This window comes from Eurosta solidaginis, unplaced genomic scaffold, assembly GCF_040869045.1.
Source record: "Eurosta solidaginis isolate ZX-2024a unplaced genomic scaffold, ASM4086904v1 ctg00001056.1, whole genome shotgun sequence".
In the NCBI taxonomy this organism is placed as follows: Eukaryota; Metazoa; Arthropoda; class Insecta; order Diptera; family Tephritidae; genus Eurosta; species Eurosta solidaginis.
This window is the reverse complement of record NW_027136899.1, coordinates 374,144-446,232: the sequence shown is the minus strand read 5'-3', so window position 1 is coordinate 446,232 and position 72,089 is coordinate 374,144. Positions and strand designations below refer to the sequence as shown.

Here is a 72,089-nt window from a genome sequence, read left to right as displayed (position 1 = left end):
GCGATTCACTTTCGAGGGGACCCTCCGGTTATAACAATAGCTTAACTCTGCGAAATAAAACGAATAAAAAAAAACAAGTGAATAACAAAAAGTTGAGTGAAAAGTGATGCTGCAACCAATAAATTACTACGTCCTATCCAAAAAGCCGTCAGAGGGCTATACAGGAATAATATCAAAAGAAGCGAGCCTGTGACCCCAAAGATCCTCTGGTGCGCGAATAAAATTTAACACGAAAAGCGAAACATTTGATAAGCAAATTATCCTACGTATTTATTCACTTATCAAATGTTTCACTTTTCGTGTTAAATTTTATTCGCGCTCCAGAGGATCTTTTGGGTCAGAGGCTCGCTTCTTTTGATATTATTCCTTTATAGCCCTCTGAGGGCTTTTTGGATAGGACTTAGTAGTTTATTGGTTGTAGCATCACTTTTCACTCAACTTTTTGTTATTCACTTGTTTTTTTTATAAGTGAATTATCCACTATTGCTATTCCGAGTGCACGCATAATCACATTGGCTGGGTGAGACCGTATACCTATACTTCTAGGACGGACCTCACCATACCGAAGGCCGAAAAATGGTTAACGACTTCTGCGACCGTGTGATGCACACAAAAAATTTTGCATGCAGTATGCACCTTGCCGCTCCCGGCAAAAATCTCCTTTTGAAAAAGTTATCCTAAGGGTACCCATAAGAACACACTTGGGCCGGCTTATCCTTTTGTTGAGTTTCCAGTGTACACATCAGAACACACTGGAAACGGCCACTCGTTACTTGCGATATTTTCAGCGTACCCATAAGAACACGCTAAAGATTTTCAATATGTCCAGAGCGTAGGTGGCCTTCTATCTGTATATCGACGACTAAAAAGGAATTACACAGCGTTCCATGACCAAAAATTTAATTAAAAACTAATGTACTGTGAAACGCCAACTTGGTACATGTCGCCGTTGCCATAAGAACACGGTAAAAGTTTCACAAATGTAACTAAACTCCATTTGTATGAATTAAGCGGGGTTTGCCCGTATTGCTTCAAATGTACGAAAACATTTAGTTGAAGCAATCCCCCTTAACTCATACAAATAAACAACATTAGTTAATTCGTTGTAGTTCTATAAATAGAACAAAAAACAGCAACAATATCTGTTTCTTCGAAACCGCCTTACCAACAAGCATATTTTTAACACATAATTACATACGAAGTCTGAAGTGTGTAAAAGAATAAAATATGCGAAAAGGCAATTGGGAAAAACTTTACAACAAATCCCACTCCCGGGAGAAAATGCTTTGAAAAGATTTACAAGGTATAATCGAAACAGCTGTCGCATTGTCCATCCTGATGTCACGTTGTTTAAATTTTTTCCAAATTATTAAAAGTAACTAAAGTCCTTTTTTCTTTGCAGGAAACTGTCAAAGTGTAAGGACAACTTTAAAACAAAAAGCAAACAAATCGTCTGTGCGATAAGGACTATCCTATCAGGTGATCGCGAACGCTAGCAAGTAACACAAAAAAAATAATAAAAACAATTTTTAAAGAGCCACCGTGGGCCAAATTAAAATTAAAACATAAATTTTTTACTACATATCAAACCTCATTTTTTTACATTCGAAATGCACGCTTTAACCACGAAAGTTAATGAACTTAATGGGGGACTCGATTCTCGAGCAGATTAGGCAGCTTGAGAAACGGTGTTGCTCTGAACTCTAGTCTAGGCAAAATTGGAGGCAATAACGAGGGTGTAGAACAACTAAGGACAACCTGCCAGAATCGATAAGCGATTGGGAAGAATATAACAGGGTAGCGTAAGAACGCAGCCACAGGAGGTACTTGCAGCGGTGCGAACACCACTGTCGGAACAGGAACTAAAAGATATTGGCAGATTTCCCGACTGCGTAAAGGAGTTGCATGTTTTGAAAGCAGCCCTTCTCAATACATCTCATGGATTCACAGCGTTGAATGAATTCTATCGGTCTACGACGCATTCAAGGAGAAGACGCTGTATCGTGCCATCCTGCAACATATTAGGCATAAAATTCGTGTCGGTGCCGATGCAGCACTGGTATCGTGTAATGTTTTCAAGAGCGATTGGGTGGAAATAAAAACAGTATATAGGGAGGATAAGCTACGTGTATATGGACGACATTATTGTCTTTGGAAAAAGTACTGACGAACATTTAGTAAATTTAAAGTAGTGTTTAAACGGCTTGCGGATGCTAATTTGAGAATGAATTTGGAAAAAACTAAATTTATGAGAACGGAAGTAGAATTTCTGGGATATGTAATCACATCCCACGGGATGAAGGCGGATCCTTCAAAGGTCCAAGCTATAGAGAACCTCTCACCCCCAGAAACGATTAATGAACTAAAAATCTGTTTGGAAATGACGTCATATTAACGAAAGTTCATTTGCGGTTACACTAAGGTTGCTAAACCCTTGACAGATCCCGCACGCGGTGAGAATTCGCAGGTCAAGGCAAACCAATCTACAAGAGTGCGTATCAAAATGAATTCCGAGGCCCTTCAGACCTTCGATACCCTAAAAAACTACTCGTTGTCTCAGATATTCTCGCATTTCCAGATTTCGAAAAACCATTCAACCTTACCACCGACGCTTCAAACTATGCCATTGGTGGGGTGCTATCCCAAGGAGAAACAGGGAAAGATCGACCCATTGCCTACATCTCAAGATATTTAAATAGAATAGAGGAAAACTACTAGGGTAACCCTGGAATGTGTTTGTATGACATGTGTATCAAATGGAAGGTATTAAAGAGTATTTTAAGAGGGAGTGGGCCACAGTTCTATAGGTGGACGCCATTTAGGGATATCGCCATAAAGGTGGACTAGGGCTGACTCTGGAATTTGTTTGTACGATATGGGTATCAAATGAAAGGTCTTAATGAGTATTTTAAAAGGGCGTGGGCTTAGTTCTATAGGTGGACGCCTTTTCGAGATATCATCATAAAGGTGGACCAGGGGTGACTATAGAATTTGTTTGTACGATATGGGTATAAAATGAAAGGTGTTATTGAGTATTTCAAAAGGGCGTTTGCCTTAGTTCAGTAGGTGGACGCCTTTTCCAGATATCGCCATAAAGGTGGACCAGGGGTGACTCTAGAATTTGTTTGTACGATATGGGTATCAAATGAAAGGTGTTAATGAGTATTTCATAAGGGAGTGGGCCTTAGTTCTATAGGTGGACGCCTTTTCGAGATATCACCATAAATGTGGACCAGGGGTGACTCTAGAATTTGTTTGTACGATATGGGTATCAAATGAAAGATGTTAATGTGTATTTTAAAAGGGAGTGGTGTAGCATTATGCGTCATACCCATCTATGTAATACACTTGCGGCATTACGCATCATGAAACTCCATGCCAAATATATTTTAATAGCAATCATATTACAATATTATACAACATAAATTATTGAACTAACCCAGACGGTTAACTAACATCAATGGAATACCGAATATGAAACCCGTGTCCGTTCACAGCTAATAAATTTTGCTTATTATTTACATACAACCAATTATGGGAACTAACCAAATTCCCGCATTGATCTGCTTAGGTTGCGAGACAGACATACAAACTTACATATATGCATAGCATTCACCAGACGTTGTGAGACAGGCATACAAACTTACATGTATGCCTAACATTAACCAAAGTACTTGAATTGATCTGCTGACATTGATAACAATGTATACAAACCTACATGTATGGAGTCATGCATACAATTCTACATGTATACAAAGACTGTATGCAAACTTACATATATGCATACCCCATTACCAATGTACATATTTTTAGTTTATTAGTATTAAGATTATTATGAATGTATAGGTTAAGTAAATTACTATAAAAGAGAAAGCAATTATTTAATAAAGAAGATTCATGTTTTGACTACGAACGTCTTAGCTTCTTTCATTTTTAAAATTAAACACTTTTCAGTGGGCGTTATTTCTATAGGTGGAAGCCTTTTAGAGATATCGTCATAAAGGTAGATCAGGGGTGACTCTAGAATGAGTTTGTACGATATAGGTATCAAATGAAAGGTGTGAATGAGTATTTTAAAAGGGAGTAGGCCTTAGTTCTATAGGTGGACGCCTTTTCGAGATATCGCCATAAAGGTGACTATAATGTGTTTGTACGATATGGGTATCAAATTAAAGGTATTAATGAGGGTTTTAAAAGGGAGTGGTGGTAGTTGTATATGTGAAGGCGTTTTCGAGATATCGACCAAAATGTGGACCAGGGTGACCCAGAACGTCATAAGTCGGGTACGGCTAATTTATTTATATATGTAATACCAAAAAGAGTATTCCTGCAAAGCTTCCACGGGCTTTTGACTTCGCCCTGCAGAACTTTTTCATTTTCTTCTACTTAATATGGTAGGTATCACACACATTTTACAAAGTTTTTTCTAAAGTTATATTTTGTGTCAATAAACCAATCCAATTACCATGTTTCATCCCTTTTTTCGTATTTGGTATAGAATTCTGGAAGTTTTTCATTTTTCGTAATTTTCGATATCGAAAAAGTTGGCGTGGTCATAGTCGGATCTCGGCCATTTCTTATACCAATACAAAGTGAGTTCAGATAAGTACGTGAACTGAGTTTAGTAAAGATATATCGATTTTCTCAAGTTATCGTGTTAACGGCCGAGCGGAAGGACAGGCGGCCGACTGTGTATAAAAACTGGGCGTGACTTCAACCGATTTCGCCCTTTTTCACAGAAAACAGTTATCGTCCTAGAATCTAAGCCCCTACCAAATATCACAAGGATTGGTAAATTTTTGTTCGACTTATGGCACTAAAAGTATCCTAGACAAATAAATTGAAAAAGGGCGGAGCCACGCCCATTTTGTAATTTTCTTTTATTTTGGTATTTTGTTGCACCATATCATTACTGGAGGTAAATGTTGACATAATTTACTTATATACAGTAATGATATTGAATTTTTTGTTAAAATTTGACTTTACAATTTTTTTTTTAAGTGGGCGTAGTAGTTCTCCTATTTTGCTCTTTTTTATTAAGCATACATATACTAATAGGATTAACGTCCCTGCCAAATTTCATCATGATATCTTCAACGACTGACAAATCACAGCTTGCAAAACTTTTAAATTACCTTCTTTTAAAAGTGGGCGGTGCCACTCCCATTGTCAAAAATTTTACTAATTTTCTTTTCTGCGTCATACGTTCAACTCACCTACCATGTTTCATCGCTTTATCCGTGTTTGGTAATGAATTATCGCACTTTTTCGGTTTTTCGAAATTTTCGATTTCAAAAAGTGGACGTGGTTATAGTCCGATATCGTTCATTTTAAACGGCGATCTGAGATGAGTGCCCAGGAACCTACTTGCCAAATTTCATCAAGATACCTCAAAATGTACTCAAGTTCCCGTGTTAACGGACGGATGGACGGACGGACGGACATGGCTCATTCAAATTTGTTTCGATACTGATGATTTTGATATATGGAAGTCTATATCTATCTCGGTTCCTTTATACCTGTACAACCAACCGTTATGCGATCAAAGTTATTATACTCTGTGAGCTCTGCTCAACTGAGTATAAAAATTAATTAAAAATTAATTAAACAAATAAAAAATTTTCTGAAGAATTAAAATTTAATTTACAAAAAAAAAGAGAAAAAATTTAAAGTCTACAAAAAAACCATAAAATCAAATAAAATTAAAAACTAAAAACTACACAAAAAAATGTTCTTTAAAAAACTATAAAATCTACAAAAAAAAAAATACAAATTTAGAAAAACTAGAAAAAATACAAAATTTAAAACAACTACCAAAAAAAAATTACAAAATTTAAAAATTTTTACAAAAATACACAAACGAAAATGAATTAAAAAAAACTATTAAAACATGTAAAATATACAGAAACTTTAAACATTTTCAACAAAAAAAAAAAATCTACAACAAAAATTATTAAATCGTCGAATATACAAAAATTTCCAAAATCAGAACAAATACGGTAGTGGTGGTAGTTTTTTTCGGCAGTGGCTAGTGAAAAATTATTATTTAAAAGACATGTAAAAAACATACAGACACGTATAATACAAAAACTAATTAAAAGACGGAAATAATAAGAAATTTTTGAACTAATAATAAAAGAAACTAAACGGCAGCAGAAATAATATAATTGTGGAAAAAACAGCAAACCATAAAAAATTCAAATAATTACTTTCGAAGACTGTACCAAAAATTTTTTTTTAAAATGGCACTAGCCACGCCATCATACCGGCAAACCACCGTACACCAAAAAATAACGAATAGCGGACACCTAAAGCAAGTGACACCATAAAGCAGCAGCAGAACAGCAAGCGCAGCAGCAGCAGCAAAACAGCAACATAACAGCAAGCGGTAACGAAGCGCAGCAGCAGTTTGTATGAAATGATTTTTGCATTATATACATTATATTAAAATCAATTAAACTTACATTTTTGTCAATTTCCATTGAATATTCATCACATTTTCTATCATATTAAAAAAAAAGGAAAAAAATTATTTCATTTTAACCTTTTTCTGAATTTTCGATATCTACATAATAATAGATTTCATGTTATATTTCCAATTTTCAAAAATTACCGTACTTATTCAATTACATTAAACAAAAAAATTTTTTAATACAAACATACATTTTCTTGATATATATATGTGCAAAATGCGTAAAGGTCAGGCGGGACATAGTCGGACGAAAACAGAAACTTTTTTTAATCATAATAAATGCTGGTTTTTGGCTATTAGAGCATTTGCTGAAATTAAATAAATTTTTAAAAGTTTTCTAGTTTTAGTCCCACTCTGCCCTACAGTGGGCTCCATCAAAAAAAATACAAAAAAAAAAAAATTTTTTTTTACTTTTCGTAAGCGGTGCGTTGCACTTTAAAAAATAACATGATTACAATTTTTTTTTAAAGCGGTGGTTCCGTAAATAACCAAAGAGATTTTTTTTTGCGTAAACGGTGGTTCCGTGAAAAACCAATGATATTATTTTGACTTTAAAGCGGTGCGTCCGTGTATATATATGGCATATTTTTTTTTTTATCCCGGTCCGTCCGAGGACATTTATATTACAAGTTTGAAAAGACGCGGTGCGCCCGTATCTATAAAAATAAAATCATACAATTTTGACTTTAAACGGTGCGTCCGTGAAAAAACATAGTTTGATACTACTTTGGCTTTCTTTTAAAATATATATTTTCACAAATTTCTTTTAAAAAAAAATATTTTCATAAAATTCCTTCAAAAATAATTCTTTCAGTTTTACTCTCTCAAATCCCACTTGTTTTTCAATTCTGCATAACTTTTCAAATCAAGCATAATCCACTCTCGGATAATTCTCGCATTCCAATTCAATTTCCTTTAAATTTAATTCCTATTCAATCTTCATAAACAAATTCCACATATCTTACTTCAATAAAATTTTAATATTTCGTCTTTCCGTTTCAATACGTATGGACCTAAGGAACGGGAAGGTGGTTTCTAAACATTCAAATCCAGATTTAAATTCTAAAAAATCAGAGCAAGATTTAGATTTCACTAACGCAGAACAAGATTTAGATTCCAATAATTCAGATTCTGATTCAGCTTCAAGTGCATCGTCAACTGATACCTTAACAAGTGAACATAATAAATTATCCCTGAGTGCAGACTTTTTAGGTTTTGCTGATCAACCTGTAATTCCAAATTCTAGTTTTTCTATTCAAACTCCGATTCTTAACGTTACAACCATGGCCACAATCGAGGAGAAAAAATCGTTTATTAGTACGTGTGCCTCGATTATGCGAGAAAACTACAGTGGAGACCCGTTAGCACTTGGCTCATTTATAAATAAGGTTGAATTAATGGAAGTATTCTCTAACGAAACTTTAACTCTCTCAGAAAACAACCACTTTTTGGTCATATACATTTTTTTATTATTTGTAAATGTGCAGTTGGTACAAGTTGAATTATTATACCTTTTAAAAATTTGCAAATGTGCAAAAACCCCAAGACCTTTTTACATAAAACCAGTATAAGTGAATTTTTACGGAATTGAACCGACTTGGTTTTAATTTGTGCGCGACCAATCCTCAGTTAAATTTGTTGCAAACAAAAAGAAAACGCGCGTGAACGCAAGGTGATTAAATTAACCTTTTGCATATTCCATTTGGTGGTGGACAAAATACAATTTATATTTAACGTAAAGTGCACCATGCTCTGTAAAATAAAACTGTAAATCGCAAAAAAAACCCATTTCTTGGTGATACGTAATCCCGCAAGTTCAGTAAAGTTTCTTAGATAATTTCAATTTTCTTTGTGCAAATCAACAACTTTGGCTTTCTTTGAGCGTTAATATAATTCGATAAATTTGCGATAATCTTATTATTGTCATTTCTGCATTGTAATATAATTTTATAAAACTGCGATAATCCTATTCTTTCCATCTTGTGAAAAGAAAGTGCGAACTATAGATTGCGGAAGCAATACAAGCTTGTGAGAAGAAAAGTCATCTGGAAACACGCCATAAAATAGTCTTTTACTTTAAACTACAAGAGTCTGATTGAGTTCCTTAGAATTAACTAACTTTCGATAAACAGAAAGTGAAATATCGCAGCTGAAGTCCTTTGCCATATCGCATCCCTTTGTACAAAGTGCTGCTATCAACTGCAAGTATTTAGGCAATTCAGCTCGGCTACTCAGTTGCACAAAATCAGGTGAAGCTTCGGATAAGCAATAATCCTCGTGCTAAGATACAGCCAACCAGCGAACCAAGCTTTCGGGCAGATATCAGCATATTACAGCCAGTTACAACTTCGAATAATATACAATACCGGATTCCGAATAATGTGAAGCAGTCATTACTCGCTCGTACCGGATTGTCGTTATTACTTTCCTTCAGAGTTCCAACATCGGAAGGACGCTGCAACACCACCACCATCTCTATCTCTCCTAAAAGGGCATCCAAAACACCTGGGTAAGTCTCAAATAACTAATGGTCCTTCGAGCCGGCGATGATGACGCCAACAAGTCTCGACAGACAGTTGGGATCCCATATTAATATATCTGGTAACCTCGAAACTGCCGGAAAATACAGTTGCGCTTTGGGAGCAATCTTTAAGCTCCAGAAGAGACCTACCGAACTGGTCCCAAATGGTTCAGTTTCTGACTACTCGCTACGAGATAGTGGAAAGGGTGGATCAATGCCGGCCCGCCAAATCCCAATACAATTCACCCTCCACCAATTTCTCAAAGCCTTCCTCAAGTCAAAACAATCCCCAGTTCTGGCAGGCTCAAACCCCTAACCAAAACCGCAACCCCCCGCAGAACAACAACTACTCTCAAACTCGTACAAATGCTCATGTGGCCGAGCATCAAAAAGTATACGCCAGCAGAAAGTGCAAGCAGAACTCCCACACGCTACAAAGCTGCTTGCATTACAAAAAGCTGGCAATCCCTGAACGGAAAAAATTCGTGAGAGAAAGCAATCTCTGCGAAAACTGCCTGTCCCAAACCCACCTCGTAAAAGATTGCACAAGCACAAGAACGTGTCTCTACTGCCAAGGTCGCCACAACTCCACCCTCCACGATACCGGAATATCACACCAAACCAATGGCCCTCGAAGAGCGGCAGCCCAAGTAGCAACTACTCAGGACGTTACCAACCCAGATCCCAACGAGGAACTTCCCACCACCTCAAACGCTGCCCGCATCCAATCTTTGCATACAGAAAACGATAGCAAGATTATTCTCCTCACAGCGATAGTGTCCATAGAACACCGAGGGGACTGCTTCAGGCTCAGAGCCTTAGTGGATCAAGGGTCAGAACGTAGCTTCATCTCGTCGAAAGCTTAAATGAAGCTAGGCCTCCCATATACCCACTCCCTATTTGAAATATCGGGAATGGGAGGCGGAGTAGTACAAACCTCCAACAAGCTATGCTCACTGACCCTAGTCTCAAACGATCACAAGGTGAAAATAAAGGCCCAGGCAATAGTGCTACCTCGGCTCACTAGGCAACTCCCAACACTCCGGCTAAATAACGACCAAATGCGTAAATGGTCCCATCTCAAGCTAGCAGACCAGAACACTCAGAACCCCTCCCAAATTGATCTGGTATTAGGCAGTGATCTTATCCCACAAATAATGCTAAATGGCACCGAAAAGATCTCCCCCACACTGCTAGCTAAAAACACAATATTTGGCTGGATAATAAGTGGCCAAACCCCCGAAAAGGTCGGATAACACTCCGCCCAAGCGTGGGAAGTGACGAATGTCCAGCTAAGGCAATTCTGGGAAATCGAAGAAATACCCAGAACGCGAGTGGAATCCCCAGAAGATAAAATGTGCGAAGACTTTTATCAAAGCACAACCACTCGCATGGATGACGGTCGATATATGGTTCGGCTCCCCTTTAAACCAACATTCCCGAACGATATCGACCTAGGTCAATCCCGTACTGCAGCCCTACGACAGTTCCATGGCATGGAACGTACTCTCGCAAAAAAAGGGCGATCTCAAGCAGCAATACGACCAGGTACTCGAGGAATATCTGTCCCTAGGCCACATGGAAAAATGCAGTCCCAGTGAAATAAAATCCCTGGGTAAATACTGCTCATTCTATCTCCCTCACCATGCAGTCGTAAGGCCAGATAAAAAGACAACAAAAGTCAGAGTTGTGTTCAACGCCTCCAAAAAGTCGGGTTCCGGTCACTCCCTCAACAATGTTTTATGTACCGGACCAACCCTCCAACCCGATCTCCGACTTATGTTGCTGAAATGGCGAACATATAAATATGTGTTTAATGGCGACGTCGAGAAAATGTACCGCCAAATTCTCTTGCACCCCGATGACCGAGTCTACCAACGGATAATATTCCGAACCCCCGAACACAGTCCAATAAAAGACTACAAGTTGAAAACGGTCACCTTCGGGGTTAACTGCGCGCCTTTCCTGGCTATTCGCACTCTACACGAGCTGGCGAAAGACATACCCGATTCCCATCCACGCGCAGCCCTATACTAAAATCCGAGACGTTTGTTGACGATATTTTATCTGGCAGTCATGATCTCCAATCAGCCGAGCAATCCCTAACAGAGACTATAGACGCTCTCAATTCAGCCGGCTTTACCCTAACAAAGATCACGGCAAACCATCCCAACATCCTCCAAAAAATATCGAAAACTGATCTGCTGGAAACAAACTTTCTCGAGTTCGAAAAGACTAGCACCGCCAAGACCCTGGGCATCCAGTGGAACGCCCTAACGGATACCTTCTCGTATACCGTCGACTAAAATCCGGAATCCACTGCAGCCACGAAGCGGCAAATCCTCTCCTCCATTGCGAAACTTTTCGATCCCGCAGGGTGGCTAACGCCAATTATGATCCAAGCAAAAGTCTTGATGCAAGAGCTATGGCTAGACGGGACTGACTGGGATGAGCCAGTGAAACCCCTCCGTCTCATCAAGTGGGCGCAATTCGCCGACAATCTCCCAACGATCTCGGATATTCAAATACCACGCTGGATAAACTACCACCCCGATAAACCAGTTGAGCGACACTTTACGTAAGAACCACCGTAGGAACTCAAGTATTCTCTCACCTTTTAGTCTCTAAAGGGAAAGTGGCCCCCCTAAAAACCGTAAGTTTGCTACGACTAGAGTTATGCGGCGCGGTCTTATTAGCCAAGTTGGTCGCAGTTGTCCAATCCCATCTCGGCCTCAATCAGCGAAAGTTAACCATGTGATCTGACTCCGAAATCTTTCTAGCCTGGCTTGAGAAACCACCTCATTCCTGGAAAACCTATGTCTCCAATCGAACTGCGCAGATCATCGACCTCATCGGCAATGCCACTTGGCGTCATGTACGCAGCAAGGCTAATCCCGCAGATATGGGCACCAGAGGATACACCCCACTCGAGCTAGCTAACTCATCGCTATGGTGGAATGGCCCAGAGTGGCTTTCCCGACCCCCCGAGGACTGGCCAACACCAACGGCCAGAAATATTGTACCCCCCGAACTTCGCCGAGTCGAATCGCCGCATGCAGCGGAAGAGTCAGAAGACTTCTTGGAACGGTTCTCCTCGTATCCCCGCGCCCTACGCGTAACAGCGTACGTGTTGAAATTTGTAACTCGGCTTAGAAATGCTGTACGAGGCAATCGTACCCCTAACGATCCCGCCCTCTCTTACGCCGACGTCATGCGCGCGAAAATCCGTTTGCTGAGCTTGACTCAGTCGAAATTCTTCGCTTCCGAAAGAGCCTCCCTCGAAAATTCAAAACCAATCGAAAAGCGAAGTCCCCTACTGGCACTTGATCCCTTCCTGGATACAAACGGGATTCTCCGTGCCAACGGAAGATTAGTAAACGCCGACATGACATACAATGAGTGTCATCCCATCATTCTCTCCGAAAAAGCGAGATTTACTTCCCTCTATATAAGGTTTCTACACGAGAGCTTCCTCCATGCGGACCTCCGCCTCCTGCAACAAGCTATGAGGCAGGAATTCTATACCCCCGACTCAAACCTCAGCTGAAAATATGTATTTTCCAGTGTAAAGTCTGCACCATCCATAAGCGACAAACGCAGTCCCAAATAATGGCAGCTTTACCCCCCGAACGATGCACTTTCGCGCCCCCCTTCACTGCTACTGTCGTAGACTTCGCCGGCCCGTTTCAAACCAAAGCTTCGATGCTCCGATCTCCAACCCTCGTAAAAGGTTATGTGGCCGTTTTTGTTTGTTTCACCACCAAGGCGATCCACCCGGAATTGTGTTCGGATCTCACCAGTAAGGCTTTTCTCGCTGCCTTCGCCCGGTTTGTAGGGCGTCGAGGGTACCCGAAACCAATGATGAGCGACAACGGCACAACATTCATTGGTGCTAAGCGAGCTACCGAAGTAGAGTTCGTCGCCTTCCTCAACGAAGTCTCGACAGATATTGTCCAAACGTACGCGCCACAAGGCATCGAATGGAAATTTATACCCCCCGGCGCACCCCACATGGACGGATTATGGGAATCTGTCGTCAAAAGCTTTAAAACCCATTTTAAAAAGGTCGCCGGAACACACAGCTTCACCTTTGAAGAATTCTCGACTCTACTAATTCGCATCGAGGCCGTTCTCAATTCTCGCCCTATCTCCCCGCTTTCTCAGGACCCAGCGGATCTCACCGCCCTCACACCTGGCCATTTTCTCCGAGGCGCACCCCTCCTCGCCATCCCTGAGCCGAACAATGAACACCTCTCTATGATCAACCATTGGGACCGGTTGAAAGTTTTACATCACCAATTCAGCAAACGCTGGAAGAATGACTATCTCATGGAGTTACATAAGCGGTATCGATGGCAAACCGCTCAACCTTCCCCTAAAATTGGCGATCTAGTCGTCATTAAGGAAGACAACCTACCCCCTACCGAATGGCGCCTAGGACGCGTGGAAGACACCCATATAGGAAGGGACGGTCATATCCGAGTAGTCGACGTACGCACGCAAAACGGTGTGCTCACCAGGCCTATCACAAAATTGTGTTTCCTGCCACCAGCGGAACTTGATTCAGCCCCGCATGGTCCCCTCTCATCTACCGAACCAACTACAGTCCCCTAAGCTTAACTATCGATACCATCTCAGAACAAACTGAATTATCCCGTAGCTCCCACAGGCATTCCCTACCTTGATGTTCTCCTCAATATACAACACACATCCATATACTCCTTTTTTCAACAGATGAATCGTCAACATGCCCCGGTTCCTACACCGCGTCGCTCCTTGGCGTCCCAAGTGACAGTGCCGCCGCCTCCATCACGAACCAACGACGCCGTGTCCGATTATCGACGCTGCCGTCTGTGCATGCGACCCCATGCGTTGTCAACATGCCCACTCTTTGCGGCCATGCAACCGCCACAACGCGCCATCATCGCCCGGGCCCACCACTACTGCACGAACTGCTTGGCCCTATCGCATGCCACTAGTGGATGCACCTCTTTAGAGCGCTGCCATCTTTGTGGGCTGCGCCATCACACCCTCTTGCATCGGGACGCGGAGCGTCGCCAATCCCAGCATGCAGCATCACATCCGGGGCGCCAGCCCCATTCATCGCTCCGCCACAGGCCACGCCATCGCAGCAGTGGGAACGTCCAGCCACCACCCGCTGCAAGAACATCCAGCGTTCGTCGCAACCAACGCGTACCGACCGTGCCCAATCGCACTATAAGATGCACCGCCACCGGCCTGCGAACCTCAACGTACAAAAGTGGGCAAAATCCTCATTAAAGAAGCAGTTAGGGCGTTGACCGAGCTGCAACATACGTTAGGCGCTTAGTACGCCTAGGCGGGCCAGGATGTTTACACGGCGTAGGCTGCCACCCGTCCCCTCTCCTCCTTGTATATACGTATATCTATGAATTTATTTATAACCCATAGTTTGTATTGTATTTATTATATGGGATTGTATTATAGTGAATTACCCGCAAAATCAATGAATTGTATTTACCCTTCAATTCCCTATTGGGTCTCCTCATGGACGTGTGGCAGCCTCCACCACGAAAATCCACCAAATGGAATTCGCCACAACTACGTAGTAGCGATACGGCAGGATCGCTATCTGTCAGAAAACAACCACTTTTTGGTCATATAAATTTTTTTATTATTTGTAAATGTGCAGTTGGTACAAGTTGAATTATTATACCTTTTAAAAATTTGCAAATGTGCAAAAACCCCAAGACTTTTTTACATAAAACCAGTATAAGTGAATTTTTACGGAATTGAGCCGACTTGGTTTTAATTTGTGCGCGACCAATCCTCAGTTAAATTTGTTGCAAACAAAAATAAAACGCGCGTGAACGCAAGGTGATTAAATTAACCTTTTGCATATTCCATTTGGTGGTGGACAAAATACAATTTATATTTAACGTAAAGTGCACCATGCTCTGTAAAATAAAACTGTAAATCGCAAAAAAAAAACCATTTTCTTGGTGATACGTAATCCCGCAAGTTCAGCAAAGTTTCTTACATAATTTCAATTTTCTTTGTGCAAATCAACAACTTTGGCTTTCTTTGAGCGTTAATATAAGTCGATAAATTTGCGATAATCTTATCATTTTTGCATCAAGTAACCATTATGTTTGCGGGTTCTTGGCGAACTCTTGCAAAATGCTCTTAATCTAACAAACACTTGGTCTATGGAATGCGGACTCAGCATCAGCAGTGAAAAAACTGAGATGGTGCTTTTTACCCGCAAACGCATTATACCGGAATTTACCCTCCCGTCCCTAAACGGGAGGGAAATCCAACTCTCTACCGAGGTGAAATATCTCGGAGTTATTCTAGACAGGAAGCTTGACTGGAAGCGAAATGTCGAGGAACGATCCAGGAAAGCCACAACGGCTCTCTACGCTTGTAAGTCGGCAATCGGAAAAAGGTGGAGATTCCAGCCACGCATAGTCCATTGAATCTATACGGCAGTGGTGAGACCCATACTCTTCTACGCCGTCACCGTATGGTGGACGGAACTCGATATCGAATCTAACAAGAGCAAAGGAACGAGAGTGCAGAGGATGGCGGCAATGCTCACCAGCGGTGCCCTTCCGTCCACTCCCACCAAAGCTCTTGAAACCATATTATTCCTTCTCCCAACTGATCTATATGGTTGATACTGTGCCTCCTGCAATGCGGCAAGGCTCAACGCTATCGAACCATGGAGGGACTGCAGGTTTGGTCACACCCGGATCCTGAAGCAAGTCCCCGAAACCTTCTTGAAATTGGACAATACAACATCGTCCCCTTGCTGGGACAACAAATTTTCTACAAGAATCCCAGAGAGGAATGAGTGGGCAAACGGCGTGGAGCCGGGATCACACTAAATCTGCGTTTTTACAGATGGCTCTAAACTAAACAACAGAGTCGGCAGCAGAATATTCTCGGAGAATCTTAGTCTAAGCGAGAGCTTTCGCGTACCTGATCACTGCAGTGTTTTTCAGGCTGAACTCATAGCTATATGGGAAGTAGCCTTCTATCTTGCTAACCTGCAGGTGACCAATTCTATAGAAACCGTTGAGCAATATCTGTGCGACTGTCCCGCACTGTCAAAAACCAGGTACCAATGCCTCCACAGACACTCTTTTGGGTGCCTTGCGGAGCTTGAATCTATAAACCCAAACGACATATTGCGTTTCATTAGGCAAACGCGCTGGTTTAGCCTCACTGGGGCCTAAATTTTCTTCTTCTTCGAAAGTAGCGTAACAGGAAATAGGGGCCCCCCGCGTGGTAGCACAACGGGTCACAACGGCCTACGTGAGTCTCCGCTCGGACAGCGGTGGCAGCCACTTTAACCTAACCTAACCTAACCTACCATTATGTCATAAATTACGACTACACAATAATTTAATGTGAATAGCAATTGAAATTCTGTAAACCCAAGCAAGTTTTAATGGGTCACATATGTAAAAGGATACAAAACGGCACACTTAAAATTTAATTATGTCACTAGAATCACATTCATACATAACTGGCGCCAAATTGTGTATGACCATTCTTCAAAGGCGGATGGTGTAACGTGCCTTAGAAATATTTCCAATTTCACTGCATTCAATTGTTCATTACATATTTACACACATGCGTACCACACATGTAACAAAATATTCATAATGCAGTTATTTGTTTACATCGGTCAATTAGTCACTGACTGATACACTTTGTTCATTATACATACTTATGTACTCATATGCATAAACAGATCTGTTAAGAGGCTAAGGATAGTTTTCGACAATAAAAATCAAACCGTGTACTTTGATATCATATGCGTTTAATCACAAACTTTATTTTATTTTATTTCAGTTCACTACTTCTTTTATGTATATATACCGCGTTAACAATTTGTAGGAGTAATTATAATCGTATTGAAATATGAGTGTATTCACGCCGGGAGCTCAATTCGACTGACTGCATTTTTACTGTCATTCCAATATGCAAGTTCATTTTGTATAGCATCTAATTGGTTTCTCTTATGCATGCATACATACATATGTATACATATATGTATATATTTACTCTCATATAATAGCTGAATTTACTCATATTTTAACACGCCACCTTAAATTTAGCTTCCTTACATTTACAATGTAATTTTTACATATTAGCATAATTTTAAAATATCTCTAAATTTTTCAAATTTCATTCGTCCTAATGACTTTGTAAACATGTCTGCTGGATTATTTTCAGAATCTATTTTAATTACATCAATTTCTCCATTTGAATAGTTTTCATTTACGAAATGATAATGCGTCTCTATATACTTAGACTTCTTCGTTAAATTTCCAAACTTACTTATGCAAATCGCACCAGTATTATCCTCATAAATTCGAGTGGGATGTTTAATTTCAATTCCAAACTCTTTCAGTAATTCCTTAATTAATTTTAGCTCACTTACGCATACTGACAGAGCTACATACTCAGCTTCTGTAGAAGATTTCGTTACAATATCTTGTTTTTTTGATTTCCAAAATACAGTATTACCATACATTCTTATAACATATCCTGTCGTGGATTTTCTGTCAGTAATATCTCCTGCCCAATCAGAGTCAACACAACAGTCTAATATATCCGAATCTACATTTTTCTCAAACATCAATTTTAGCCGTTTGGTATAATACAAATATTTCAATATTCTTAATGCGTACTTATAATGACTCTGATCATAACAATTTTGAAACCTGCTTAAATAATTTACACAGTAACATATATCTGGCCTTGTACTTGAACCTACATACAATAGTGCTCCAATAAAATTTCTATACTTGATATCATTAGAAGCTGATATTGCAGGCTCACATTTTAAATTTTGTTCCATTGGAGTCGTATACAATTTTGCGTTTTCAATTTCAAATTTCTTTGCTAAGGATTCAATATATTTTTCCTGATCAAGGGTCATAATACATTTTCCGGTGTCATAGTTTATATTAATTCCTAAATACGTTTTTATCAGACCCATGTCTTTCATTCGAAATTTTGCAGATAACCCTTTTTTAACAGCTTCTACTAACTTCGTGCTTTTTCCACAAATGAGCAAGTCATCTACAAAAATTATCAAATAAATGTTTTCATTGTTATTTTTTTTAAAGTAAAAGCAATAATCGATTCCACTACGTTCGAATCCTAATCCTTTCAAGTACTCATCTAAGCATTCATACCATGCTCTTGGGCTTTCGCGTAATCCATACAAAGCTTTTTCTAGTTTACAAACTCTTCCAGTATTATCGCTAAAACCTTGTGGTTGTCTTACATATACTTCAGACTTAATTTTTCCGTTTAGGAACGCTGATTCGACGTCCATTTGATTAATCTCATACCCATTTTGTACGCAATAATTAAGCAAGATTTTCAATGTTTGTGTTCTGGCTACCGGCGAATATATATCCTCTATAATTTCTCTTTGTTGAAAACCCTTTACTACAATTCTTGCTTTAAATTTATTTTCATCTTTTTTTGTGTAAACCCATTTTAAGTCTAGTATTTTCTTATCTTCCGGTTTTTTAACTAATTGCCATGTATCATTTTTTTTCAAACATTCTATTTCTCTATTCATAGCTTCTCGCCATTCTTCACTGTCATTACATTCTATCGCTTCGTTATATGTTTCCGGGTTATCAACGTTTACATAATTTACGTAAATACAGTTTGTTATTGGACTTCCGTATCTATTTACTGGACTAACCTTTCTCTCTGATCTTCTTGGTATCGTTAAATTTTCATCTCTACTCGTAGTTGGTGAACTATTTGGATTCTCATTTTCTCCTAAATCGTTATTTTCATATTCTTCGTAGCCCTTCTTAAGTTCATTCTCATTATCACTTACGGTATTATCAATCATTTCTTCGGTTTCTTTAAATCCAACTAAGTTTACGTTCTCTTCAACAATATCTACATGAGTAGCAATCGTTATTTTATTATTAATCAAAACTCTATATCCTACCGCTTCATATCCAAATAACACTCCTAGATCAGCTTTTCTATCCCATTTACTTCTTCTCTTAACCTCCGGAACTCTAACAAACACTTTACTTCCATACAATTTTAAATTTTTAATGTCGGGCTTTTCTTTCATTATTATTTCATACGGAGTCTTTTCCTCAATTGTATTTGCTAACGTCCTATTTTTCAAATAAACAGCCGTTTTAACTACTTCCGGCCAGTATTTAATATTTAATTTAGCATCTGCTAATAAACATCTCGCTGTTTCCATTACCGACCTGTTGTACCGCTCGGCAGTTCCGTTTAATTCGTGAACATACGGAGGACAAGGTTCTATATAAATTCCCTTTTCTTTGGCGAAGTTGCATACATCTTTATTTAAAAACTCTCTACCATTATCGCACCTAAGTTTTTTTATCTTTTTTCCTGTTAAATTTTCTAGTTGATTCACGTATGTAACAATACAATCATAAACCTCATTTTTTCCTTTCATCGTATAAATTTTACCGGCTTTACTATAATCATCAATTAGAATCAGAAAATATCTCTCACCCTGATACCCTACTGTCTGATGTGGTCCGTTTACATCTGCGTGAATAATTTCTCCTACGTTCTTAGCCCTGCGCCTGTTATTATCAAAGCTCGTATTTGTCATTTTATTTTGAACACATGTACCACACTTCAAATATTCGCTTTCCAAATTTCTTGGCAAACCATCGATTAAGTTTTTTTGACTCAAAATATTTAAATACTTGAAATTCACATGTCCTAAAATTCTATGATACCTTTCTTTCATGGTCATAGAAATATTCGCATTTTCGGTTACATAATTCTGCTTTGTTTCTAAAACAGTTGTTATTTTATATAAGTTATTTTTCTTATTAGCAATAGCTATCAATATATTTTCTCTGCTGTAAAGTTTTGCTGTATTGCCCATTGAAATGATTTTAACTTTACTCGCGATTTTCCCAAAACTCAATAAATTTTTATCCATTTCATTAACAAACAATACATCTTTTAACTCAATTTCAGTTTCGTTAAATTTTGTTACAAATTTAGCTTTTATATCACCTACACACGTAGCTTCCAATGTACGGCCATCTCCTACTTTTACCTTTATCGGATTTTCTAACTTCTTCACCTTTACGAAATATTTGTCATCATTAATAATATGATCAGAGCATCCACTGTCTAAGACCCATTCTATTGAATTCTCATACATATTTACCTTGACGTTGTTGGCTACTTTATTTTCTACCTCGGTCATAAACGTCATAGTATTTTGGCTTACGCTTTGACGATCTTGACGCTGCTGACCGCCTCGTCCCCGTTGACCTCTACCACGGCTTCTGTAGGTACCGCTGCTTCTTCTATGGCCGCTGCCCTCTTGTTGTTGGTAGTATCGTGCATTTCCAGTACTCATCTGGCTTGTGCAATCGTACTGAAAATGCCCAGATTTACCACATCTGTAGCAATTTTTGTCTTTCTTCCATTCGCTTTTAAAAACGTTACTATTTCCACTTTTATTTCTCGACTCTCCCTTTTCATCTTTTTCTCTTTCTTCGTACATTTGAATCTTATTAATTAAATAGTCCACAGTTTTTTGATTTTCTGGCAATACATCAATTAAGTCACCAATGTGGCTTAAACTATTCGGAAGCGTCCTCAACATATAGTTCAATTTTTCTTTTTCTGTTACTGCAGCACCGGCGTTCTTCAATTCAATGATTAATTTTTCAAAGTCACTGTAGAATTCGCTTATATCCGTATAATCTTTCAGTTTCATTCTTTCCAATTTGTTCCTCACACAGATCTGTAGCGCAGTTGATTCACGCAAATACAGTTGGTCCAATTTCTTTATAATCCCATAACTCGTTGACTCTTCGTCTACAAATTCCATTTGCCTATTTGACAGCGCACTGTATATGTAATTCATTGCTTTTAAATCCGCATCATTCCAGGTAGCTTCAGTTTCCGTCGACTCCCTCTCTCGCTGAATAACCTTTTCACACTTTTTCATTTTCAAGAAAACTGTAATCCTCTTCTTCCACGTACTGTATTCGTGACCATCAAAAATTGGCAATGTCATTTTAAAGTCATCGGCCATGTCTACTTTTTCAATTTCGCCAAAATTCTCTTGCACTAATTTTTCTTCGGACCTCCTTTTAGTTTCTGTGATTGCGCTATTTGTTTGTTCAACTTTTCCAATATTTTCTTCCACCAATCCTTCTCCTAAAACTGCGCTATTTGTTTGTTCTTCTTTTATGTCAAACTTACAATTTTTTTCGCTGTCCCGTGTTCCCATAACCTTACTAACCTTGCTCTGCTACCATGTTAAGAGGCTAAGGATAGTTTTCGACAATAAAAATCAAACCGTGTACTTTGATATCATATGCGTTTAATCACAAACTTTATTTTATTTTATTTCAGTTCACTACTTCTTTTATGTATATATACCGCGTTAACAATTTGTAGGAGTAATTATAATCGTATTGAAATATGAGTGTATTCACGCCGGGAGCTCAATTCGACTGACTGCATTTTTACTGTCATTCCAATATGCAAGTTCATTTTGTATAGCATCTAATTGGTTTCTCTTATGCATGCATACATACATATGTATACATATATGTATATATTTACTCTCATATAATAGCTGAATTTACTCATATTTTAACAAGATCATTCTAATATGCTGACTTTGCATACAGGAAATATTTACAATTAGTTTGTAAGCATTAGTGTAAGTAAGTATCTGTAGAATAAGAATATTTTGTATAAAAAGGAAAGCAATTTCAAAATAAAGGGTGCCCCCCATAAATTCGGAACACAAAAATTCAGAAACACATTTTTTCAGAAAACATTAGTCAAAACCCTTTTGTCAGAAAGAAAAAATTCAGAGGTTAAAATTCAGAAGTCAAATCTCAGAAGTCAAATTTCAGAAGTCAAATTTTAGAAGTCAAATTTCAGAAGTCAAATTTCAGTAGTCAAAATTCATAAGTCAAATTTCAGAAAGCAAAATTCAGAAGTAAAAATTCAGAAAGTAATCAGACGACAGAAAAACATTAAATTTCTCTCGTTTATTTATTTGGAAGGTATTTTGTACATATAAAGAAAAAGTATAACAATCTAAAATTTAAATTGTGTGAAATGGCAAGCATGTAATTAATTAAACTGTTTCCGTGTTTATTTTTTTCAAATAAATTTACAGGGATTCAATCGGTTGATAAGAGCAATACACAGATTTATAGGCCAAAGCTTCCGCAACCCAATTATCAACCTTACCTACGCGAGGGGAATGCTGTTACAAATATGAATGATACACAATAAGAAAACGAGGCTCTGGCGAACCCAAGTTCCTCATGGAACCAGGGGTTGGGAGGGCGGGACGGCCTAGAAAGTTTAATGCGGTATATTAATCGTTCCCGATATGGTTGGGCTAGTACCTTAATGGTGATTTGTGACCGGAACGTACATAGCTATATCCGGTAAAGGACCATCAATATCGATAACACTCCCAAAAGCCTTCGGGTAGTGTCTTTATCGTTAATACTATAACAACAACAGGAAATGAATTTACAATATTAAACAAACGCGCCCGAGGTCTTTATATTTTCTCGTGCGTTTTCCATATGGCTCGCTTCAAGCTGAAAAATGCTGCAATTTTATTTCTGTTATAGCCTGTTCGTTTTTATACTCTGTTGAGCAGAGCTCACAGACTATATATTAACTTTAATTGGATAATGGTTGGTTGTACAGGTATAAAGGAATCGAGATAGATATAGACTTCCATATATCAAAATCATCAGTATCGAAAAAAAATTTGATTGAGCCATGTCCGTCCGTCCGTTAACGCGATAACTTGAGTACATTTTGAGGTATCTTGATGAAATTTGGTATGTAGGTTCCTGGGCACTCATCTCAGATCGCTATTTAAAATGAACGATACCGGACTATAACCACGCCCACTTTTTCGATATGGAAAATTTCTAAAAACCGAAAAAGTGCGATAATTCATTACCAACTACGGATAAAGCGATGAAACTTGGTAGGTGAGTTGAACTTATGGCGCAGAATAGAATAATTTTGGACAATGGGCGTGACACCGCCCACTTTTAAAAGAAGGTAATTTAAAAGTTTTGCAAGCTGTAATTTCGCAGTCGTTGAAGGTATCATGATCAAATTTGGCAGCAACGTTACTCCTATTACTATATGTATGCTTAATAAAAATTAGCGAAATCGGAGAACGACCACGTCCACTTTAAAAAAAAAAAATGTTTTTAAGTCAAATTTTAACAAAAGATTTAATATCTTTACAGTATATAAGGAAATTATGTCAACATTCAACTCCAGTAATAATACGGTGCACCAAAATACAAAAATAAAATAAAATTTCAAAAGGGCGTGGCTCCGCCCTTTTTCATTTAATTGGTCTAGAATACTTTTAGTGCCATAAGTCGAACAAAAATTTACCAATCCTTATGAAATTTGGTAGGGACTTAGATTCTAGGACGATAACTGCTTTCTGTGAAAAAGGGCGGAATCGGTTGAAACCACGCCCAGTTTTTATACACAGTAGACCGTCTGTCCTTCCGCTCGGCCGTTAACACGATAACTTGAGCAAAAATCGATACATCTTTACTAAACTCAGTTCACGTACTTATCTGAACTCACTTTGTATTGGTATGAAAAATAGCCGAAATCGAACTAGGACCACGCTAAAAAAGGGATGAAACATGGTAATTGGATTGGTTTATTGACGAAAAATATAACTTAAGAAAAAAACGTGTAAAATGGGTGTGACACCTACCATATTAAGTAGAAGAAAATGAACAAGTAACGAAGGTTAAGTTCGGGTGTAACCGAACATTACATACTCAGTTGAGAGCTATGGTGACAACATAAGGAAAAATAACCATGTAGGAAAATGAACCGAGGGAAACCCTGGAATGTGTATCAAATGAAAGGCATTAAAGAGTATTTTATGAGGGATTGGGCCATAGTTCTATAGGTGGACGCCATTTAGGTATATAGCCATAAAGGTGGATCAGGGTTGACTCTAGAATGCGTTTGTACGATATGAGTATCAAATGAAAGGTGTTAATGAGTATTTTAAAAGGGAGTAATCCTTAGTTCCATAGGTGGATGCCGTTTCAAGATATCGCCACAAAGGTGGACCAGGGGTGACCCTAGAATTTGTTTGTACAATATGGGGATCAAAGGAATGGCGTTAATGAGTATTTTAAAAGGGAGTGGGCCTTAGTTCTATAGGTGGTTGCCGTTTCGAAATATCGCCATAAAGGTGGACCAGGGGTGACTCTAGAATGTGTTTGTACGATATGGGTATCAAATTAAAGGTATTAATGAGGGTTTTAAAAGGGAGTGGTGGTTGTTGTATAGGTGGTCGCCTTTTCGAGATATCGCCATAAAGGTGGACCAGGGGTGACTCTAGAATGCGTTTGTACAATAAGGGTATCAAATGAATGGTGTTAATGAGTATTTTAAAAGGGAGTAATCCTTTTTTTTTTTATTTAATCCTTAGTTCCATAGGTGGACGCCGTTTCGAGATAGCGCCATAAAGGTGGACCAGGGGTGCCCTAGAATTTGTTTATACAATATGGGTATCAAAAGAAAGGTGTTAATGAGTATTTTAAAATGGAGTAATCCTTAGTTCCATAGGTGGACGCTGTTTCGAGATATCGCCATAAAGGTGGACCAGGGGTGACCCTAGAATTTGTTTGTACAATATGGGCATCAAACGAAAGGTGTTAATGCGTATTTTAAAAGGGAGTGGGCCTTAGTTCTATAGGTGGACGCCGTTTCGAAATATCGCCATAAAGGTGGACCAAGGGTGACTCTAGAATATGTTTGTACGATATGGGTATCAAATTAAAGGTATTAATGAGGGTTTTCACAGGGAGTGGTGGTTGTTGTATAGGTGGTCGCATTTTCGAGACATCGCCATAAAGCTGGACCAGGGGTGACCCTATAATTTCTTTGTACAATATGGGTATCAAAAGAAAGGTGTTAATGAGTATTTTAAAAGGGAGTGGACCTTAGTTCTATAGGTGGACGCCGTTTCGAAATATCGCCATAAAGGTGGACCAAGGGTGACTCTAGAATATGTTTGTACGATATGGGTATCAAATTAAAGGTATTAATGAGGGTTTTCACAGGGAGTGGTGGTTGTTGTATAGGTGGTCGCATTTTCGAGATATCGCCATAAAGCTGGACCAGGGGTGCCCTAGAATTTGTTTGTACAATATGGGTATCAAAAGAAAGGTGTTAATGAGTATTTTAAAATGGAGTAATCCTTAGTTCCATAGGTGGACGCCGTTTCGAGATATCGCCATAAAGGTGGACCAGGGGTGACCCTAGAATTTGTGTGTACAATATGGGTATCAAAAGAAAGGTGTTAATGAGTATTTTAAAAGGGAGTAATCCTTAGTTCCATTGGTGGACGCCGTTTCGAGACATCGCCATAAAGGTGGAGCAGGGGTGACCTTATAATTTGTTTGCACGATATGGGTATCAAATGAAAGGGGTTAATGAGCATTTTAAAAGGGAGTGGGGCTTAGTTCTATAGGTGGACTTTCTAAATATCGCCATAAATGTGGACCAGGGGTGACTCTAGAATGAGTTTGTACGATATGGGTATCAAATTAAAGGTATTAATGAGAATTTTTAAAGGGAGTGGTGTGAAGGCGTTTTCCAGATATCGACCAAAATGTGGACCAGGGTGACCCAGAACATTATATGTTGGATACCGCTAATTTATTTATATATGTAATACCTGCCAAGATTTTAAGGGTTTTTTATTTCGCCCTGCAGAACTTTTTCATTTTCTTCTACTTAATATGGTAGGTGTCACAACAATTTTATAAAGTTTTTTCTAAAGTTATATTTCGCGTCAATAAAACAATCCAATTACCTTACCATGTTTCATCCCTTTTTCGTATTTGGTATAGAATTATGGCATTTTTTCATTTTTCGATATCGAAAAAGTGGGCGTGGTCATAGTCTGATTTCGTTCATTTTTCATACCAAGATAAAGTGAGTTCAAGTAAGCACGTGAACTAAGTTCATTAAAGATATGTCGATTTTTGCTCAAGTTATCGTGTTAACGGCCATGCGGAAGGACAGACGGACGGCTGTGTATAACAACTGGGCGTGGCATCAACCGATTTCGCCCATTTTCACAGAAAACAGTTATTGTCATAAAATCTATGTCCCTACCAAATTTCAAAAGGATTGGTTAATTTTTGTTCGACTTATGGCGTTAAAAGTATCCTAGACAAATTAAATGAAAAAGGGCGGAGCCACGCCCATTTTGAAATTTTCTTTTATTTTTGTATTTTGTTGCACCATATTATTGCTGGAGTTGAATTTTGACATAATTTACTTATATACTGTAAAGATATTAAATTTTTTGTTAAAATTTTACTTTAAAAAATTTTTTTTTTTTAAATTGGGCGTGGTCCTTCTCCGATTTTGCTAATTTTTATTAAGCCTACATATAGTAATAGGAGTAACGTTCCTGCCAAATTTCATCATGATATCTTCAACGACTGCCAAATTACAGCTTGCAAAATTTTTAAATTACCTTCTTTTAAAAGTGGGCGGTGCCACGCCCATTGTCCAAAATTTTTCTAATTTTCTATTCCGCGTCATAAGTTCAACTCACCTACCAAGTTTCGTCGCTTTAGCTGTCTTTTGTAATGAATTATCGCACTTTTTCGGTTTTTCGAAATTTTCGATTTCCAAAAAGTGGGCGTGGTTATAGTCCGATATCGTTCATTTTAAATAGCGATCTGAGATGAGTGCTCAGGAACCAACATACCAAATTTGATCATGATACCTCAAAATTTACTCAAGTTATCGTGTTAACGGACGGACGGACGGACATGGCTTAATCAAATTTTTTTTCTGCTCAACTGAGTATAAAAAGTTCTGCAGGGCGAGTTCAAAAGCCCTTGGAATCTTGGCAGGAATACTGTTCATGGTATTGCATATATAAATAAATTAGCGGTACCTTACAAATGATGTTCTGGGTCACCCTGGTCCACATTTTGATCGATATCTCGAAAACGCCTTCACATATACAACTACCACCACTCCCTTTAAAAACTTTATTAATACATTTAATTTGATACCCATATCTTACAAACACATTATAGACTCACCCCTGGTCCACGTTTATGGCGATATCTCGAAAAGGCGTCCACCTATAGAGCTAAGGCCCATTCCCTTTTAAAATACTCATTAACACCTTTCGTTTGATACCCATATTGTACAAACGCATTCTAGAGTCACCCCTGGTCCACCTTTATGGCGATATCTCGAAAAGGCTTCCACCTATAGAACTAAGGCCCACTCCCTTTTAAAATACTCATTAACACCTTTCATTTGATACCCATATCGTACAAACAAATTCTAAAATCACCCCTGGTCTACCTTTATGTCGATATCTCGAAAAGGCGTTCACCTATAGAACTAAGGCCCACGCCCTTTTAAAATATTAATTAACACCTTTCATTTGATACCCATATTGTACAAACAAATTCTAGAGTCACCCCGGGTCCTCCTTTATGGCGATATCTCGAAAAGGCGTCCACCTATAGAACTAAGGCCTACTTCCTTTTAAAATACTCATTAACACCTTTCATTTGATACCCATATCGTACAAACAAATTCTAGAGTCAGCCCTGGTGCACCTTTATATCGATATCCCTAAATGGCATCCACTTATAGAACTATGGCCCACTCCCTCTTAAAATACTCTTTAATACCTTCCATTTGATACACATGTCATACAAACCCATTCCAGGGTTACCCTAGGTTCATTTTCCTACATGGTGATTTTCCCTTATTTTGTATCCATAGCTCTCAGCTGAGTATGTAATGTTCGGTTACACCCGAACTTAGCTTTCCTTACTTTTTTATTTTATTTATGAAATTAAATATGTTAGTGTGTCCAAACGCACTTCGAATGGCGTTGTGCCACCCTTCGATAGAATTATTTTTTCGGGCTTCACTCAATTTGGTGCTTTATACATATTACATCCATAATTCGATTGGATATAACGCCTTCTTTCGAAGTTGCTTTGTTCCAGGAAGTTACATTCGGGCCGTGTTTGTATTGCAATCGTACAACAGTCCGAAAAGTTCCGATTCCGTATAGCAATCGTCTTCTATTTGTTGTGTATGTCTCTTTTAATTGCTGTGAGTGGGCAACATACTGTGAATACTTCAGTGTTATCTACTTCTGTCCCTTTCTTTGCTAGGTCATCCGCTTTTTCGTTATTAGTAATATATTTTTGAGCAGGAAACCTAGACAACTGTAATGGTTGCAGAATTTTCTGCTCACTCTACCATCATCGAGCACAAGCTGACGACCTAAGAGTCTAGAACCGGGGACCCGTCCGTATAAAGAGATTACCCACTCTTAACAAACCTTCTCGCTTCACCAGTCTCTAACCGCGGCGAAAAGTACCCTAAAATTTCCGTCAAACTTCAAGAAAAGCGAGCAGTGGCTGATATTTTGTGCTAACATGGAAGCTTGCTCAGGATACCACTGTGGCAATACTCCTGATCAGGCTGTTGTATCGTGTTCAGTTTCTTGATATTGTATGGATCGTACGCTAGTATGGATCTTACAGAGTTTACGTCACATTCCAGTGGAAAATGTTGTCTACATACCTAAACTGACTTAAACTACATATGCCCAACAAAAAGAGTGGCAAAAATGCGTTAGCAGTATTCAACTGGTATTATTGGACACCTGCAAGATAAGCAAGCAAACCTGGTCGAATTACGACAGTAGGAAAAGAGAGGACCTATTTAATAGGTCAAGGAAAGAAATCTTTATGATCGCTGCCACAATAACCGGACACAGCCGCTTGGCCTGCATGCCGAGAGAATGGGAATCCCTTTTAAAAGCACTTGCGGGAGCTGCGGCGAGTAGGAAACAGTCGCGCAATACCTGTGTGAATGCCCAGCTCTAGCACACACTAGGTTTATGGGCAGTTATATACTGCCAAAATTTAAGGAAGTAGCTAAATGCTCTGCAGAAGATATCACCAGCTTCATTGTCGACACCAAATAGTTCGAACGGAGTATCGACTAGGCATCCTAAAAAAGCAGCAATTTGTTCCAGCAGAAATGTGCGCTCTAATGACGCCCTGTGTGCTACTAGAGCTCGGGCGGCAAGGCGAGGCCTTGTGTTAAACATATGAACTACCCGAATTGAAGATCAAGAAATCGTGTTAAATGAATAATTGCTTTTAATGCAGTATCAGCCTGTTAAAAATATTGTTTTCTTGAGCTATCGATAATCATACTTATGTACATTTCTACATATTCTGTATGTATTAAGTCTAAGAATTTATATGATTTTTATTTTATACATATGTATATATGTACATTAGACTGGGTCGAAAAAAAGTTGCTAATGTCCGCCCCTTAATTTGAAGATTATGTTGAGGGTTTCGGAAATTTTTTTTTTTAATTTTTTTTTGATCCTTCAAAATACAGCCAAAAAGGTTTTTTCGTTGTAACTTGGTTATTTAACGTCCGATTTTTAAAATTGATATGTCATTATTTTGGCCTTGAGAAGCTTCACATTTACGTTTAATGTCCTTTTAAGCTATGAAGTCGTTTTCACATGATTAGGTCAGCAAACAAAATTTTACCCCCCTAATGTATGTTTTTTTCCTTATCATACGAATGTACTTAAAAATTCAAGAAAATGTTGCTTTGAAACCATATTACTAAAATAATAAACAAAGAAGTTATAGCACTTTCAATATTTATTGCAACTGTTTTTACCTGATTCTTATTATATTTAGACCTGAGACTCATATTTTTGGAGGAAAAATTGCAGGGTTTGCATTGAAAAGTTAATAAATGATGATCAAAATTTTTATGGAAGAAAATGCTCAATTCGGCAATTTTTTTACGGATTTAGATTAACACTTTATTATGCAAAAATTCTGTGACCTATAAAACCGCATACTTACAGAAATTCTAGAAGTTCATAGTGAAAATTTTATTTAATTTTTTTAATTTTTCTTAAGTTACTTTACTTAAACTGCAATAATCAGAGATCTAGAGTTTGATAAAGTTTTCCAAGCCGAATTGTTTCGTACAATTACGGGTGCTTCCCTTTCTATACTTAGGTTTTGCCTTCAAAGTAGAAGATTGGAGTTTAACCCACAGAACCCGGCACAGCACATTTAGAATTGATCTCATCTAACTCGATATGACACTAGTGCTGAAATACTCGGTTCCTGAAAACATCGCTGAAACTACCGAGTAGTATATATTGATACCGATTGACCAACGTTAAAGAGCTCTTTCATTTTTATAAAGACCGCACATTCTTGTCTTTTTCAACTGTCGCACAGTTTTGTTTATTTAATATTAATTTTGTGTAAAGTTAGCCAATATTTATGAGTGTGGGAACGTGTATTTTTATGACGTGTGAAATACAACTTTTAGGATAATGGGCATTAAATAATTTGATTATCTATATGCGGATTTGTATGATTCCTTAATGAAAGGGAAGATTCAAAATAAATTAAAATATTGCGCAAGATCAAAGTTTATTGAAGCCAGCGAAACACATTCAAAGCAAAACACAAAACAAACATTACTTGTTGAAAAACAAAAAAAAGTAAAAAATGTCAAATCAATTAAAGCAAAAAAAATGTTAAATTCAATTCATTAAAAATAAGCCAGGTTTATGAAGATTATTAAAAAGACATTTGCACAAAAAATGTCTAATTGAGATTGAGGGAAAAAAGGGCCCTTTTTTGAGATATTCGTGTTTAAAACTTGTGTAATGTCTTTTTCGTTATATTGCATAAAAGGAATTTTATATTAAGTATGTATATCGCATACATATATTATTTTTCGAATTTTCATATTTACCAAAAAAAGCTTAGCTCTGAAGCATTAGGTCTGTTTAGCAAGCACGTCTGCGTAAAGCAGCTGCCAAAAACAAAGCAAGTTGATTTAACTCAGAACAAACATCTCATTAAAATTGTTTGAGGAATCACAAAATAACCGATTTTTGGCTAATTGCAAAGTAAGATTTGCCTAAAATATGAGCTAAATCCCGAAAAAAGTCCCTAAGTAAAATTTATTTACTTTTAAAATGTTCTATGTGAATTCGTTTTATATGAGTTTTGAATGCATAAATTACAATTTTCTTTTTGACAACTGATAATTTCTTGTTTGCTCTGATAAAAAAAGCTGGTGCATAAATTTTGTTATCTAGATTGCTCTTATTTCAATTTTAGCATTGTCATGAAACAGTTTTGGGAAATATTTCAACCTGACGTAAACTTGAACAGTGATATGGCTCAATTACATGGTGGGTCATCTCATCAGCTGATTTTATTTTTTCATTTCACTGGTGTAGTAGTTGGCAAAAGGAGATGGAAAACGCAAATTGTAACCAATACGTTGACAATAGTTTTGTCGCGTATTTTTCCAACAGAAACAAACAGTCAAAATCCTCTCAACTATCAGCTGTTTCCTCTCATAGAGAAAAATATGTAAAAAAGTACGCGAAATGAAATCCATCAAAAACTATCACAATTTGCGAACAGCTGATGAATTATTTGGCGCAATTTTGGCAATGTTGTGTCAAAGCTGGTGGATGTCCGTAAAGCTTGTCCATCTTGTTCCGTGAGAGTCACCAATTCATCCAGATGATCGCCCTCGTTATTTTCATTAACACATATCCATGCTTTGTTTTCCGGCTGCAATACTTGAATTAAATCTCACAATTTGCGTAAATTATAACCAGCAGTTCTTCGATCAGCTGTGTTTCTGTTTGTAAATTACTATTGGCAACAATTTTCAGGTCGACGCTGTGTATACTGACTTTTCCAAGGCATTCGATCGGGTCTCCCATGTTATTTTGATAAAAAAGTTAGCCTGTTTGGGCTTTCACTCAGTATTTTTGAGTTGGATTGAATGCTACTTATTTAATCGTCGTTGCATGGTTGTAGTTGATGGTGTTAGGTCTCGTCCATTCGTTACTTCCTCCGGTGTTCCACAAGGTAGTATCCTGGGTCCACTGTTTTTTGTCATGTTTATTAATGATAATCGCTCTTGCTTCTCTAAAGTAAGATTCTTGCTGTATGCAGATGACCTTAAGATATACTTGCCTATTCATAGCCTTCATGATGCGGTATTGTTACAATAACCTTTGGATAAACTTAGTAACTGGTGTAATAATAATCGGTTATCGCTTAACCTAAAAAAGTGCTTTCAAATAACTTTTTCGAAGCGTGTCAACTTGATTGATACCGTGTATCAAATATCAAACTCGCCCCTGTTGCGGGTTAGTGAAATTAAGGACTTGGGAGTAATATTTGACTCGAAATTTTCGTTTTCAAGTCATATTAATGTGTGCATTGCTAAGTCGTATGCCATGCTAGCTTTTGTTAGGCGTCATAGCTTGGATTTCAGTGACCCGTATACGCTAAAGCTTTTATATTCTGCGTTTGTGCGATCCAAACTTGAGTACGTTTGTTTCATCTGGTCTCCGTATTATTCCTGCCATGTTGCAAGAATTGAACGAATCCAAAAAGTATTCGTACGCTTTGCATTACACAGTCTGCGCTTCTCGGATCCTATCCCGACTTATAAAGCTCGTTGCTTATTGATTAACTTAAAATCATTGCAGGACAGGAGGACAATTTTATCGCTGTCGTTCGTTTTCGATTTGTTACGTGGGGTTGTTGATTGCCATGTGCTCTTGGAGAGGATTTTCATTAATATACCGGCTAGAGCTCTTCGTGCTTCTGAGTTTTTTCATATTGGTGTTCTCAGGGCTCTTTATGCGCGGAATGCTCCAATTACTAGAGCCTTAATTGAGTTCAATAGAATTTCTAAATTTTGTGAGATAGATTTTTCTTGTTCGAAAGATGGCTTTCTGAGTATTTTAAATACTTTTTATAAGTACCGCCGGGTACGCGAATTATTTTCCTAAAACACACAAGAATTGCAAAATTTTATGTTTTCTCTCCTTTCCATTCGCCTTACACCAACGCGCATATTTTGACAATCTGAACAAAGGAATGTTGTTGCTGTAGAGATGAGCCAACCATATATGTGACCCGGCGTATGAAAAGGTGGCTTATGACTAAAAAAAAAAAAAGAGCTGTTGATAGCTATTTCTCGCAATTTCTTTTTTGAGTCATAAGCCACCTTTTCATAGACCGGGTCACATATGTAGTTGAACCATGAAGAGTTCAATAAACAGAACTAATAATGCTACGCCAAGAAATTGTTAAAAGAACATATTTTTGTATAGCTTATATGATATTATTGATTTCTTATTTATTTTATTTATTTTTACCATTTTCGGCCAAAATTTCAAATATCAAGGCAATGGGCTTTATACATAAAATCAAGCATTTGCTCAGACACGAGTTTGTGAGTAAAGAGGAAAGGTATTTTGTTTGTGTAGCAAAAACAAACAAGCAAATGCTCGCTTTTTGTGCATTAGGCCCATGGTTATAAGAGCCAACCAAAAAGACATGTAATAAAAAGAGCAACGAAGAGGCTCGATCCTATAGTTTCTAACTTCCCCACATGGTCAACCTCGATTCAGATCTACATACACATTAGGTCATACAGTAAGGCAGCGTTGCAGAAAGCTATATAGAAACATGCTGATACATTGCATTACTTATAGCACGTTTGGACTGCACATAACCTTAATTTGTTGTGAACCTAACCTCAATATGCCAGTCAAACTTTTTAGTTACAAGTTCATATGAGAAAAACAAATATCTACATAATCATAAAAATATAAATTAAACACTTGTAATACATCGATATAAATGTACATATATTGAATAATACAAACATAAATACCGTTAATGACAACAAACATACATACACATGTAAGTGGAAGACAGAAATTTTTAAAATTTTATACAAACACAAGAAAAAGCGCTACTTAAAAATTAAGATAAATTATAATTAATTATAAATAAAAAATTAAAATAAAAAATCTAAAACATTAAAAATGATTGTAACAAAATTATTGCCGCCACTTTCAGTACGCAAGGTGTTCCCCACGCCATTGCCACCACTACCACCACCACCGCCCGCCGCTGCCGTACCTCCAACATTACTAACTGACGTCGAATTGAGTGACTGATACTGTGTCGAATTGGAAGATGATGAAGTTAAACGTTGACGCCGACGTACCAATTGATGTTGACGACGATGAATGCGTGGCGTACTTTGCCTATAACGTGATGTTTGTATGAAATCAACTTCTTAGGCAGCAGCCAATGGCATGCTAAGTGGTGCAGCTGTTTTAATGCTGGCAGTAGGAGCTGCGGAAGAAGATCCTGCCGAACTATCAATTAGTGTGCTTGATTTCAAAAAACTTACTGAATCATCATTGAAGGCTTCACAAAGCATAGATGAGGTATGCGGTGGTGGAGAAGTGGCATCAAAGTCGCTGAAATTCAAGTACTCGCTGCTGGGTAATGGCGTACAGCATGTAAAATAATTATGCTCGAAATCACTATTGTGAGCTTGATGCTTATCATTGGCATCTTGATGCCCTTTGTACTCAGCATCAAAGTCATCATCATCATGATCAAACGTCGATTTATAAAGATCGAGCGTCGACTTATAACGCCTTTTGTTGGTGGTTGCGACAATTTTCTTACGTGGACTGAAGTATAAGCGTGCTGGAGATGGCGATGGCAGGGATGATGGTGTCTGCACGTCATCCTCAACAATATCCACATCCAAATCGACATCACAATAAGGCACAGAATCGGTTGAATGGTAATGATTGGGTAGTAGCATGGAGGAATAGCGACGTTCTTGTGTTGCTGTCTGATTTGCTGTGCAACGGCGTTGCGGATGATGATGTTGATGTGGCTGTGACCGTTGTATTGGATATGAAGAAGAGGAATCAGCAATACTGTTTCTAGGGCATGGAGGATAATAACAATGATGGTGTTCATGATCGTGGTGATGATGATAATGATTATCACTACGATGGTGTAGTAGTAGATCATAATGTGCGGTTATTGGTTTTGTTGTTGTGGTTGTTGCTGAATGTGAACATTTATTGTTAGATAAATTATTTAGTTGATGTAATTGTCATTTTTGTTGTTGTTTTGGGTTTGTTCATTAGGATGGGGCGAGAAAAAATTTGCTTGCTTGGGGTTGAACTCGTTGCGCAGAAAAGAGAATCGAGTTATTGTTAAAGTTTTTCGGCTTCGACAAAGAATTCAGAAGCTGTAGTAAATACTTTTTTATGCCAACGAACATATATATATTCCCACTCGAAAATAGCAGTCAAAATTACCAAATCTAATAAACTATTTTTTATCTTTATTTATATTCGTTACTTTTGGAAAAAATTTAAAGAGTTCTTTAAGTCCTGTTTACACACAAAAAGCTTTGTTGCTTATTATCGGCAACTTATGTTTTGGAGTTGCGTATCTTATTTACACACGGCGACTCTTTCCATGCAACCATCTGACATTTTGTTTAAATTTCTAAACACTTTTTTCAAGTTTTGAAAATTTAAAAACTAATAGTGAAATATTGGAAATTTCAAATAAAATTATAAATATCTGTGATCAAAATCGATAAAAAGTTCATTCTAATAAAATAATATTCAAATAAAAGAGCTTTAAAACGAAAGAAAAACAGCACAAATCAAGTTGCCGAACACAAGAAACGCGGTGTCCGTCCGCTTGCCACGGCTCCTCTTCACAAAGGTACGAGTTTCAGCAACAAACATATTCGTGTGTATACAGCGACTAACCAATTTCAAACACGACTTCTAAAAAATTCTAAACTTCGAACAAAATTTTAAAAATATTCTAAATTTTCATACAGATTCTTAGAAACTTCGAATTTTTTTAAAAACGCTTGGTATGTACAGTTTTAGTTACACAATTAATTCAATTTATAAAGCAGCAGACAATTTTGTAAATTTGGCTCCATCCTAATGTTCATTAGTTTGTTGGCAATTTGCTAGCAATATATAGTTGGTGTTATTAATTTTTAGTTTATTTTGGCTGATAAAATTCTCTACAAAATAATCTTTTTTAATAATATTATTTATATTATTGTTATTATTATTACTATTAAGTTTGTAGTTGTACTTGTGACTACTAATATCAAAAGAAAATTTACTAATAATTGAAATTGAATTTTTTTGTATTGCAGGTGAAAAAGCAGAAAAAATAGTAGTAGAAAAAGGCTGTCTCAACTTGTAGAAATTGTTGTTGTTGTCGTTGCTTTTTCCTTGTTGCACCATAATCGCAATACGTATTATCGCCGCCTATATCATCTGTATCCATCATTTGCTCAGCCTGCAAAAGCTGACGTGCACCATTTCTTTGTTGTTATTGCAGCCGTTTTTTATAATACGTATAAACTGCACCACCACTACCGCCTCCTCCACCACTGCCACAAATCACTAAACTGTTCTCATCATCATCATCGACGTCAGCCGTACGATGTGTGCGCATATCGCGCGTACTGCCACCGCCCAGATAACTGTGCTGTGGAAATTGCAAATATTGTTGTTGCTGTTGGTAATCGTATTGTTGCTGCTGTTGTTGTACAGCAGCCAAACAACAATTACTGTATGTGTTGGGCAAATTTAGTGTCAATTCACTATCCCTAGGACCCAAAAACCATTCGGAACGTGTGCGCATGCGTGCAGTTTGACGTTCATGGACCTTGAATTTTAAAACAATTAACATTTTTTTTTTGTTTTTCACCCAAGTGGTATATTTTTTGGTGCAATTTTTGTTGTTGTATACATTTTTAACAAAATCGGGCGCATGACATTATATAATTCATTTCCGAAGATACATGGACAGTGAGATCACAGTTGTTGTTATTATATTGGTGTTGTAGTTGTTGTAATTTTCGTTGTAGTACATACAAAGGTATTTTTTCCGGGGGAGAGAGAAAAAAGGAGGAATTGGCAGAAGAAAAATTACGAGCTTAGTTTGTTTTTGTAGTTGTATTCTATAACTTTTTCTTGTAAAAATTTGTTTTTCCTTAAGTAATAAGTGCTTGAAAAGAAAAAGTGTTGCCATTGCATTCAGAAAAAACTTCGCAAAAAAAAACAAATGAAGCAAAATTTTATGCACATCAATAAAAATTAATTAAATACGGGACAAATAATGGAATGAGCATAAAATGAAGTTATGTGATAAGTGAAAAGGGTAGTTTTGTTATGTTTTGATGTTTGACAAAGAAATTAAAAAAAAAAAAAAACATTATAAACCTTTTATTTATACTGTTCCACTTTTCGGCTTTTTTCTTGCCAATTATTTTTTAGGCGTTAGACACGTTTAGGAAATGCTTGTGCGTTCATGTGTGAGTGCCAGTGCTGTGTTATTAGAAATTAAATTATTAAAAAAAATGAAAAATAATATGCAGCAGTGCTTCCTTGTTTTAGTTTATCTAAAAAGTAGTATATTCAAAACAATTTATTAAAAAAGTAGTATTTTTCCCTTGTACCTCTTGTTTTTCAACACAATAAAGTAAGATAAGATTTTCGCACAAATAAAAAAGTTAAAAGGATTGCTTTGCTTAATGCAAATCAAGCAGCAGAAATACAATGCTTTGCAATTGTTCAGTTTGTACAAAAGAGTATTTGCAAAAAGTACTATTATTCAAAATTAGTATTTCTTAAAAGTACTTTTTTGATTATATTAGCTTTGATACAAAATAAAAAAAATATTACTTTAACCATAAATTTTGAAAAATTAGGAATTTCGATACAGAAGTATGTATATAAAAGTAGTTAAATAAAAAAAAGAAATGTATGATAAAATATTATATATACAAAATATTATTATTATGGTATTTTTTTGTATATTGTTTTTTTTTTTAAACAATCTTGTGTTTAAATTTCGAAAATTAATCAAATTTAACACATCCATCATAATGTGTGCTTGTTTTTTGTACATTCCTTTACAAAATAGCATTTTAAAAAGCATGATATATTTAAAACACGTAACTTTTTAAAAAAGGAGTTCTGGCTTGAATGTGTGTAGTATTTAAAAGAAATGATTATAGATTTAAGGAACAATTTTTATATTGAAAATTGTTATATTCTTCAAATTCATGTTGGCAGGCGGCTAGTCTATGTAGAAATTGAAATTATAAGCTGATTGGTAACGATGATTTAAAATAATTTCAGAATGGTGGAAAGTTTTGGCATGCCACGATAGTTTTCTATAGATAAACTATTTCCTTTCTTATGTACTTCAAAATCTTCTTGCATCTTTAAATCAATTTTTGTCTTAATAATTCAAGAATAAGTAGAAAACTTGCTCAACAAAATTCATTCGTGAAAGCCTACAAATCTTTGATGCATTTATTATGAGACTAATTCGATATTGATTTACATTTTGTAATACAACGCTCTCTCAAAAAACAAACACAAAGTTAATTTTTTTTTGCGCCAGTCCGGGGCCACTTCGAAAGCGAAATTCTATTCAGTGATGCTCAGCGAATAATACGATTTCGAGCTTCGCTTCGCAATGGTATTTTTTGCTTGGCAACGAGTATATACAGACCAATTCTAAATATTCTCGCGGAATTTTGTTCTCGCGGATTTTTTTATTCCCGCGGAAAAATTCCTCCAATTCTGTTCTCCTAGGGAGAACAATAATTGGGGAATAGGAATTTCGAATTTTCGAATTCAGCTGTTTTGTCAATTGAAATTTCGTTGCACATTTCTTATTTTGTTTAAAAAATTGAAAAGTGTAATTATTGTTGCAAATTTGTTGGAAATTAAGAAATAAAATATAAACATTGCACAGTATTTATTGCATTTCATGTGGTATTCACTGAAATGAGTAATGAATTGGTGCCACAGCAACATCAACAGCGGAACATAAGAAGAAGAAGGCCGCATAACACAAATCTGCCGGAGTTGCCTGCTTTCATTCAGCAAAGCAATTTTCTGGCGGCCAAGTTGAGTTGAATTCGTCCTTCATCATATGCCAAAATCTATTTAAGCCTTATTAAAAAATCCTTGCGCAATTTCTGGATGGCTGCATCAAATTTGTATACCAAGAGCTCTACCGTTGCTTATGATATACTTTTCAACTTAAAATAAAGAATATTGTGGTTGTAGTTGTTGTTGTATTAGAAGTGAGAATATTGTGGTAGAATATAAATACATCTTTTAGCACAAATTTGTACAAATAAGTGTTTCTTTTTTGATGCATTCCCTTTAATTTAACAAGTAAAAAAACTCCTATGAAATGGCAGAGAAATCTCCCTCTCCCTCACATTCATAATACCTACTTTTCTCCCATAACCGGTTTCCGCTTTTTCGAACATTGTTCAGAATAGGAGGAAAGGGAGAAGTGAAAAAACTCACAAGGAATTTTTATTTAGAATACGAGGAATGGGAGAAGGGAGAAAACTCGCACGGAATTTTCGTTTAGAATTGGGCTGATAGTGTTTTGCTTGAGTGTATGGTTAGGTTAGGTTAGAGTGGCCACCGGTGCGAGCACCTGTGCACTTAGGCCCAAAAAGGTCCCATTGTGATACCACGTGGATCTCTCCCCTACTCAAACCAACAGGTCAATATAGCAAACGTCAGGAGTTTCTTAGGTTCCAACTTAGCCAGATCACAAACATCGTCAAAGAAGGGAGATCCCAGAGGTTTCTTCTTGAGTTTATACTAAATTCCGTTATGCCTAATATATTCATGGAGACACTATTCACGTTCAGTAAATATCCTCTCACAACTGTCTTTAGCCTTATAGCCAATATTTGATCAAAACAGTATATATGTACATAGATATACTACGTATTTTGTAGCAGTACTAATATAACTACTTAGTTAAACAATAAAAATTTTAAACCTAATGGCTAAAGTAATAAGCTAAGAGCTGAAAGACAGTTAATTGTAAATTAAATTAAAAAATCGTACAAGGTAGAGCACATCTTAAAAACATGGACAACAATTAACACTACACCAGATTCCCGAACAGGCACCGTCATCGCACTTTAAAGGTTCAAAGCACGGTCAATAAAGACGTTACATAGACTGAATGTGTCCATAGTGTTACCAGAATGTGTTTAACGACCAAACGGAAAAGCCCAAATTAGGAACCCAGATTTATGTTATAGAATAACTCCGTGCTCTTTGCAAATACTGCAAGTTTTCTAGGACCTAACTTAACTGCTGCCTCCAAATTTCGGAGCTCTGTCGCTCCTAGTCACTGGAACCTGACCCACTGGAACCTTGACCTTGACCTTGACCCCCCCCTTTGAGAGCAGGACACGAACAAAGACCATGCACAACGGTATTATAAGCATGTGACGCCAGAAGGCAGTGTCCAATTAGTAAGTCTTGTCTCTTTAGAGATATTAGCAACTTTACAAGTTTGACGTCATTAGATTTTCACATGATCATCTTTCTTGCTTGATGGATCATATGGTAACTCCTGTCTCCTTTTAATTTCTTTCAAACGGATTGAAACTTCTACCGTCAATTCGAGTGTTACAAAGCACAACATGGCGTGAAAAACAAGAGATGGAAATAATCCGTTCATCATCTTACAACCTTTTTTAATGATTTTGTGAGAAATACACATTTGTTCCGAGTCGGTCGTACTTTTTAATTTATGAAAGGCACCATGCGATTACGGGACTTGAAACAATATAAAAAAAATTACATAATATCAAAAATGTGACTTTTATAACATGGTTGCATTGAATATACGCTCAGCTCTTAGCAAATAAAGAAAATTACTTAAAGAAATATGTATATACAAAAGTTATAAAAAAATGTATAATAAAAAAGTTTTTATTGTATGAAAACTTTTGTTTTATATTTAGGTGTACACATAAATTTACTAACTAATTAAAATCGGCGGCCAATAAATATATATTTTAAATATTCAATTACAACTTTACAATAAAGTACACAATAACTTTTGCGTTTTTAGCATAACAAACATAGAAATAAAAATAAACGTGTATTTACAGAACTATTAATTTTAAGATTTAAAACTAAAAGAGAAAATTTTTAAAACCTGCAAGAAAATATTATAAACCAAATAAATACAAATAATAATAATAAATAATTGTTGACAAGTTAAGGTCTTATAAAACTAAAATAAATATTGTGACGAATATTAGCAACACTAAGAGATACTATCATCTCTAAGCCGATACTAAGCAGAGACTTGTATGCACATAAACAATTATTATGTCTACACATATGTACATACAAGCAGCGGAGAGAAACACACAAACACATGCATATATCTGAGTAAATTCTAGAAATAGAAGCGCCTAGAAATATGCCAACGAGGAAACAAAACCAGCACCAGCTGAGGCACGACTAATAAGTTTGATTTAAGCAAGTAATTGATTGTGAAGTATCAGTGTTATTGCGAAGTACTTTAATAAAGGCCATTTTGAATTATTGAATATTAGAGCTATTTATTCAACAGTTTAGCGATACGAACGGTAGCGGTATTGCACTAAATTCGTTACAATATGTAATATTTGGTATATGTAGAAGCAAGTCAAGTTTTTAAAAAATAATTATTATAAACTTAATGGGGAAACAAGCCTTCGAAATAATTATTTCTTCCTTTTTTACTTTTCATTAGATTTAGCCTTTCATTTAGATTAGCGAACTTTGAGGCTCAACACGCCGAAACACATGTCTAGATTTCTGTGGTATTCGAGCTAAACGAACACAGTAATCGTGTATATCTAAAAGATAAATACACGACGCGATATACCTCCAAAGAGATTCAGGCCGCGCTTCTGTTTGAATTTGCGTAGTGCTCCTTTTCAATTTTCCTACAAATTAGCGATACGGGACCTACATGTTTTAGGCTGACTCCGAACGGCATCTGCAAAATTTTGTTTTTTCCCATTCCAGTTCTACATTATTTTTTGTGCATTTTGTTTACAATTAAGAGTAGAAGGAGATAGTATGCTGTATGCATACAGACAAAAATCCTATTTTTGACATCCGAGTTTTACTTATTTGTAATGTGGCTATACAGTAAAAAATTACATAAAAGTATGATTTTTTTTTTTATTATAAAATTTTCATGAAATATTTGTGCACAAAATTCAATAAAAAAGTGGTTGACATTTAATTTAATTAATATTTGTACATACATACATTCAGAGGAATGAACAGTGGTGGTCAATTAAAATTTGTTTAATATAAATCTCAACTAATTCGCACATTTTTATTTTTATTTTTTTGAACATAATTTTCTATTAAAAAAATGTTCAAATAAAAAAAAATGTGTGCCCATTAGATTGTTGTTTATTGAAGTGCTGCTATTAAAACGCTAATTATTACTGTACAGTTTTTTTTTAATTTAAAAAGTTTTTCTTTTTTAATTTTGATGATAATTGTTTTAATTTTGTGCGAGACTTAAAACTTTTAATTATTTGTTACTGAATGAAAAGATAGTTTTTTAATAAAAATAACGGAATTAGGTTAAGTGTAAAAAACCGGGCGCTTAATGTGACCACTACTGTATATACATGGTCGATTGCGTCTGATAAATATTTATAACTGAATAAAATCCCATTTAAAAACTGAATTTGTCGAAGTTGGTATGTATGCATAGATGTACTGACACTAACTTATTTAATAAAATAATATTTATAAAATAATACATAAATGTAATGTAATTAAAGTTATTTAGAAACAAAATAAAAATTACCTAAATTCAAAGAGTGTCTTTTTTTTATAATTCACAAAACTCTAGGACGAGCAGGTAAATGTGAAAAAAAAATTTTTTTTTCTGACAAAACTACATGGAGAAATTATTTTTAATTCATAAAACGTGGAAAATTTTCGTTTTCTAAATTTTTTTGTAAGAAAACAAATTTTTCATAATTTTTTTGTATTTGAATGCTCTTTACTACACTTCTGCTCATATTAATTCGTACAATATTAAAAACGGATTAATTAAAGAAAAAAAATTAAATTTTAAGAATTCATGAGCTTAACACCTGCTTATAATAATTGAATTTCAATTATTATGTTTTCTAAGAGAAACTGAAAAGAAAGAAACATTTACTGGCATATTGCGATGGACCCATTTCGAAAACCGCCAACGTAATCATGATCAGGCAATTTTGTAATGTTATCAAAGGTTTCACCGGGATTCGAACCGTGAATCACATGGTGAAACTGCAGTAGCCTTTAACCACTAGGCCATCCTGCTGGTATTTGTTTTCATGCTTAATTCAGTTTTTCATTTTTTTTTTTGTGAGGCAAAATATCAATTACATTTTGATAGAATGGAGCGTTACGGCCCAGAAAAGAGATGGCAAAGTTAAAATTTTATTTTTCCCAACTACGCGTTTCGGGACTTTCAGGTCTTTTTCAGGAAGTTTGATAACTTTATTTCACAAAACTGCATATTCAAAATTTAACTAGAATCTCCGTCGAAAATTTTTCAAATGACAATTTTTTGCAAAGCTTGCTTAATTTTTTTAAACTTTGCGTAAATTTTGTAGATGTTAAATTTGTTTCCATATATTGCGCTTATTTTTAAATAAACCTTTAAAAAAAAAGCTCACTAAAGGAGGATTCATCGTTCAACTGCGGAAACATTTTTTGTTTACATTTTATTCTTTCTTTTCTCAATTTCCTCAGACAGAATGAGTAAAAAAAATGCATAAAAGTAAATCATCTTTAATTGTATACCTATTAATATGAGCATGAGTTTATATTGTTTGAAAAGCATGCTTTAGTTTAAAAACATACCGACAGTATCTCAGCTATGTTAGAAAAGTGCAACGTGATTGTAGTGATATAGAAGAATAAATGGAAATGTCTAGACTTATATTTTTTAAAACAAAAAAAAAATAAGAACACTTGATACAAATTAAAGTTAAATTCGAATTAATTTCTCAGATCATCCTTTAGAGATAGTAGCGGGATGTTGGTGTACATGGTACTAACTTAAAAATAGCCTTGATGGGATGTGTCAAGAGACCTTTAAGCAATTCTCTAGCGGGATAATTCGAACTATCTCTATCGATGGCAAAGGTCCATTTTTGTTCAGTACCCAAATTCAGTGTAATATTTCAAGCCAAAGCGCATTTCCGATAAGAACTATATTTTCTCGTCTTATTTAAAAAGTTTGTAATGGCGAACTATCAATGGCTCTCGACTGTGATGACTATCGATATAAATGATTATCCATTAACCTGGGTCGATTTGTATTCACGAAAGTTAACCGATATCACGCCATCGATTTTTCGATAAGATTTGGGCTCAGGAAAAAAAAGTTCCACAACGCATACCCAAAAAAATAATATTCGAGCCTGCGACCAAAACACTCCCCACAAAAAATTTTTCAAAAAACTGTTGTAAAAACGTTGGCGGTAGCAGTTTTATGAAAAAAAAAATATTTTTTGGGTTTTGGGGAGTGTTTGGGTCAAAAAATTTACCCATTCGCCATTTTTTCTTTTCGCAGGCTCGAAATTTATTTTTTTTTTTTTGTTTGCGTAGGGGAACATTTTTTTCCTAAGCCCAAACCCAATCGGAAAATCGATGGCGCGATATCGGTTAATAAATCGACCCAGTCTATTATCCATAATATAAACGATATTTATTACCTGCATATTTAAACATTTTTAAGGTATGATGTACAAATTACTTTACGATAGAGATAAGTTAAAACTATTGACGTTAATATCGAGACACTATCGTCATTATCGATAACCTGTTAGAACTAAAAGTAACAGGGCAGCACAATCTATAACTGATAGCTTGAAAGCATGGCGAACGTGCCTATCTTTTTTGATAAATCCAATCCAATGTTATTTTAAGCTTTACTTTTTTTAGTTAATACTAATAAGCACATACATAACCTATTTTTCGATTAACAACGCAGGCCTATGTTGGTACACAAACAAAAAAAACTACTTAAAAATACTTCGGTATAAGCTTTTTGAATTTTCTTAAGTTAAGTATTAAATATTCGATTAGTTTTAAACCTTTGAGCTTCCTTAGCAAATTCTAACCTATAAATGTGTAAATAAGCTAAACACATTTTGAATTAATTTATTTAAATAGTTTACTGTATGGAATATTTTTGTGTAAAGCAGAAAATGAAGTGAAGGGGAAAGGAATAAAGTTAAAACTAAAAAAACAATGCAAAATATTAATTAATTCGTATTTTAATAATACAAATGCATGTGAGTTTACAACAAATATTGAAATCAGAAATAAATAAAAAAAAATGTGGATTAACTAATTATTTTTTCGTACATATGCATGTAGTAGCAGTACAATATACATATAAATGTATGTAGGTATTATTTATACCGAAATCCGTGAAGCAAGCAAGAAATCGTCCCTCACCTGTGGCAAATAGGAAAGACTCTTTGTACTCTCAGCATAACGATTGACGGCGCGCAACTCTTCCATAGTCATGCCACTACCACTTCCCAAGCCGCCGCCGCCGCCAGCACCAGCACCACCACCCGAAGCTGAGGAACATGATGATGAATGGCGTATACCACGATTGCAGCGACTACAAGTGCGCGTTGTCATTTTACTAGAGCATGTGCGCCATCTGTAGTCATTTGTTGTACTTCTTTTTGTGTGGTGTTGCTATTTTGTTTTTTATTATTTTTCATTTCATTCATAGTCGTCGTCTGCTGGGTTAGGCGTTGTTCGTGATCACTACAACCACCACCGGCACCAGCGCCACCATCAAGGCTTTTGGTCCCTGCACGCAAACGTCGTTGATGTCGTTGCATGCGTGTTTGTGTAAGTATTTTCTTTTTCGTATTTTGACGATAGCGACGTCTAACAACGGTCACTTCATCATCATCGTTCGAGTCGACCGCTGCCACCACACCAACACCGCAGTTGCTTCCATCAACATTATCTACACCAATTGTGTAAGTGGTATTTAAAACTGCACTTCTATCAGTTGGTTGATTGCTTGCAGCAACAGTTGTAGCTGTAGACTTTGCTGTTTTTGTAATTCGTGCTATTCGTTGGTGGTGTGCAGCAGGTACAACAAATGTGCGTGGCAAGCTAATTTTTTCGGATTATTTCCAAATCTTCGTCATCGTTACTTAATTCGAATTCAGCGGCAAAATCTAATGCATCGTTATCATCGTCGTCATCGTTAGCAACATCATCATAATCGAAATTTTCCTCATCTACATCAGCATCATTGTCGGTGTCACGTTGGTGTTGTTGTTGTAAATCCTGTAAATTACGTTTTGGTATCGGTGATGATGTCATCGCAAATAGATCTGGTCCTTCTAGGGAAACAGATAGTCGTGCACATGATTCAATAAATGAATGTTCTGGTGTTACGCCCAATGAAAGCACACTGTTGTCTAAAGCTGAGCTAGAGCTGGTTAGCAAGGCAGGAGTGGAGCGGGATTCTTCCTGGGCAACTGTGTTTTAGTTTTTGAGATGATTCATTTCATTCATTCATCATTCGTTATTCATTAATTCACATATGTTTGTTTGTTTATATGAATGTCAGTCAGACAATTGAAATTTTGCAGAGTCAATGTAGTATTGTTCATAAATGACAACACACACAGGCAGAGTATGAGAGAGAGAAAGTGAAAGAAAAGAGATTTTTGGTTTTTACAAATGTTTGAGTGTTAATTTTTTTTTAAGAAAAAATGTAAAGTTTTATTTCATTGCAATTTAAAATAAGAAAATGCAAACTATTTTTTCGTGCTTTACTCGATACAAAAATAATTATAAACTGGTTTGAATCAATATTAAGCTTTCTATTAGCCCATAAGGGAATTTCATTTAAATAGAATGGAACTGGAAACTGGTATAAAGCTAGATATTTTGTGACATTCCAAATAGTTTTGCAAACTTTTCATATAAAATTGTTCTCTACCTATTAAAATGTTCAATTTCATAGGTTCCAAAACATTTCCTAGGATTTGTCCCGACAATGGAGGACTTTCTAAAGCTACTTCGAAGAAGATTTATTCACTCCTACCCTTCACATGATAGGCCATTCAGAGACATAAAATAGATAGGTTTTATTCTGTAAAGAAAGCTAAACTGGAACAAGCATGTCGAGGTCAGGTCCAAAAACGCTGTCAATTCTTTGTACGAGGTATACTTTAAATAAAATAAATGTATGGCGCGATAACCTCTAAGAGATCTAAGGCCGAGCTTCTCTTCGAATTTGCGTCGTGCTCCTCTTGATTTTCCCTACAAATCGGCCGGGCGGAACCTACATGTCTTATGCCGACTCCGAACGGCATCTGCAAGGCAGATGAGTTTTCACTGAAAGCTTTTCATGGCAGAAACACTCGGAGCGCTTGTTTGGACGAGGGGCGACCCCGCTCAGAAAAATTTTCTTCTAATTGAAAAACCTTCTTTCTAAAATTTTGATGTAGCTTTGCCCGGGGTGTGAACCCAGGGCATATGGTGTGGTAGGCGGAGCACGCTACCATCACACCACGGTGACCACGAGGTACACTTTATCGCATGAAAATATCGACGTGGGCCACCGTCGAAGCTTACATCTAAAATTATTTATTTGCCAATGTATCAATCTCTTAAAGAAATTGGATTAGTCCATTACCCACATTTTGCCGGAAAGTGTAATGAGCCCTATTTGTCTCTACCTACGTCTACGGGTTAAAATATCCGAGGTGTTGTTCGTAGGCAGTATACTACGAACATAATAATGACTTTACATTAGTTACGGAAACGAGGAGAATAGAAAGTGACTGTGCAACGACGTATAGGAAATTAAAAACAGATCCGTATTAACGGTTTCAACAGGATTATATTGAAATCATAGCCATTGTTCATGTATAAGTCATTCCAATATCGTGGGTATGCCCACACTAAATCGTTGAAACGAGATTTCATATCAAATTTCACACAACTTTTGGAATGTCAAAATATTTAGCTTGCAAAGTATTATTTGTCATTCGCAGTATGACCCAATTTTCTTCGATTTAAAAGCTACTCTAAATATAACTATTAATAAAGCAGCTAATTTGTGAAAAGTAAAAAACCAAAACCAAATATGAAAATGTTTGATGAATATGATCAATTCATTTGAATGTCGGTTTTAAGGCAAGAGCTGTTTTAGTGACTCCATTTAATTTGAAAAACGAAGAACAAAATGGTGTTTAATTAAAATGAAAAACTTCATATCATATGTATGGTTTCACAAATTTAAGAACGTTTAATTAGTGTTGACAAATAGACAAATGAAATTGTAAGTATATGTAGTAGAAGAAGAATAAGAAGAGCTAGTCACATTTTTGTCACAACTACTATTTGTTAGCTTTTGTTTGTTATATAATATTCTTTAAGAGTATTAGTTGCAAACTACACTGATGTTAGAAAGCAAACACAAATGATGTTAAGTCTCAAATTGGTTTTGTTAAATAATTAAATTTTAAAATTTTAGCTATAACATAAAAATACTTACGCAAACCCCATCGCTCACACTGACACTGCAGCCATGTCTTCTCAGCCTCCAGAGATTGTTGAACTGCAAGGTAAGAGCAACAATTTTATTAAAATAGAAATTAAGAAAATAAAATCAAAATAAAGTTCAGGGATTCAGAATTCGGATTCGCCATCGTAGTGTCCGAACGGCCATAACCTTGAAAAATGCTCAGTCGCAAGAGATTAATTTTCGTTTCTGAGGTTAGGGACGCACCCGCTAGGCCAATTCAACCAAACTAATTTGCGATAAAAATTATCGGCGTCCATATAACAGAAGCTCGTATTTATTTAATTTCAAATAATATTAACTTACGTGCATATTTTTGTTGCGCTAGTTTGCCACGTGGTGGGGGTGGATATTGAAAACTGCATATCCATTCGTCTTGTACTTTGAGTATACGTCCAGTAACTCTTGCATAGTATTCATAATTTTCGCGTCCAAATAAATCATGTGTAGCAAATTTATCGATTATCTGCTTCATAATTTTTGTGGCCACCTTAAATTTAAATAAATAATAAAATAAAATAATTATTAACAATTGCAATGTAGAAACATACTGAGAACAGCATAGTTATCACTTATCTATAATCTAAACCAACCTTAAATTTAAGCACATCCTCCATACGCGCCGTTTTGCCATCACTAACGCATGACTGAAAGAAATTCGGCGCAACCGAAACGCCCAGCGCCTCGCTGGTCATGCCCGTACTGGCTTGTGTTGCATTGCTGGCAATAACACGGAATGTACCAAAGAGTAAAAATAATAAACGTTGAGTGTATTTCGGCAGTGATGTAAATAATCTGAAAGCAAAAAAAAAAACAAGAATGAAGTTTATAAATATCATTATCATACTTTAGTCCTTTACCCGGAAAAAAATCCGATTTTCAATGGAAGCAAAATACCTAGGGGTTATACTGGACAGAACCCTTTTCGCCTGTACTCGACTTTATGGCAAAACATGGGTGTTATCTCGCGAAATATTATATTGGACACGTAATATTTTTGTGACGCCAGTGTTGTTGCTGCGATAAGGACACTCCCCACAGGACTTGGGGAGTGTTATCGATGTTGATGGTCCTTTGCCGGATACAGATCCGGTAAGTTCTGGTAAAATACACCATTAAAGCACTAGCCCTCTTGGCAACGATCCGGTATGAACACATGAAACCTTCTAGGCCATCCCGCCCTCCCACTTCCTGGATACATGAGGAACTTGAGGTCGCTAGAGCCTCGGCTGTTAAATAAACAGGATTCGCCACGGATAGGTGAGGTTGACAATTGGGTTGGAGAAGCTATATATTGCGCTGGCAACCCCTTGAATCAATTCGGTATTTTAGTCGCATACCTGTCACGGCTACATCTTAAGCCTCATAACCCGCTGGGGAGCCAGTAGTCACCTACGATTCCTTAATTTGGTGGCCGAAGACCACGCAAAGAACAGCAATAACAAAACAAAATTGCATCGAATAGTTTGTTTTGGCAAAACGGGTGCAATGAGACCGTCCCCTGCTTATGCACTTAGTGCCTATTCTAATAGAGAACGATACAACACTTGCTGTAGTACACCTTCAAAGTATTTTTGAAGTAAAGAGTGTAAAGATCGTAAACTGAAGGTAATAAGAAAATTCATAGGTAATCCTGTATTGCAAACTGGAAACCAAAACCACGATTTTATTATAATGGGCTCTCCGGCATCAGGAACATGAAGGTAATGAACAGGCAGACTACCTAGCCAAGCAGGGTTCTTTAGCAACATTCCATGGTTCAGAGCCCTTCTGTGTACTCACAAAGGCACGCAAGAGGAACCATAACTAACTGGGTACAGAGCAGTTCCGACGACACTGGATTGAATGCCTAGGGCAAAGGCAGGCCAAATTGTTTATACTTCCAGCAAAGATAGTATCAGCCACTCTTAATCTAAGCAGAGAGGACCTACGCACTCTCACTGAGTACTATGCGGGGCACAGTTGTCCACTATATAACGTAAGTTAAATCTTTCGATACACAAATCTGTCGCTTTTGTGAGCTGAAGGATAAAACGCCGGTTCACATACTCTCTGCCATCTAGGAGGCGTGACTTTTAGTCCCTGCGTGATATTGAGTAAAAGGGCTCCACATGCAGTAAGGCTCCACAACAATAAAGGTCAAGCACAATAGATCTAAATAAAGCCCTATAATAATAATTTTAAATATTAGCGCGCTGTTCTCATTGATATTCGAATAATGAGAAAAGTGTATTAAAGAAAATAAACAAATGATACATAAATATTACGTGCTAACACGGCTTAAGCCCTTGGTACAATATACCCTATTTGCAGTAGAGCATAAAACAAAAAAAGTATGTCTTTTTTCTCCTAATTTTGAGTTTTTTGCAACAAACTTCTCATCGTCGCCTTCATATTAGGGTCACTTTTAACCGGCTTTGAAGAATATGTACCAATACATTGGTAAGATATGTTAATAAGATAATGTATGGTCCTCTAGACTCTTCTAAGACGCTCTATCTAAGAACTTTTTTTTAAACGCCCTATCTCAGAGCATTTATGCGAAAAATTCTAGGATATGAATTTTTCTTAAGAAAATTCGTTTTTCAAAGGTTTGCTGAGATACGCCCTTGTCGAAACAGCATCCGATGTAATGGGGTGTAAGGCAAATTTTTGCTTTTTCGATACGCTCTAATTTAAAGTATAGTAGATTATATACAAGTTTGAATGACGACAACTAACCCTTACGAAGGTTAAGATGATTAAGATGGTAATAAAATACTGACACAAATCAGTTCTAGGAAGTATCACAATGTAAATATACATATGTATATGAATGTGTGCATGTATGCTCTAAACGTAAATTGAGCGGTTAAGCACAGGTAGTGATCGTGATCTTACTAAATAGACCATCTTTACCGCATGGTTAAACAAAATTTAGTGAGTCATAGACAATTGTGTTCATAAAAAGAGAATGCATTTTAAATGATAATCGTTTTTTAGAGTTTTTTTTTTGTATCTCACCTAGTTCTGACACAAGCTGTAAAGCTGAAGCTGAAGCAACTCGATGATGAAAACTATCATCCCGCCTGCAACTGCAGGAGGAACGGAGTTACAGTATATTAAAACGTACCGCTTGGACAGTGGCCCACCGGAACGACAATCACAATTAATAGCAAAGTCTTCATGCACTTCCGGCCAGAAAAATTTCGGTACCCTCCTGCAAGAGGTAGTATCTACCCAGCCATGGTGACCAGCGGAGCTCCAAATTACCTAATTCCCTATAACATTCGACTTTCAGAATCAATTAACACGAGACTGTAAACAGCCCAATTATGCTCAAAATAAGATATCTCATCAATACCTTAGTATTTTAAATCTTTACACGACTTAAGTTCGGATATTCTGAGTTCGAGTTTAAAAACTTGGTTTTTTCTCTGAGTGTATTGCAACAGTTTACTCGTATTTACAAAAGTAACGTCATTACATATCATAACAGTCAAAACTAAAGCAGGAAACAGAAGCAAACAAACCATAAAATATTACCAACACACACATTTCTGAAAACATAAAACTGCATTCTGACAAAAATAAGCAGCAAAAAATTACCCTAATTGAAAGCGCTCTCATGACAAAAGCTTACTTAGATCACACTTGAAGCCTGTGCGTAATACATATAGTACACACAGGCATGTGTAATGTCAGAATTTAAAAATTTTTTTAAGCGTTAATTATACATACATTTGTACATATATCCATGATATTGCTCCGATCTGCTAATTGAATCGTGTCATATCTTACAACACAAAAAACTAAAACGTATCTCAACGCTAAGTGAAAATGTCAAGCTCTATTAAAACCATTGAACTCAGTACGCTTACGAGGGCGAACATAATTTCGTACTCGCACTTGACTGGTGCGGTACGTTGCGAGAATTCGCTTTCAATAACGCTGAAGCCTTTTTAGACTTAATTATGTTTAGGAGTGTTCTACTTTGGTAGAGTTAATAAAAGTAATCAATAACCAGATAACCGCTTTAATACTTCTATCTTCGCAGTAAGATAATTCACGGTTTTTTCGATCGAGTTAGGTACAAGGAAAAATAAACTTACTAGTCTAAGCCTTTGGGGCTGGTATGATATGCCATTGCAACTTAAGAAATAAAAAAATATACTTAGAGATAAGCGCATACACATATCGCAGTCAAATACAAAACAAGTCTTAAGCTATGCTGGGATAATTCCACACTATAACTAAAGTTGTTTTATGCGGTTAAAAGCATTTAACTGTATATCTCAAAACTTGGAAACCCTGAAGCTGTCATGGTTTAGTGAATAGATAGGATCAGAAATTCAAGCCGCGGCACGCATAAGGACAAAACTGTTGGAAACAAGTAAGGAAGATTAAGTTCGGGTGTAACCGAACATTACAAATTACAGCTTGCAAAACTTTTAAATTATCTTCTTTTAAAAGTAGGCGGTGCCACGCCCATTGTCCAAAATTTTACTAATTTTCTATTCTGCGTCATAAGGTCAACCCACCTACAAATTTTCAACGCTTTATCCGTCTTTGGTTATGAATTATCGCACTTTTTCGGTTTTTCGAAATTTTCGATATCGAAAAAGTTGGCGTGGTTATAGTCCGATTTGATATGAGTGCCCAGGAATTTACATACCAAATTTCATCAAGATACCTCAAAATTTACTCAAGTTATCCTGTTAGCGGACAGACGGACGGACGGACGGACATGGCTAAACTAATTTCTTTTTTCGCCCAGATCATTTTGATATATATAAGTCTATATCTATCTCGATTAGTTTATGCCATTACGGGGTACCGTTAAAATTAATATACTCTGTGAGCTCTGCTCAGCTGTTTTTCAAACTCTCAGAGGGCTTTTCTGTAATTGCCTCAGCACGTGCCGTTAGGAGTTGGAATAGAAATGAAATGTCACTTCAATGTGTAGTCAGCATTTGACGTCATCATTATCAGTCGACCGGAAAATATAGTACGAAAACTTGCAATTTTTATTTTTTTATTGCTGTTTCTCTTCATTTTAATTCATTTCGAACAATAAAAAAAATTTCCAGACAAATAGCCACTTTTAATCATTTCTCGACTACTAACCGATTATGCCGGCAGCCGTGTTGTTGTTAGCAGTGCTTCGCCCCATTCAATGGGTGCGACCAGTCACAAATTGTCATCAAAGTCCTTTTAACGAGAGTCCAAGGAAATTAGCAGTTTCAACAGGGATTTGCCATAGGGAAGTCGGTTTTAGTGATGTATATTGGAACGATTTTCCGTCATCCCTTGTCAAATTTGGTTTTGAGACAAACCGATCGGCGTTGTGCCATCATCAGTGTCGATTTTCGTTCTGATCTGTTTTTGTCGTTTGTCCTGTATTTATAGTTCGTAGGTACATGAGCAGGTATTGTAAAAATTGATGCTTGTGTATATTTAGTTATGTGTACCGAGGGTGGTTTTTACTGATCGATTTGTGTGGCTGACTGGGCAGGTAAAAATCCGTAATTTTATTCGTTTGACCTTTTTTGTGGGTTTGTTGTTTTGGTGCGTTAATTGTTTTGTGTTTATTTGTTGTTGTGTGTTTGTCTGTTGTAACTCTGTGATTACTTTGTTTCTTGTAAACAAGCTTTAAAGGCTCGAATATTGTGTCAGAAATTGTGTTTATCTGTTCGTTTATTATTCTACCGTCGAATGTTTTCTGTTTGTAGATTTCCATGTTTTCGAGTACGTTGAGACGTCGGCCTTTTGCTTGTATGTGAACAACTCTAACTGTTTTATTGATATTTGCTGGGGAACATTCATTATCGACCATGTGATTCGCGAAGTTAAATAAATAAATAAATGTAAGGCGAGATAACCTCCGAAGAGATCTAAGGCCGAACTTCTCTTCCAATTTGCGTCGTACTCCTCTTGATTTTCCCTAAAAATTGGCCGGACGGGACCTACATGTTTTATGCCGACTTCGAACGGCATCTGCAAGGCAGATGAGTTTTCACTGAGAGCTTTTCATGGCAGAACAACCCGGAGCGCTTGCCAAACACTGCCGAGGGCGACCCCGCTTAGACAAATTTTCTTCTAATTTAAAAAATTTATTTCTAAAATTTTGATGTTGCTTTGCCCGGGGTGCGAACTCAGGGCATACGGTGTGGTAGGCAGAGCACGCTACCATCATACCACGGTGTCGCGAAGTTAGACTCGGGAATAATGTTTGGATTACGTATTTTTTGTTGTAATCTCTAATATGTTCTCTGGTCCTCGTTCTTATTTGCCGTCCTGTTTGTCCTATGTAACTATGTTGGCATCCCCAGGTAAGCTTGTATACTCCGTGGCTGCTAAACGGATCCTCTGAGTTAGTGTTAGTTCTTAGTTTGCGCCCTAGATTGTTCGATGTTTTGAATGCTGTGTTAATGTTGTATTTTTCAAAGAAGTTTGCCAATTTATATGTTGCTTTTCCAGTATATGTATGTCATAGTCGTCCAGCTATTATTTTCCTTTTCATAATATCTTTTTGGTTCTCCATGTGTCCTTCTGAGCTTATCAACCAGTGCTTTTTTATATCCGTTGTTTGCAGCGATGTTATATATGATCTCAAGTTCTCTCTTATATGTCTCTTGTGTAAGAGGTGTTCTTTCAAGTCTATGTACCAAGTGCCGTTTTAGTGTGTAAGTTCCTCATTACACTTAAAAAGATGGTTGGGGACACATCACATTACGTATGTCGGGGTTTATTCTGGACAAGTAATAATTTAACCTGTTACAGTATCCAGAACTAAGTTGGGCCAGGGTGACCGTGTCTCCCTTGGTTGTGTTCTTTCTTCTTCTGCGCGGCCTGGCAGTTTACCGATTCCGTGTGGATTTTGCTTAGGGCCCCGTATGCTTGTCTGGATCAAACGGCTGTGTTGGCATTTGTTGGCCCATTTAATTTGGTGCCAGTCTCCGTGGTGTGGTGGTAGCGTGTTCCTGGGTTCAAGTATCGGGAAAAGCAATATCAAAAAATTTGAGAAAAGTTTTTTTAATTAGAAAAACGTTTTTCCAAGCGGGGTCGCTTTCGGCTATGGTATGTCTGCCGTGAAAAGGGTTTCAATGAAAATTTATCTGCCTTGCAGCTGCCGTTCGGAGTCGGCATTAAACATGTAGCACCCGCCAGTTATCCCATCGAAGAAGCGACTGGTGCGCTTGTTGAACGGCAATAACCGTTTAAACGGTTAAGCGCCAATTGAGTGAGTAAGTAGCTAAGTAAGTAATGACCCGCCAAGCCATTTTGTATGAAAAATTAAAAAGAAGCACGATCTTTTTGTAGGTAAATTGCGCAAAGTATACATTTTCTTCGATATACGGTGTTGGCTTCATGTGCAGGATCGTAAATCTTACTGGGAAATTTTCTCCTTTTTCAACACCGTCCATGATTCTGAGCTAAATGTCAGAACAGGTATTATTAACCGAGACAGGGCTTTTCAGTTGCCCTCTCAGTCCAAAGTAGTTGGTCTTCTAGGCTAGCACTTAGGCAATTCACAAGGTCTCCTATTAGTCGTATCTGCTATATTTCAATCAAATTATATGTATACTGGAAACCATGGAAACAACTAAAAACCTAAGACTTTACAACGAATACGACACTCTTGTAAATTGCCTTATTTTTTCACTTAACGCCGTTTTCTAAATAAACGAAAACATTCGCAGTTTCGTATTTGTTTCTCTAAACTCAGTGGTGGGATTTTCAATCTACGAAGTCAAATTTTTAATATTAATTCTAGTCTGGTAACGCCTGCAATATCAGTGCCATGCAGGGTAACATTTAATTAAATATTTGAAACATTCAAAATGTTTTAACTTTTTTATGAAAACATCTAACTAAATCACATTATTATCATTGCACTTTTGTACTTAACAAAAATCAGCTTCAACGACTTAAAACACCTTAGAATTTTCCAAGGCAGACAAGTGGTCGGTCGAGTCGACCGATTGCAGCCATAAAGTGTGTCAGTAAAGACGTCAATGACATTTGGAAAATAAGAAAATCGAAAAAAATTACAAAGCCGGTTCAAATACATTCAATTTCTGTGCAAAATCTTTAATTTTTATTTACATATGTCTGTGCGTATGAATGTGTATGTATGTGTGTAACTGAGTCATATTTCGTACGCAAGCCATAATCATTTTCAAGAATGTTACATAAAAAAACAAAAAAAATAAACTTAGCAATGCACTCGTAAAAAGGCGACTTAACTTGCGAATAATTAAATTTGAATGTCCCACTTTGTAAGGCGGACGACGAGGGAAAGGGTAGAATTTCAAAGAAGGCTTTGCCACATTCAAGGTGTTAAATATGTTTTTGTGGGAGATATGCATTTTCTATTTGTTTTTTAGATTTTAGCATGTTGACGCTTATAAATATGTCATATGCATTGCATAGAATGATTAATTCGTAAAGTAGTTTGGAATAACTAAAGGAATATCATTATCTGAAAACATATTTTTACCTAGGCTTAACTTAGATTAATAATCAATTATTTTATGATATTATTGTCAGTCAACTCGACATGAATGAAAAACAAGTAAGGAAGGCTAAGTTCGGGTGTAACCGAACATTACATACTCAGCTGAGAGCTTTGGAGACAAAATAAGGGAAAATCACTATGTAGGAAAATGAACCAAGGCTAACCCTTGAATACGTTCATATGACATGGGTATCAAATGGAAGATATTAAAGAGTATTTTAGAATGGAGTGGGCCATAGTTCTATAGGTGGACGCCATTTAGGGATATAGCCATAAAGGTGGATCAGGGTTGACTCTAGAATAGATATAGCTATAAAGATGGACAAGGGGTGACTCTACAATATATTTGTACGATATGGGTATCAAATGAAAGGAGTTAATGAGTATTTTGAAAGGGCGTGGGGCTTAGTTCTATATGTGGAGGCCTTTTCGAGATATCGCCATAAAGGTGGACCAGGGGTGACTATAAAATGTGTTTGTACGATATGGGTATCAAATTAAAGGTACTAATGCGAGTTTTAAAAGGGAGTGGCACTTAGTTGTATATGTGAAGGCGTTTTCGATATATTGACCAAAATGTGGACCAGGGTGATCCAGAACATCATCTGTTGGGTACCGCTAAATTATTTATATATGTAATACCACGAAGAGTATCCCTTCCATGATTCCAATGACTTTTGATTCCGCCCTGTAGAACTTTTCCATTTTCTTCTACTTAATATGGTAGGTGCCACACCCCTTTTACAAATTTTTTTCTAAAGTTATATTTTGCGTCAAAAAACTAATCGAAACACCATATTTCATCCCTTTTTAAACGGTTTTATTTAGCTTGAGTTGACAGGCTGCACGGCCGTTGTGAACGAATCTTGCAATTGAAATTTAAGTAACTTCCCGATAAGCTACAAGCTTGAAACTTGGAATAGAACCCGATGACAATGCAATAATAAGAAAAAAAAATCGCCGCTAGGTGGCGCAAGGATCGAGATATTCGCAAAATTCGCATTTGTGGTCCGATTTGGCTCATATTTGGAACACATAATACATGTAAGAATAGAAATCGACCTGTGAAAAAAATCGCCGCTAGGTGGCGCATGGATCGAGATATTCGCAAAATTCGCATTTGTGGTCCGATTTGGCTCATATTTGGAACACATAATACATGCAAGAATAGAAATCGACATGTGAAAAAATATCGCCGCTAGGTGGCGCATGGATCGTGATATTCACAAAAATCGTATTTGTGATCCGATTTGGCTCATATTTGGAACACATAATACATGCAAGAATAAAAAGCGTCTTATGAAAAAAAATCGCCGCTAGGTGGCGCAAGGATCGAGATATTTCCAAAAATCGTATTTGCGGTCCGATTTGGCTCATGCTTGGAACACATAATACATACAAGAATAGAAAGCGACCTATCACAAAAAATCGCCGCTAGGTGGCGCAAGGATCGAGATATTCACAAAATTCGTATTTGTGGTCCGATTTGATTTGGTCCATATTTCGAACACATAATACATACATGAATAGAAATCGACCTATGATGCCCGATTTGGCTCATATTTGGAACAAATATTGCATACAGTCCAGTAGAAGTGACATCAAAATATTTTGGAGTTGGAGGAGGGACAAGCATACGTGGCGCAGAGTCGAGTAAAGTCTTTGGAAGGATTATGTATTGAGGACTTAGGTTGTAACAAATTGTCAGGAAAGAGTCCTTGTAATAAGGAGTCACTAAATGAACTAAATAGAATGAGAAATAATAGGCAATTAAATAAAGACTAAAAGCTTGAAAATAAAATAATTAAAAAAAAAAATTTTAAGTTAAACGTTTTTATTGAAAACAATACTTACATGAAATAATAATAATACGGAAAGCTAGAAAATAATTAGGTAGGTCCTAGGTACTAGTCATCACACTCCTTATCAATCTATGGCGTTGATCAGACAAGTAAATAAAAGCGTTGGACGCGTCATATTTCTATTGATAATCATATATAAGACCAACTGAACCTTAATCAGGTTATGCTACGCCTCACATTTTTAGAAATTTCACGCGCCCGACGCTTTTATTTAATTGTCTGATCAACGCCCTAGATTGATAAGGAGTGTGATGACTAATACCTAGGACCTACCTAATTATTTTCTTCTAGCTTTTCGTATTATTATTAATTCATGTAAGTATTGTTTTCAATAAAACCGTTTAACTTAAAAATTTTTTTTAATTATTTTATTTCGTATTTGGTATAGAATTATGGCATTTTTTTCATTTTTCGAAATTTTCGATATCGAAGTGGGTGTGGTCATAGTCGGATTTCGCCCATTTTAATACTAAGATAAAGTGAGTTCCGATAAGTATTTGAACTAAGTTTAGTAAAGATATATCGATTTTTGCTCAAGTTATCGTGTTAACGGCCAAGAGGACGGACAGGAGGTCGACTGTGTATACAAACTGGGCGTGGGTTCAACCGATTTCGTCCATTTTTACAGAAAACAGTTACCGGCATAGAAGCTATGCCTTACAAAATTTCACAAGGATTGGTAAATTTTTGTTCGACTTATGGCATTAAAATTATTTTAGACAAATTAAATGAAAAAGGGCGGAGTCACGCCCATTTTGGAAATTTCTTTTATTTTTGTATTTTGTTGCACCATATCATTACTGGAGTTGAATGTTGACATAGTTTACTTATATACTGTAAAGATATTAAATTTTTTGTAAAAATTTTACTTTTAAAGTTTTTTTTTTAAGTGGGATTGTTCGTCATCCGATTTTGCTAATTTTTATTTAGCACACATATAATAATAGGAGCAAAGTTCCTGCCAAATTTCATCATATCTTCAACGACTGCCAAATTACAGCTTGCTAAACTTTTAAATTACCTTCTTTTAAAAGTGGGCGGTGCCACACCCATTGTCCAAATTTTACTAATTTTCTATTCTGCGTCATAAGGTCAACTCACCTACAAATTTTCTTCGCTTTATCCGTCTTTGGTAATGAATTATCGCACTTTTTCGGTTTTTCGAAATTTCGATATCGAAAAGTGGGCGTGGTGACAGTCCGATTTCGTTCATTTATATAGCGATCTGAGATGAGTGCCCAAGAACTTACATACCAAATTTCATTAAGATACCTCAAAATTTACTCAAGTTATCGTGTTTGCGGACGGACGGACGGACATGGCATTTCTTTTTTCGCCCAGATCATTTTGATATATATAAGTCTATATGTATCTCGATTAGTATATGCCGTTACGGATTACCGTTATGCGAACAAAATTAATATACTCTGTGAGCTCTGCTCAGCTGAGTATAACAACGTTATCTGTCCATTGATCGTTGAATAGAGTTTTATACCCAAATTCGTATATGTATGTATTTATATAATATAATAATATAAATTATTAATTTCAGTGGTGCACAGGGGGCTAAAATACTTGGCTTGGATATCATAAGTGGTTCCAGGTTCTGGATCAGGGACTGTTATCAGTCTTAGACCGGCCATAGTGACGAATGTCACGCGTGATTAGTTATCACGTCTTGCACGAGGTGCCCCTGCTTATACTGATAATGGCGGATCTAGAGAAGACAACTCGATAAAACCCGCACCCCTGAGTCATTTTGCCGAGCTCAGGGGAGGGAGGACCCTGTTAAGGGTCAAGATCGGTACACAACGGTGACGAACTGGATTGTTAGGGACTTTGATTTTGACTATGTTTAGGAATTGATGACTTTGGGCTGGTAGGTGCGGTATTCTGCCACCTTAGTAGGTCGTGGTGAAACCCTATCGAAACGGCTGGTAGGCTAATGCTGCACCTGCCCACGTCCCGTTAGAACCGTGGCGGATCTCAAGGTACGTTCCGGCTCCGTCGCCGTTAGTTGGTGGTGTAGGTGCGGTTGAAGATTTTTCCGCTTTGCGTCCGGTCTGGCTCTGAACGCATTACTCATAAGGTAATGCGTCAACCCTCGCGTGGCCTCCCTGCGTAGCATAGATAACCACGAGACCGTTGAAGGGCGACTACACAATCGGCTCCGGATAGCGGCTTCTGGTGGAAAACTTCACCTCGGCAAGCAATAGCGCCTTTCAGCTGTCCTGCCCATTGAAAATTTAGAGGGGGAAGGGCAAGCCGCCCTGGTGGTCGGATTCTCTTGACGACCTAAGAGGATTTAAATCCAATCAGTCTCCCGTCGTTTCTTCTTAAGACGTTTGAGCGGTTGATTGAACTGAACCTACGGGAAAGGATACCTCGGGGGTTACTGTCGGCTTCACAGCATGCGTACTGCAAAGGCAGATCGACGGAAACGGCTCTCCATTCGATTGTAAAGCAAATAGAGGGGTCCCTAGAACACAAAGAGTATGCTCTGGGTGCCTTTCGAGGGGGCTTTTAACAATGTCTTACCGGGGGCAACCGAAAGAGCTCTGGTGGGTTTAGGAGTCGAGGCGGCTCTGGTTGAATTTATTACCAAACTTCTATGCGGCAGAATTGTCGCAGCGGAGTGGTGAGGGGCCATAATTAAGAGGAAGGTGTGCAGGGGTACGCCACAGGGGGGTGTCCTATCTCCTCTCCTCTGGGTTGTGGTAGTCAACGAGTTTCTTGTGGAGCTGGAAGCCAATGGTTGTCGGGTGGTTGCCTATGCAGATGACCTCGCTATCATATTCAGAGGCAAATTTCTGGGCACCTGGATACTGTGGCTAGGTGGGCTGTGGATTGGCGGTCAACCCGGGAAAAATGGAATTGATTCTTTTCGCAAGGAGATATTAGTTGCCCGATTTCAGAACTCCCTCGGTTGGAGGGGTACCGTTGGTACTTTCTGATAGGGTTAAATATTTGGGGATTTTTTTGGACAAGAAACTGTCCTGGAGACCCAATGTGGAAGATCGGGCCAGGAAGGTCGCCATTGCCTTGTACTGCTGCAGAGGGGCTATCGGAAAGAGTTGGGGACTCCCGCCAAGTGTAGTACACTGGCTTTATGAGATGGTGGTCAAACCGATTCTGCTATATGGGCTGCTGGTCTGGTGGAAAGCCCTGGACACGGCGAGCACCTCCAAAATGTTAGTGTCAGTGCAACCGACGGCGCTGATCGGTATCAATGGCGCTCTCAGAACAACACCTACCTTGACACTGAACGACATGCTGAACATATACCCAGTAGATATTGCGGGAAAGGCGGCCGCGGCAAGGTCGTTGGTCAGGCTTCGTGATATGGGATATGGACTTTCTTAAAAAAAAAAAAAAATAAATGTAAGGCGCGATAACCTCCGAAAAGATCTAAGGCCGAGCTTCTCTTCCAATTTGCGTCGTGCTCCTCTTGATTTTCCCTACAAATTGGCCGGACGGGACCTACATGTTTTATGCCGACTCCGAACGGCATCTGCAAGGCAGACGAGTTTTCACTGAGAGCTTTTCATGGCAGAAGTACACCCGGAGCGCTTGCCAAACACTGCCGAGGGGCGAAAGAAAAATGTTTTCTAATTGGAAAACCTTTTTTATAAAATTTTGATGTTGCTTGCCCGGGGTATGAACCCAGGGGATACGGTGTGGTAGGCGGAGCACGCTACCATCACACCACGGTGGCCGGTCTTTTGGCAAGAGCTAAATTTAAGCCGCAAGTTGCTGCGATTAAGGATGCGGTGGATGGAATGCTATCCAGTGCTACTACGGTTAGGGAATTTAACATCTATTCTGATAGCCAAGCGGATATCAAGGCCTTGAGCTCAACTACAGTGCGATCGAGGGTGGTCTGGGAGTGCCTGACCTCGCTTGCGATTGCATCGAATTATTTTACAATTAAGATTATCTGGGTCCCGGGCCATAGTGATATCCCAGGTAACTGTCAAGCGGATCTCTTAGCCCGCATCGGTACAACTGAACCGGATGAAGAAGGCTGCAGGGATTTCGGGATCCCGCTGGCCACGTGTGGATTGCTCCTCCATAGCTGGGCTTCGAGTCAGCTCAGCAAACGTTGGGCGGACACCACGTCTTGCAGGGTAGCAAGATATTTCTGGTCGAAAGTGGATGGCAGGTCTGCTGAAATAATTGGGTTCACTAAGGCTCACCTATCAATGGTCATTGGGGTTTTGACAGGGCACAGTCCCATGGATATCCATGCGGTACGTCTCAATATACGGGAAACTCCATCCTGCTGCAGCTGTATGGAGGATGATGAGGTGGAATCACCAAATCACTTTATGCTTGATTGCCCAGCTTTTGCCAGAACTAGGCGAAAGTACTTCGGTCGCGACTCACTTGGATCTCCCGAGTGTTTATCCAAAGTTGAGATCGGTATCATTCGGAGCTTTATCGTTGCTACCCGACGATTCTCTAAGTAGCTAGATCTAAGTCACCGTTATTTTTGGTGTATGTGGTATCACAACGGACCTTCGTGTTGTCTAAGTGAGCTATCCTTATCAGGGCAGCTACCACCTAACCTATCCTATCCTATCAGTGGTGCACAACGCCCGCAGAGCTTCGAATACATGCACACTTTTTTTGTAGTAGTATGTGTTTACATGGAGATTGTTTGAGCGCAGAACTCTGGCATTTGTCCATAATAATCCAGTGTCAAAGAAACATAAATCTATGTTCCAAACATTCGAGAACAAAATTTGATTTAAACCAGTTTTTAGTTTTTTTTTTTATTTAAAATTTAGAACAAAACAATAAAACCGTTTAGAAAAAATATAACTTTCGAAACTTTTGTTTTTGGAAGTGATGCTCCAAGTTTCGAAGTAGATGTATGATGCTTCGAATTTGCATTTTTATGATGAAAAGATTGATATTAAAACAAAATTACAAAAATGGTGAAAATATGCCGATTTTTATAGAAACTTACAAACAAATCACGCCAGCTTGGCTGATCTAACTAGCGCCAATTGGCGACACTAAGGGAACATAAATTGCTTTCCACCTGGTTCTTCCAGAGAAATGGGGACCGCCTTTTTATCTCTGCTTTCGTAAGCAGGTTCTGACAAGAATAGCTTCTGAGCCAGAGCATCCTTTTTAGTTCGCTTAGCAAGGCCTAGCCGGCAATAAGAAGTAGATTTATATTAAGTGTTAATTAAAGAGAAACTTATGAACATAGGGTGGGAAAGGAATATAAAAAAAAAGATCAATAAAGATGAAGAAACTCCTATGAAAGTTATATTGGGTGTTGTATTTTTACTTACCTCTTTTTTATATCCCCTTTTAACAGATATGTTTATAAGTTTTGCTTTTACTCAATCTTAAAATAAATCCAATTTCTCAGTCCCTCTTTTTGTCTCCTAAACTTTCCTTTTCCTCTCACCCTTTTTGCTCAGACTTTCTTTCTCTTAATCTTCTTGATCTCCGTCTTTCCCTTCCCCAGTCTCTCTAATATGCCTCTTCCTTATTGTTCTCCCTGTTCCTAATAGTATTCCCCCTTCTCTCTACCTTTTCTTTTCCCTATTGCACCATCCTTTCTCCATAGCCCTCTCCCTCCCTTATAAATGGAATTACTATACCGAGTAAACTTTTAAACTTTATTTCATCTAAGCTTAATACACTCGGATTTATAATGAATTAAAGCGACTTTGGCCGTTTCGTAAACAATCACGCCTGTTATCTCTGTTTCTCAATAACTGCGCCAATTGAGAGCGCCAAGGGAGGTCAAGTATTCCTCCACCTACCTCTCCCAAGAAAAAAAAAAAACACAATTAAAATAATAAAATATATTAATTTAAATTTTAAGTGTTCTATTGAAATTGTGCCATTTCTGTGAGCCTCACTGTAAATTTATTGGCATGCATGCATGTACGCATTTTATTATGACAAATCAACTTCATTTTCTTTATCTTAGTATTTATGCATTTGTCATCGCTTATTTTTTTTTAATCCATTTGATTGTTTTAAAAAATATTTACGCCCATGTATGAATGTATGTATGTATCTATGGTTATGGGCGGTAGCAGTCTGCTTTATCGGTAATTTTATCGTTGTAAAAACAAAATAAAATATTCTGTTTTCATTTGTATTCTTTACTGACTGCATCTGCTATTTATCTTTTAGTTGCTACTATATAAATGAAATAATATCTCTGCACAAAGGCAGAAACAAAGTCAATAAATAAATTTCACAATAAGCAAAAGACAATGCCATAATGATGGAATATTTGTATGTAGGTACATACATATGTATGTATGTATAGGCAACAATTAGTGTAAACTAAAATTTTTCTGTGTGTATTATGGTGGGTTAGATTCATAAATGAAATAAAAACATAAAACTCAGTTAAAATTAGTTCTTCAATTATTCGCAACCAAAACAAGTAAAGGTGTCTAACTTCGGGTGTAACCGAACATTATATACTCAGCGTGAGCTTCAATTGCACATTTCATTTCAGATAAATTACTTTTCTACATAACACGTGGCAGCGCCCGTTTAAAAAAAATGCCTCCCCATTTCCTCTTACAATAAAACTTGATAAGTGAAATATCATTGATTCAAAACTATTTTTTGCTAAGTTATAGCTTATTATTCTAGCCTACGACCCTTTTAAACTTGTTTTATATCTAAGTTAAATAAATAAAATAAAAATAAAAAAATAAAAGTTGCCGCCGTCTTCAACCCGTCCATTTTTACTAGAAATATTTTCTGCTATAGGGAAAATTTGTGTACCCAATTTTATTACGATCCGTTGATTTTTCTTCGTGTTATGGCTCCCGAAACATAGAAAATTGCTTAGTCATAAAAGCCTCCCCTTCCCCCGTGCTCTGGGATGTATTAACAATTTTTGTTGTTATACATCCCAGAGCACGGGGAAAAAGTGTCAATAAAATATGACACTATGGCAGCATTGCCATCAAACAAGTCCAATTTTCACATTCATTCTGCAACAGATGTCGCAGTGTTGTGAATATCAATTGGCAAGAACCAGAAGAGAAGTAGGATTAATGAAGACAAACAAAAAATCGCTGTGATGGCTGAATGGTTATAGCAGCGGCGCCTAAACGTTGTCGATGAAGGAATCTGGACTGGAAAGGACTGCAGACATAGTTGTAGCGACCCGCAACGACTAACAAAATATGTAGATCACCAGAGGATTTTCACATGCATCCTTTTTATTTTTCGAACTTTTTCCATAAAAGTCCACATATAAAAGTAAAATCTGTGTTTTTATTTTTTGAGTTCTATAGAACTAGTTAAACTGGGCCTTTTAAAAATAAAAGTACGGAAATTATAGTTAAATCCGCACTGTTATTTTTTAAGGCCAAAATCAAAGCCCGGCTTGATAACAAAGAAACGGCGAAAACAAAACGAAAAAAAAAAATTTTAGTTCGGATAAGCCGTTTCTTTGTTATCAAGTCGTGCTTTTATTTTGGCCTTAAAAAATAAAAGTCCGGATTTAACTTTTATTTCCGGACTTTTATTTTTAAAAGCCCCAGTTTAACTAACTCTCGGAATCAGGTAATAAAAATCCGAAAATAATTTGTATCTTGATCCAGATATATTAAAAGTCCAAAATTAATAGTTTGCAAGGAATTATATTATAAAAGGAATAACAGTTTCCGCCCCTGGTCAGGACAGTAATTTCGCAATCAGCGTATTAATCTGATTTTAACCACGGTAAGGTTGGGTTAGAATGGCTACCCTGCACAGAGATATACTAACGCCAGAAGTCCGTAACTAGCCTCTTTGTCTTTTGAGATCTTCTAGAATTTCACCCATTCTTGGCCTTAATTTAGCTACATACAGAAATGTATTGTAATACTTCAATAATTTTAAACAAAAAAATTTTAAAATTTCATTCATCTCCGAAGCTAAAAAGGGCACTTTTTTTAAATGTTTAATCCAATTTCAAGCAATATTTCTGATTCGATAACTTGTTGCGTCTGCATAATTCGCAAACAGCCAACCAAAATGTGCACCAGTTTTGCGTTTTTGTTTATGTCCAAGTTATCTGTATTTATTTATTTATGTGGTACTATTTTCGTTTTCCCTTGAAAGAGTCACATTTCATTCATAAATATTGCAATCTCCGATTTTATATTTGGTTATCTCGTGCTGTTGGTCTTTTTGTTTTTTTACTTTTATTCAACGTGTGTTGTGGTTTTCTATTTCTTGCTTTCTTTTTGTATTTGCATTTTGATAAACATCTCTTACCCATTTATGACATTGCCAGCTAAGTTTTTGGATCTGGTTTAATTTTTGTTTTTTATTTGCCAAGCAAATGTTAATTGATTTTGGCATAAGTTATTTGGTTTTCGTAGTAAAATACATTACGTTTATTCATAATTAAAATGAAAAATTTAAATTAAATTTTTCTTTTTTAACCTGCTGGAAACGATTTTTTTTCTAAATTACTTTTTTTCGGTTTTCTAGCGGTATACATCTACAAGTGGTTAATCTATTTTTATTTTGGTATATATGTAGATACTAGGGGACTAACTAAAGTTCGTTTAGTTGGCGAATCTACACAATAATATTTTCTTCAATCACCTCAAATGTTCTACGAGATTTTCGAAGTTTAAAAACAACTGGTTAAAATGAAGAATGAGAAAATGCAAATGATCTGACAATATATCAGACGAACTTCCACCATCAAAGCCCACAGAAACTTGCAAGGTATGTGATGCTCTACGTTCGTTGAAATAAAAGCCGTTTTGTTTACATGCATATTCATCTACATTTGCAACTAAAAAAACATCATCGATATTTACACATAGTAGCCGTGTTTTTTTTTTTTTTTTGCATGTATATTAGGGTGGCCACAAGAAATAAATTTTAGATTTTCTGCTAGGGCACCCCCATAAAATATGCCAATAGATTAGAAAATGATACATACAAAGTTTCAGGTAAATCCGATAATGTTAACACGTGCCTCATTGAGGTTAAAGTTAGGAAAAACGGCGATTTTTCAGAAAAAATTTTTTGTGTTTCGTCAGTAAAAGTGAAACCATTTTATTTGTATTGATTTTGATTTTAATAATATTTTTATAAAACGGTTATTTTTAGCAGTATTTAGCATTTATCAGATCAGGCCACAGTGGATATCCCTAATTTTTAATTTCCATGCAAATGGATATTACAATATTCAATGGTATACGAGTCAAGTTCCTGGCATAAATGGTGTCACTTTTACTGACGAAGCACTAAAATTTTTTCTGAAAAATCGCTGTTTTTCCTAACTTTGACCTCAATGAGGCACCTTTTAACATTATCGGATTGGCCTGAAACTTTTCAATAATCATTTTCTGGTCTATTAGCATATTTTAGGAGGGTGCCCCGAAAGATAGAACAAAAAATAAAATTCACCATATACCTTGTGACCACCCTAATGTATATACAACTACATTTGCGCTTGCCATCGCTTAGATAATGTTAAGGAGACCCATCTAGCGGCAGTGGTTAAATAACTAGCTACAGAACGGGCTGTACCGAATATCGGAGACACGCACCTCTGTTGGCCATAGTGTATAACCTATAGCTGAATCCGCTGCGGTGAATAGTGGACACACACAATTTGTAGAGCTAAAACATAGACACACATTTCAGTTGCATCTGAGTATAATGCGTATTGAAAGTTAGGAGTACTAATTTCCTGCGCAGCAATTTCAGAAGTGTAGATAAGGTTATGTACTTGGCAGTCCATATAATGTTAAGTGCATATGTATATAGATGTAAAAAAAACACAGATAGTATTAGTGTATGAAAAAATAGTAGAGACACAAACGTTCTTGGTAAGTGTATAACGCATACCAAAATTGAAAAAGGAGAATAGTGGTGACGCAGGCTTTTTAGTAATTTTATTGCGACAATTTCATAAGTGTATATAAATTTATGCACTTAGCAGTCCATATAAAGTTTAGGTGCAAATGTGTATATATATAAAAAAAAAACACAGCTAAACAGTCACTACAAAGTAAACTGCATAAGGCATGTTTTTTTTTTTTAATGTACGTTGTGGCAGCGCGCTGCCCTCAAGTGGCCCAATGAAACCAGGCTAATCCTGTTCACGCGATCGATTTATATATATATATATAATAACTTTTAATAACTTTTGTTTTTTTTTTTTGTCAAGTCTTTGATGGGCAGCGGTTTGTCAAGCGCGAATTGAGACTGCTCAGCTACAGAAGAGATTTCATCAGCCCAGCGAAATACTTAAAGAGAACAGAAGCAAACGTATTATACATTAATTATTAAGAGAGGTGAGAACAATCTTTTTTATAGAAAAAAGGGAGTCCGAGCTATCAAATGTGTTTGAGTGAGAGTTATAATCTTGGCATAAACGCCGAAAAGGTTCATTTTGTTCGAAATTCGTTCTACATTGTTACAGCAGAAGAGGTTTGAAGTTTCTATAATTTGGTTTCCAAAGGTTCAGAAGATTCTAAACGGGACATTTTTGAAGCCTGGAGAATTGCATTTTTGTATAAAAGATGAGTTTAATTAATAACTTTGCCTACTTCCAGGCCATAGGTTTGTACCATTAAAAGGTCCATGCTACTATACTTTTAAGAAAAATAACAGGGTTATTCTCTTGCAAAATTCCGGTGAGATAGTGTTTTGCTTGGTTTTCATTAGGTCACAATGACTGACATCAAAACCTGCCTCAAGCTACTTCGTTAATTTAAGCGAACTTTTATTAGTTCCTAATACATGATTAGCTTTCACTTTCAGTTTCTTTTATTACGCTCGTATACTTTATTATCCTAACTATTTATGTCATAAGTTCACACTTTTAGTGTGTATATAATTTTTATTGTTATATCTTCAATATAATTCATTTATCGTAATTTTTTCATTTAAATTCAATTCCCATACAATGGTTGTATAAGCGAAGGTAGCTTAGTGATATTTTGCGTTTCTTTAATACAATTCCGTTTCCTGAGTGCGTCAGTTATCTTAAGCGTAATGTTCATATTGTCACGGAACAATGCATTCATATGAAATTTATAAGTGATCGTTTTGAGCTTTTACTGATCTTCAGTTTCGTTTGATAAATGGTTGGTTTCTTCGAAAGCAATTATAAAGCAAACGTTATGTATAAACTAAATATTTTAATTAAAAAACTTAAGCACACACATGCTTAGTAGCGTCTTTCTTTAATACGAGTTCTTAAGAAATCTTAAATTAAGATATGTACGTTGTACATATCATAAAATTTTTATATTTTTGAACGTTGGGTCATGTATCGTAACTATCTAAATGCAATTCTCGGGGCTATTTTATAGCTGGGCCAATACAATAGCATTTAATATCTGAGTCATATAGATCGAGTTTGCGAAAATCGGGGCAGTGCCAGACTCCATATCCTTCCGAGGATTATTGCGGTGCTTTTTGGGATCAATGCTTGTTTGCATGGAAAAAATTTACTAAGCTTCTTTGAAATCATATTCTCTCGGGATTGTTTTGGAATAAATTCGTTTCTATCTGTTTTTTTTTCGATGCGTCTATTGTTTCTGTAGCATCCAAGTCATGCGAATAAATCAACAGCCTCTGTCGAAAGAAAATTGACGGTAAGCAATGCTTATTCATCTATATATCCAGCAGTATATAAAAAAAGGGGGCGTGGTTATTAACCGTTTCTTGCGATTTTTGCCTAGGACAATTATATAAACATGTAGGTATTTTAAGTCGTTCTTACGAGATTGTACATCTTAAATATTAGCATTATGTCTTTATTAATTAGATTAGTTGATCTGAAAGGCCGCCTAATTAATTGCCACATTCAAGGCTACTAAATTTTATCAAAATTATGTCTTTATAAGTTACAGAGATATGGCGTAAAATCGTATTTTTTGTATTTTTAAATAGAAAGTGGGCGTGGTTATCAGCCAAATTAGTTTCTTTTCCCGGAGCAAGTCCTATTTGAAGAAGATGCGTGTCAAATTTCGTCAATTAACCTCTAACCGTTCTGTGGCTCTCCTACCGAAAGCTGACAAAAAACTCTTTGAATAAGTAATGGTGCCAGGGCCATTTTTATTAATTTTTTTTTATATTTTTCCAGATCTACGTAGACACTCTTCGTGCGAAGATAATAGCTCAACTAGGTAGTGAAATATCGAAGAACTTTATTTATAGGGAATATTTTATATACAAGAAGGCGAGGTTATATACCGATTCCGCCTTGTTAGTGCTAGAAAGAAGAGGTATGTCAAATTTCATTTCAATACCGTTGTACATGTGAGGATGAGCCTTCAGAGGGAGAGGCCGACGGGTAGACGGGCAGATGGATGAGCAATGGTAACTTATATTTTTTTTTTTTGGTTGAGGCTGCCGAATTTTTCGGTCGAGCATACCGTTTCGTTTCGGTAGTCGCTACCGCTTTCTTCGACAACATCTACCTATCTTTTAGCCCGTGCAGGATCTTTTGTACTTTAGTCGGAAGCGTTATGACATCCATGTCGTACCAAATAAGGTGAGGCGAAAAACTTGGGAGACAAGGGATATAACTGTTTATTTTGAAGCACAACTTATCTATGGAACAGTCCAAGTCTGTTACTCTTATTGTGCAGTTGTCTGCGTAGGAGGATATGGTGGATCCCTCAAAAAGGGGTGTGGATATGTAGAAACTAAACTCAATAATGCAGTGAACGTTTCACTTTTACATCATTTGAAAACTCCGAGCGGTAAATGATAAATCAATAAAAAGTCTTCAATGCTTCTGAGCTTTTAAAACGATAAGTATTTTCTGAAATAAAAAAAATAAAAATAAATAAATGTAAGGCGCGATAACCTCCGAAGAGATTTTAGGCCGAGCTTCTCTTCCGTCGTGCTCCTTATTGGAGCAAGATCGTGTTTTGATGGTTTTCTGAACCTAGCTTTTAGGTGTAAGTTTGTTCCTTAAAAATAATGTCTACGTTTGCAGAAAAAAGTAAAGTGAAAAAAATACAGCTTAACCACTTGTTAATAAATAAAATTAAAATCCTAATTTAAAATAATAAAAAAATTTAGCAGCTAAGCCAAAGCATAGTTTATTTTAATGTGGAAGTTCGGTCACTCCAAAAATATACCCGTTGTATGTACTTATGTGTGTACGCTTATAAACATGTGTTCATATCCATGTTCAGACACGAATTGGCACCTTGAATTACGTTATTTATTAGGATATTCTCCCTACCTAAAATAGCATATACAAATTGTA

General features: G+C 36.8%; 1 pseudogene; it reads right to left on the bottom strand.

Moving 5' to 3' along the window:
* Positions 1–36,376: 36,376 nt before the first annotated feature.
* LOC137235716 (uncharacterized) lies at positions 36,377–51,390 on the bottom strand (annotated as a pseudogene).
* Positions 51,391–72,089: the final 20,699 nt, after the last annotated feature.